The sequence below is a fragment of the Gossypium hirsutum genome, chromosome A08 (assembly GCF_007990345.1).
Source record: "Gossypium hirsutum isolate 1008001.06 chromosome A08, Gossypium_hirsutum_v2.1, whole genome shotgun sequence".
NCBI lineage: Eukaryota > Viridiplantae > Streptophyta > Magnoliopsida > Malvales > Malvaceae > Gossypium > Gossypium hirsutum.
This window is the reverse complement of record NC_053431.1, coordinates 7225550-7286497: the sequence shown is the minus strand read 5'-3', so window position 1 is coordinate 7286497 and position 60948 is coordinate 7225550. Positions and strand designations below refer to the sequence as shown.

Here is a 60948-nt window from a genome sequence, read left to right as displayed (position 1 = left end):
TAGTTTAAAGATGCTATGGCATCACGATAGAAATGAGTAAGATTATAGTTGAAAGACGTTATGACATCATGTGAAAACATGTCAGAATGCCTAATAGGACTAAGACCACAGCTGAAAGATGCTATGGCATCCTTTGATAGCCTGCTGGGATAGTCCACCGAGATAATAGATATAGGGTAGTCCGTCGGGACAGTAAACACGATGGTTACGAGGTGTAAGATTATAACTTAGCTATGGCAGCCAATGGAGTCTGTCAGGACATTAAGCATGGGACATAAGGTGTAAGACCATAGCTTGGTTGTGACAATATATTGAGTCTGTCAGGACTATAAACACATGTGGAAAAAATCAAGATAGTAAACTTGGGGAATCCCCTAAAAAAGGAAAAAAAGGAGTTGGAAGAAAATGGTAAGTAATTACAAATGATAGCGAGCCAGTAGATTATTGGAAAAAAATCCATCGGGTAAGGAAAAAGGAAAGAGAAAAGGGAAATAGTCTACCAAACAGTAATCATGAAAGCCGAAAAGGCATAAGGGTGGTAACCCGACAAGAAACAGTCATGTAAACTGTCGAGCCAATAGTGTTTGGTGTATAAGTGAGCCGCAGAAAGAGTAAATAGAGGATCACTGTAAGGATCCGCCGTTAAGAACCACTGGTAGATACTCAATAAAATGAGTAGGTTAGAGTTAAGTTCATAAGCACCCCATTAAAAGGGACTTGGAATAGAGGGGTTAGTTGGGGACCCAGGATAGAGAAGTACTAAGAGTAATGATACAAGTGATAGGTATGCCTATTAAAACTATTCCTCTTTAAAGGGAAATCAATAAGGAAGTGTCAACAAAAAAGGCTAGTTAGTTGGAGATGCGGTAAGAAAGAGAACTCGTGAACCCAGATGGTCACTCAATGACAGTGGCTGAATATTGTAAGCCATAGTGGTCTGTGGCAAGAGGATGTTCTAAGCTTAAGGGTAATGCGAACAAGGCGGACTACGAAGAGGTAATCCTACCACTATGTAAACCATACGGGATCTAATCTGCTAGAGTGGCACGTGACCCCGACAGTAGTATTAAAGAAAAGAATGTGGGCAAGTCTTATAGGATTAGAATAAGGAAAGAGTTTGTTATGGATTAAACAAATTTTGAAAACACTTCGAGGACCCTTAGAGGGGTAGGCTTAATGGACTACCTCATAATACCATGGTGGGTAGAGGGATTTGTACTGAGAATAAATGGAAGAATGAAAATAAGTAAAAGAAAAGATAGATCCCCAGAGATTGCAAGATATTTAAAGGAACTATCAAGGCTGATCGAAGGTCGATAGAATGGTTAGAAGGAAATCACTTAACTATTTATCCGCTAGTGGATTAGATCGGGAATAGGATAAAGTCCTTTACAACGATTTAAGAGAAATGTACCAAATGAGCAGGGAGTTTATTGTATTTAGTATTATTTATTTGAACCCTGACAATATGGGTATGTTTTTTATAATGAAGAAACTCACTAAGTTTATTTGAACTTACAAGGGTTGACTTGTGATTGCAGGATCCGCGGAAGAAGGAGCTCAAAGAGGAACTGAGCTAGACTGTGATAAGTCAAGGGGCATCGAAGGTAAGTGTCATGCACATAAGACGGGGGTACCTTTGGCAACTTCGCCAATGGGGCGATTATATTGCATTTACTTAGATTCTTCAAAGTTTGGAGTTTGGACATTAAACTTTGTTTAAAATTTTTTGACTCTGTTGTAAGCTTTTATAAATAGGTAATACAATATATTTTAATGTAGAGAGATTTTGGTATGAACGATAACTCGGTGCTGTTGTGGCATCCGCACCTAGATCCAATGATTGGGTCGGGTGAGGTTGTTACATATATGAACCTCATCATCAGATAGGCTCAGGCCCTCTCCACTAACATAATCATCTAGAGCTATCTTCCTCTCCTCTAACTTCATCATCATTCAGTTCTTCATCAGTACTAAGGGTGTGTTTAGTATTGCTTATAAGAAGCACTTTTAGGACAAAACCATTCCTAAGCAAGAACGTGGTTAAAAAATACTTTTTCAAAGCTAAAAATTTTAGCTTCTCCTCAAAAGTGCTTTTTGAAAAAGAAAAAAAAAACACTCTTAAAAAGCAATGCTAAAATAAGCCTAACTCTATTCTCAGGGCAGTCATATTGCAAATGTCCAAGTTTATGACATTTGTAACATTCCACCGTTGTTTTTTTTAAACTTGTTCAACCTCTCCCTCTTCTTCTTCTTCTATAGGAATTACGACCACGACCTCTTACTCCATCATATGTCATTTTCAAAACCTACCCCTCTCTATAATGCCTTTGAAATTTTTGTTTATGTACTATTAATGAGATTTGTAATTCATCAATAGTGAGAGCATCAATGTCTTTTGATTCCTCAATAGAACAAACAACATAGTTAAACTTCTCAGTTAAAGAGCGTATAATTTTTTCTACCACTCTAACATCCTGCATTTCTTCTCCATAAGTTCGCATCTTGTTTGCCACTATCATGATCCTTGAGATGTACTCTATCAGTCCTTCATCATTCCTCATCTCAAGCGTTTCAAATTCTCTAAGGAGAGCTTGAAGATGAGATCTTTTGACCCTTGCATTTCTTTCATATTTCTTTTTCATGGCATTTCATATTTCTTTGGCAGTATTCTTATTGAGAATTGTGTCAAGAACTGTGCGATCAATAGCCTGAAAGAGATAATTCTTCATTTTCAAATATTTTAGCTTTGTCTCATCATTCTTCCTTCATTATGCATTTGACTGGGGTGCTTATCTTGCTGGTTCAACATAGCCAGGATCTACCAACTCCTAATATTCTTTAGAACGCAAAATTTTTTTCATTAGTATTATTTAATGATCATAGTGACCATCAAAGCGAGAAATAGTTGGTTGTATAATGTTGTCAAAATTAATCTTTTGAGTTATCTTCTATGTTGCTGCTAGAATTTCTCAGGCCCAGTAAGGATTCTGATACCAAACTGTTGGAACTTTGATCTGATATGAGACACAAGAACACAAGGAAACAACAAGCTGGACTTTTAATGGCTTGAGTTTTATTGATGATGACCTTGGCTTATATAGTCATACAATAAGATCTTAACTGAAAATAAGAATTGCACACTCAAATCAAATCAAAGATAAGAGATAACATAGAATAATTCAAATATGAATATCCCTAAAGAATAAGAACTTATTCTAACAATAAGATCTACAAAAGATTCCTTCAAAAATTATAAAATATATATTTAAATTTTTTAATTTTAAAAAATTAATTAATTCCTTATAGTCCACGTGGATGCCACATCCATACATTTTGTAGTAAATTGACAAATAATGCAAGTTCAAAGGTTAAAAGAGACAAAAAATTAAATGAAAAGCTAAAATGATTTTCTTATAAAGTCAAAAGGTCAAATAAATCATTATGCCTAACTTGTAAAATGTAGGCTTAGATATGCCTCCATTTATACATTTGTTAGATTTTTAAAAATTTAATCACTATTTTTTATTTACAGGAATTTTGGTCTATTTATTTATTGTCTGATTGACAATAAGATTTATATTAAAATTAAATACAATGATATTTTAATATTGTATATGAAATGTATTTTAATATTTTTTAATTAAATTAATGCTAGTTAAATTTGTGGCACCAATTTATTGAAGAAGTATAACATATAATAAAATAATTTAACCGTAAAATGTACGAAAAAAATAGTTATAGATTATGGTATATATACGCAATTAATAAATTAAATAATGTTAAATAATCTATTGATTTAGATAATCTCATTCCATCCAATAATTATTATTAGATTCTAAAAACACGAGAAAGAGAATGATGGTGTCTAAACTCTCCGGAGCCTGCTATTTTGACCGTAATGCTCATAAATGATTTTAAAAAATAAAAAAATTGCCCAGGACTCCAATTATGTAGATTTTTAATACTAGAAAATTTTTATTTAAGTCATTAGATTGTTGTAATTTTAAAAAAAAATTGACTAATGAATTTTAAATGACAATTTGACGTTCGGTATGGTGGATTATTATCCATGAATGAGTAGAGTAATATAGCTTAAATCCAAGTTGATTTGACGATCGGCGTCTGAGATTAAAGAAGAAAGTTGTTTAAATTTTGATTTGTAGATTCGTGACGTTTTAAAGTTATTTCATGAAAAAAATGAATTGTAAAAGAGAAAGGAAATGAGAGCTTTCAATTAGTGCAAGCAACACAAATAGAAAATGTTATACAACAATGATTTAAACAATCTAGTAACTTAAATGAAAATTTTTGAATAATTCAATAATCATTTTCTAATTTTTTGAAGTTGAGAGATCAAAATACAAACCTATTAGTATTTTACTGATGTTAGTGTAGTTTACCTATTAGATAATTGTTTGACATAGAATTGATTAGTTAAGAGTATTTCTGACACTATTTATTAGACATATCCCATAAGATGTATGAGAAAGGATTATATGAAACAGATATATTATCCATTTTCAATAGTTTAATGTCACATCAGTAATTTTATCTTGAATTTCAAGATTATCATTTGGATTTGATTTTTTCCAGGATGAAAATACTAATGTGATATTAAACTATTGAAAAAGTGATACAGATAACATGATGTCACTATTTCATACAATTAGTTTAGCTTAACAAATACTCAATGTCCAAATTTAAACTAGCAAAAACTAAATTTCAGTTTTAATTAATGCAGCAAATAAGTGGGAATGAAGAAAAAACAATAAATTTATTGATTTCCCAACGAAAATGAAGGGCTACATAACATTTTCAGCATCAGCATCATCATCAAACAAAAATTGTCACTGTTTCTTGTGCTGAGACTTGAGTGAGTTCACCTTCTCCTCAGTTGCCTTCAATGCATTCCCATATTTGCTTATTAACTGTGCAAATCAATGACTTCTCATTACCTTTTTATCATATCAACTGCTATAATTTATTTATATATAAATATATATATTATTAATAAAAAATTCTGTTTAGAGTTTAACTTAATTCAATTTTAAATTTAATTTCAACTGAAAAAAAACCTTGCCTCATCAACCTCTTTTGGACTAATTATAAAGGGCGGAGACATCATTATGGTGTCACCGGCAACACGTACTAGCATCCCTTGCTTCTCGCACTGTCCTCCAAAATATGCACCAATTCCTATACACAAAATCATCAATGATTTGTTTTTAATGTTTTGCACGGGTTAACAGATGTCTCTTCTAATAATGTTGTTCATTGTACTACAACATTTGATGATCAAATGTCCACCATTTAACAGTTCATCCAAACAAATATTATGGCTATCTCTATTAGACCTCCATTAATATTGGCAAATGAAATCTGATAAGATATAAAGAAGAGAAAGTTGAACTTGCCCCATTCAGGAGGAAAAGGTTCATTGGGTGACTTGTTGTCTGTAAATTCTGTACTCAGTATCAAGCCCGTACCTCGGATCTGCAATGGTTACAAATTTATGTTTGTTTTTTTTGGCATGCTTACTAAAATATCAAATTGTATGTATCAATGGGGATTAAGTGAAAAAAATTCAGTGTTTCACCTCTCCAACAATAGGGCTGTCTGAAAATGATTTTAAACCATCTTGAAACCTTGGAGATATGCTCTTCACTTTCTCAACAATATTCCTTTCCCTGCAAAGATTTGTCATTATCTATGTTATTCATGAATGCGTGTTGGTCATGTTTATATTTAGAAGATCACATTTCCGTTTCCATATATTTGGAAATATGTATTTAGATCGAGGATAGAACACACTTGTAGAGCTTGATTGATTCACTTGCAACAGCGCAGGCTACAGGGTGTCCGGTGTAGGTAAATCCATGAGAGAAATTACCTGAAAACGACTAAAATTTTAGTCAATGGACTAACAAAGAGAATATTACGTATTCGGTTGTGAGTGTTGGATACGGGTTCTAACTTACCAAGCTTGTTGCTTTGAGAATAAACGACTTCTGTTACTTGAGGGCTCACCATTACTGCTCCAATGGGCATATATCCTGAAGAAAGGGCCTGACCAATATATAAGGAATTAATAATATGAGGGTCAAAAGCCTATTTTGTATCTGAATATTTTGGTTACAGCTTCTTCACCTTTGCTAGTGAAACAAGATCTGGTTTTATATTGTATTTGTCACATCCAAACATCGTCCCAAGCCTCCCAAATGCAGAAATAACCTACAATGCAATGCACAAAACCTCACTTGTGAACAAACCATCCAGACATGTCTCATATGTTACTTGGACTTGAGCTCGAGTGTCTGCGGAAACGGTTAGAGGAATTATTTCATGCAAATGAGGAGCCGGAGATCGAGATATAGCAAAATACCTCGTCTGCAATGAAAAGTATGTCGTATTTTTTCACAACAGCTTGTACCTGCATGGCATTTGACATGCTACATTAGTAAAGCCATGTTCATAATGATAAATATAAGCCATTTTAAGAACTCTCACCTTCTCAAAATAAGTAGCAGGTGGAGGTATAACACCACCTGCTCCCATCACAGGCTCTGCAATAAATGCAGCAATCTGATATATATATAAAACCAGCTATTATTAGCTACACATACAAGGCTCTTGTAGTTGCAAAAGGGTTCCTCATTTCATTTTCAAAAAACTTACTGTCTCTGGACCCTCTTTGAGAATAAGGTTTTCTAAATTGTTGGCTAATCTGGTTGAGAAATCCTCCTCAGTTTCACCTGATGAATTGAAACAATAAACATGGCTATATCAATTTTTAAACACCAAAACTTATATCCATGAAACAGATTGGTCAAAAAAAAAAAAAGAAGAAAAAACCTGGTAGATGATAGCGCCAGTAATGAGGGCAGTCAGTGTGCAACACAAATGGAGGTGGCAGGTCGAAGTTTTGATGCAGAGGTGGAAGTCTGTAATGGAAGATCTATATAACTGTTAAACAATCAAGTAAAGGCATTTTTTACGAATAAATAAAAGTTAACATTTTTACCCAGAAAGACTAGCTGATATCCAAGTTGAACCATGGTATCTGAAGAAATTTAAAGAAAGAGAAATTATGTTATGCAAGTGAACTAAATAATGACACATGGTTTGAAGGTTAGTGGATTTTTTAATTTTACGCTTTGGCTCGAGCAATAAATTTCTTCTTCTTTGGTCTTCCAAGCGCATTATTATAATACCAAACAAGCTTCACCTATACATATAAATTCAAGCATCAAATTAGACTCATTACTGATATGAATGCTTGTAAAGACAAAGAACTTAAAACTAACAATATATGTTATATAAGTGAAAAACCTGAGTATCATTTGCTTCAGATCCACTATTTGTAAAGAAGACTTTTGCCATTTTGGTTGCAGTAAAAGTTTCAGTAAGTTCCTTAGCAAGATCCTGTAAGGTCCAATCTTCTCAGATTCTGTATAATAAATATCATGAGATTTTGATTCAAAGAATATATCATTGGATGGATGGATGGATGATATACTAGTGATGGTTTAGTTGTACGATTCCAAAAGGAATGGTAAAATGGCAACTTATTTAATTGATCGGTTGCAGCAGCCACAAGTCGAGGTTCATTTCCTCCTGCAAAAAAAAAAAATGGAGTTTCCATAAAGGACCTGATCAAATTTCTTCTACTAAAACAAATCATAGCATTAAGCTCATTTTCTTTTTCCTGTTTAGAAATGAAAATGGAGTGGATTTGCACTGCTTTTCACCAAGAATTTGACTCTGAAATTACAATACCTAATGCTGTACACCATAGACCAGCAAGAGTATCCAGATACTTTTTCTCATTGATATCATACACATAGCTTCCCTGTGCAAGATCAAATTTGTTATATGATAGTAACAAAGAGTAGCTTAAACTTTCTTCATTGCCACAACTCTTCATAACCTGTAACTGTCTCATATTTGTGTATGTGTATAAAGATAAGACACTAACAGGACACATACCCAAGTTAAAGAAAGGACACACCTTAGACACATACCTCTGACTTAACAATAACCACAGGATTCACTTCGGTGGTCTGCCACCCAGGTGTGAATGGAGCCAGCATATTATGCCCCTTGAAACATGTGTTGGTACTACACCATCTGGCCTCACATTGACCCTTGATTGGATACTCCAATAAGCTTTTGCATGCTGCAGCATTCTTTATATATGAAGCAAGCTGCAAACAGGAAGGGTGCAACATACATGTTGGGTTGAAAACTATGTTTCCAAATGATTCAGAAGAACACAACGTGAAGGTAATGTCTGATCCAGAATCATGGAATGACTATTAATTGATTTTTAAACCCTAAATAACACCGATACATGTTCATATTTTCTCAGAAACCAAACAGAACCTATATTAGAATTTCTCAACTGTAAATGATCCTAGATAAATGGATATAATTTTTAGTTCTAAGTAGTTTAAAATGTGAGTACGCAATAATTCCAACACAGCATCAAGTCATCAACTGATCCACAAAAGCAGAAACAGTGTAACACAATATAAAAATGAACGAATGATCATGACAATAATGGCATAAAAAAAACTGGGTTCTCTGATCACGATCCACACATTTCCAGTGGTTTTGTTAAACAAAAGAATTGATCAAACATTACACACGTAAGAAAAGAAAATGGAGAATTGGAACCTGGGTTTTCAGAGTTGATCGAAGGTACTTGTTAGAAACCATTTTTTTTAGTTTAGTTATTTGAATCTAAGAGAACACATGCAAAGAAGAGAGAGTGGTGGGAATGAAACAGTTAAAAACGTATTCATACGTATTGTAGGCTATTTTTATGGTTGATTTGGTCTGGTACATGCAAATTTACGTACAAATAATGCATGCCACCCCACCTGTCTGATTATAGTAGTAGACTCGTGTCTATTTCTAACATTATTAAAATTAAACATATATCTCAAAAATAATTATCATCTGAATTAATTAATACAAAATACAATTAAAATAAAGAAATTTAGACAAGGTAGAAGGGAGAGAGATAAGATCATCCATAAAGCTTTCACTCTACTCCGACACTCGACCTGATGCCCAGAAAAACTGACGACCACCATGGAAGCAGGATGATGAAACGACAGAAAAAGAAACTTGCCACAGACCTCAGGCCACCAAAGGTGCAGTGTAACTAAGAAAGTCGTTTTTCGACCGGAAAGAGACCAGTGGCGACGGCGGCTTCAAGCGATGAGACCGGGGGCTTGCTGGTGAGAAACAACAATTAAAAAGAGACCACAAAGTGGTCAGAACGTTTTATTATATCGAGAGACCGGATCAAGGGGATTGATGGGAAGACTGGATGGAAGACGATTGTCGGAAAAAAATTGAAAGTTTCATGTACAACACTAAGGGTGAGTTTGGATGGGCGGTGCGTTTACCTGCGGTTAGTGTAAAATCAGCGGTGGCGGTGAGATTAGATACTGTAGCGATACTGTAGCATGAGACAAAAAGTAAGTTAAACGCACCGCACTGCACCCAATCGCCCATCCAAACCCACCCTAAAAATAAATTCACCTGTACACTCAACGAGGCTCGAAATTAAATTTTTTTAGTAACGGAATCAAATTATATTTTTTATTATAGTAAAAATATAATTTTATTATTTTAATAATTTATATTTTATAATTTTTAAAAGATTATAAAAGATTAAATTAATTTTTATTATTTTTGATAAATCATAATATAATTTTATTATTACTAATTTAAAATTTTAAAAATTATAAAAATTTTAAATAAATAAATTTCATTTTAGAGAGACTCGGGTCACTACCAGTCTCCCCTAGATCCACCCTTGCACTCGATCAAAAATTATGAGTAATTTTTATTAGATAACACTATTATTATTGCAGCATCTTAGAGGTTGTGGATTTAATATTCATAACATTACTTTAATTTAATTAGTTAAGGGTTTGCAAGGTTTATAAATAATTTAAAAAATATAAAAAAATCATATCTTTTTAGTTAAATATTGTTTTATGGTTTTTTAATATATTTTAAAAAGTATTTTGCTAAAACTTCAAGTTAGCGTTCAATTTTTTTCAAGAACAGTCTCTATACTTAGAATTTAGTTTTTATATTTTTTTATTTGTAAAAATTTAAATTATTTATTTTCGAAATTTAAAATTTATTAATTATGTTAAAAGTATTTTGTTTGATTTAGATTGTTTTTCTTATTTCAAAAGATTACGGTAACAAATTTAACTTTTATGATTTCATATAAATTGATCTTCTTTGGAATTATAGAACAAATATTTCAACTTTAATGTTTTCATATAAATTGATCTTCTTTGGAAAAAATGATGGCCAAATAATACTTGGAAGGTAACGAATTTAAGCGTGGCCGGTAACATATATAGGGAAGGTTTTGAATTTCCTTAATAAATATTTGTTATGTCGACATTCTATAAACACCTCTCCATCTTCCCAAACAATTCTAAACACTTCCTCTTTTATCTACAGAAAATATGACCTCATTATTCTTCCATCATTTACAAAATCCAAATGCTACAACACTTCCATCCTCTCAATGCCCCACTATAAAACGCTTCCTTTTTTACTTCCCCTTCAATCCCTTTCATAGTTTTCCAACCATGATCAAATTCAACCAAACCCAACTCTTCACATTTCTTTGCTTCTTTTTCAGCTTGTTTTCTCCATTGGTACTAGGAGACTGCACATGTGAACCCGAGGATGAAGATCGGAACAAGCCACTAGCTTTGAAATACAAGATGGCCGCTATAGTTTCGATTCTTGTAGCTGGAGCCATCGGTGTTTGTTTTCCGCTACTAGGGAAAACTATCGATGCTTTACGTCCTGAAAAGGACATTTTCTTCGTCATCAAAGCTTTTGCGGCCGGTGTCATATTGTCCACTGGGTTTATCCATGTTCTCCCCGATGCTACTGAGAACTTGACATCTCCTTGCCTCAATGAAAACCCTTGGGGGAAGTTTCCGTTTGCTGGATTAGTCGCGATGGTATCCGCGATTGCTACGTTGTTGGTAGATACGTTTGTCACTTCTCATTACACCAAGCCTCACCTAAATAACACCCAACAGGGCCATGGCGACGAAGAGAAGAAAACAAAGGAAAATGAAATAGATGTTGTACATGTTCATGCTCATGCAAGTTCAATTTCAGTTTCAACTCAGCTTCTCCGATACCGTGTAGTATCACAGGTTTTGGAATTGGGAATAGTGGTGCACTCTGTGATAATAGGGATATCTTTGGGTGCTTCTGAAAGTCCCAAGACTATAAAACCATTGGTGGCTGCACTCACTTTTCATCAGTTCTTTGAAGGCATGGGACTCGGTGGATGCATTTTGCAGGCAAAACTCAAGGCTCGATCTGTGGCGATTATGGTACTGTTTTTCGCATTGACGACGCCAGTGGGAATTGGAATAGGAATAGGAATATCAAATACATACAATGAGAACAGCCCGACGGCATTAGTTCTGGAAGGGATGTTGAATGCGGCATCGGCGGGGATCTTAATATATATGGCGCTGGTGGATCTTTTGGCTGCTGATTTCATGAACCCAAAGTTGCAAAATAATGGAAAAGTGGGTGCAAGCGCCGGTGTTTCCCTTCTTCTTGGCTCTGCTCTAATGTCCCTTTTAGCTGTGTGGGCTTAAAACTTGTATACTACAATTCAATGCAAAAGTTTCTTCATTCTTTTTCAGGATAATAAGATTCATTGTATTTTTAATTTCAGATATTTATCTGTTTGGTGAATTTTAATTTCAATTCCTAATTCATTTTTTAATTTTGAAATATTTTTTTATTTAAATTGTTGATTCAATTCGATATTTTTTAATACTAAAATTTCAATTTTTGAAAATTTATTTTCGTTAAATTTAATAAATAATTGTCACGAGTTAATTAGACATCAATTTGATTAATAAAATTATTTAAAGATTAATATTATTAAAATAAGATTTAAGGGTAAATTATAAAAATAATCACTTATTTATAATCTAAATTACGTTTTCGTGCCTGAATTTTAATTTGATATGTTTTAGTCTAATGTTTTCAATTTGTAACATTTTAGTAACTAGGCCTGGCTCACTTAACAAATGTTATAGAATGTTAGGGAAGTCTGACATGCAACAAATTGTGCAATTAAAATTTGACTCTAGGGACTAAAGGCAAAATTTCCCCTTGTTCTTCCCTTTCATTTTTCACGTCAGATCATATGGGTTTTATAACTTCTTTTTTAAAAATTTTTAACCTATCCGCCGCCCAACTATTGCCACCGTTGTTCGGTGCTATTTCCGACCAAACTCACCTCCAAAATGCTCCCCTCTTCATCTTCTTTCACCTACTCAGATTAGATTTCCTTAAAACTCACCTTGAGAGCTTCGAAAACACAAAGCCAAAGATCGGAAAGGAGTGACCTGATCAGCCTTTCGTCGTCGTCTGACCGCCACGATGCTTTAGCCGTGTCTTCCTATTATTCCAACGCCTCCTTTCACCATGGGGATTCTCCAATTGATACCCTGAAACTTAAAAGACCCACAAACCCCAAATGGGTCTTGGATTTACCTTGATTCACTTCTTCTCTTCTCACTTTTTTCTTTCTAATTTCCGATTGCTGATTTTTTTATTTCAGTTGTTCGCTTCCTTCTCGGTGGGATTCAGGAATACCCTTTTGTTTGTTTGTTTGTTTGTTGTTGCTGAGTAGTGGGATTTGATTTCGGTTATGGGCGTAATAAGGATAGCGTGTAAAGAGCGATCAGTGTAGTGGAGGCAGTGGGGTCGAGAGAGGTGGAGATGATGGTGAACGGTGGTGATGTTGAATTGTGGGGTGTGTAGATGGTAGGAGTGAATGTTGTGAGGTTATAGAAAATGAGCTATTGGAGAGGGTGAGTTGGGAGAAACCGAGAAAGTGTATGGTGTGTAAGTTTGGTGTTGCTGGTTTGGTTGGGGGAGCTGAATGGTGAAGATGGTGGTTTAAGATGTTCAATGGCTGAGCGTTGGGTGCTGGTGTGCATCAGTTGAAGGTTTGGCAATGACTAAGAACAGGGAGTAGGGAGAGACGAGGGAGGAAATAAAGTACAAGTTCAAAAATGTATATAATCTGATTGAAATATTATAAATTAATAATATTAGTGATGAAAACGTAATTAATTAAAATTTAATGATCAAACTATGCATAAATGTTTGTTTCTATAGTTTAGCTAATATTTAATTAAAACAATTAAAAATTAATGATATTTGATACGAGTTAAATTATCTGAATTAAATAATGATAAAAATACTTTAATTTTATTTATCTCTATTAATCTTAAATTTTTATTAAGTTTAATGTTACAAGTCAATCAGATATCAATTTAATTAGATAGCGATGAAGATATTCTTATTTTACAATTTATTTCACCTCTAGTAATATTAAACCTTTTGCTAAGTTTTATATTACGAGTTAATCCGTACTAACTCACTTGAGTAATGATAAAAATATTTACTTTATAAAGTAAATTATATTATTTTAAGATTATTTTTACCATTTCATATATTTTATATAGAAAAATAGAAATATAAAGATTTGAATCCAAATTTTCATGATTTTCAATATTTTTAGTTAATTATATCTATTTTTTATCAATATATTTATTATGTAATTATGTTTTTTTATTATATTTTAATACAAATTAAAGGCTAAATCTTATGGGGGAAAATTAGATAGTAAAAATTCCAAGGTTTAAAAAAAAATTTGTCCTTTTTGGTAATTCACCTCGTTTGGGCTTTCAAAAGTTAGCCCATTCTACTTGAATATACCTTTTACATGCTTGAAAAACCCTAAAGGGAGTGCCATAGGCTCAATTTTTCTTGCGCCGTCAGTATCCCTCCCAGCCAAAGGTGCTCTCTTTCTTTTCTCTGATTTCTTTTCCCCAAGTTTATTTTCAGATTTTGTTATCATCATTTAACATTTTGGTTTGGTTTGTTTTGTTTATGCTAAATCACACAGGTAAGCCATGGTTAAACATAACAATGTTGTGCCAAATGGCCATTTCAAGAAGCATTGGCAGAACTATGTGAAAACTTGGTTCAATCAGCCTGCAAGGAAGGCTAGAAGAAGAATTGGTGAGCTAATCTACTTTGGTTTTTTTTTTTGGTAAATTAATGATTATGTTTTTTTCATTGGCTAACATTTGATTTGTAATGGGGTTTTGGGTTTTTTGCAGCAAGGCAAAAGAAGGCCGTGAGGATCTTCCCAAGGCCAACTGCTGGACCTCTACGCCCTATTGTCCATGGACAGACTTTGAAGTATAACATGAAGTTGAGAGCTGGCAAGGGTTTCACCCTTGAAGAGCTTAAAGTATGGATCTTTTTATATTCTCTGATTTTAGGGTTTTCCATTTAATCTTATATTAGATTTGTGGGTTTTCAATTTTAGCTGTGGACTATCAAGTTTATAAGCTTCATTTGAATCTTACTGGTGCTTTTGTAAGCTTGTAAATGGATGTGTATAGTTGTTATGTTTAGTGTGTTTAGATAAGATGGATTTCCCATCTTGATTTTTTTGCATATGGCTTCACCGAATTCACGTTCCTAAGTGCTAACCGTTGTTTCTGACCAGGCTGCGGGTATTTCAAAGAAACTTGCACCCACCATCGGTATATCAGTTGATCACCGTCGTAAGAACCGATCTCTTGAAGGTCTTCAAGCCAATGTTCAGAGGCTTAAGACTTACAAGGCCAAACTTGTTGTCTTCCCAAGACGTGCACGCAAGTCTAAGGTAAACCTTGTATAGGGTTTTATTTTCAGTGTGTAATTGTTGAATCCTTTATGTGTTGTTTGGTGTTTCTAAATGTTGTTTGTTTTGTTGTCCCTGTAGGCTGGTGATTCTACTGCTGAGGAGCTTGCAACTGCAACCCAAGTGCAAGGACCATACATGCCTATTTCTCATGAGAAGCCTTCTGTTGAGCTGGTGAAGGTCACCGAGGAGATGAAGTCATTCAAGGCCTACAACAAGCTTCGTGTTGAACGTACGAATGCGCGATATATCGGTGCCAGATTGAAGAAGGCTGCTGAGGCTGAGAAAGAAGATAAGAAGTAAGGTGGTTTTTTCGAGGGCTATGTTCTGCTGTTTTGACTTGGTTAAAAGCATTAGTTCATTCTGTTTTTCATATCATCAGACAGTTTTAGAACAGCTTTTAGAAAACTTCGGTATAAAATTTGTAAGCTTGATTTCGAGTATTTAATCAATGACATGAGATGAGACGAGATCTGCCATTTCATAATTCCCTTTGTGCTCAATATTTAGTAATATGATGCAAGTCTTACCAACATGATTGATTGCTATTGAACCATATGATTAGATCTCATATTGCTTCTGGTGCTGCTCTTTGTAGCTATGGTGTCTGAATATGAATGAGAACATTTTCTAAAAGGTTGACCTTTAGATTTAGTGATATCTTGTAGAAAGCTTACATTGTATCTGGTTATCCTTGGTTTTAGCCTTCGATGAAGTCTGGGTATTTGACAGTTACCTATTTATGGAAATTAGGTTTAGGTTAGTTTAGCATAACTTTTGAAACTTTTGGAAAGTGGGTTGGTTTATCATTGATGTTGAAAAGTTCTTTTGAAAAAGTGTTTTTGAAGAATTTGATAGTGTTTACTATTGCTATCCGATAGTACTTTTGAAAAGCTAAAATGTACATTTTAGACATCACCTCTTTAAGTAAAAGATTTAATGGGGTTAAATAATAATAAATTTATCGAAAAAGCCAACATTTTTTGTTTGGGTTAAAATTTCAATTTGAAATCAAGAGGTTTTGGTTTGAAAAGTTACTTGTTTATATATATATATATTTTTTTTGGTTGAAATGGGTTTTCATGTTCAATGGTAAACAAAGCTCAAGTGCTAAACTAATATGTAGTTAAGTGGTATTTAAATTTGTTAACATTATAAAATGATGAAATAAATTATAATAAAAATAAAAAAATTTATTCATTGTAATTTAGTATTAATATTTTGGGACAAATTTTAAGTATATGTTGATTTTAAAAAATATTGAGATTTTTTTTATATATTTAGAGAAATAGATCGATTTTGAAGAGAGGAACATGAAATGAGTTTAATTGAGGTGGTAGAAAATGTATCGTATAGGATGTGTATTTTGAAAATACTTTCTACAAAATGCATTCTTTTTTACATATTAGCTTTTTTAGTTAAATGGTTAAATTTTAGTGGATTTTTTCTTATGTCTCGGGTTTGAATTCTCTTTTACTCAAATTCGTATTTTTTATTTTATGTTGCTTTAATTTTTTTATTTTTAATTAATACTTTTAACATACCATGATAATTATGAATATTTGTTTTAGATTTTGATTGGCCAGACTATTTTAATATAAGATATTTTATTATTTAATTAATGGTTAAAAAATAAAAAGAAAAGATGATAGAAATTTCTCCATCTTTCAAGCTCACATCCACCATTCTTGAAGAAAAGAAAGTTTTGTTTTTTTTGTGATTTGATCCTTTCTATTAAAATTTATTATTTTCATCTAGAAATCAAAAGAATTTTCATAGCCACCAAGAGGGAAAAATGATAAGAAGACCATGGTGAACATGAATATTAATTTGGATTCAAGAAAGATAGAATTGGAAGAGAGAGAATCAAGTTAATGTTTGAAATCACGAGAACAATGTATGAATTTCAAGGTTTCATCATATTTTTAAGTTTAATATTGTTATAAAAGTAAGGATGCGATGTTAAAATAAAAAATTCTCTTAAAAAGTTCCATGTTCTTGATATGTTCTTGATAGTATCGAAAAAATTGGCTCAATTGATATCATTAAACTAAAGAAGGGTTGAACTAGTAAAATACTTAATTGAACCAAGTAGAAAAATGATTAAAGTCATTTAAATCGAAATTTAGCTAGTTTAAATATTTAAATTTATTGTTATAATTTATAAAATGATTACTATTATTTATTTGGTTTTTTTTATTGTTGATTCTATTATTTTATTATTAAATTAAGAATTGGTAGTTTTATCAGTTGAATTAGGTGTGAAGTTGAGTTTGCATGATCAATCTTATAAGTGGCAGTGTTGGTGTGAAGTTGAGCCAACAAATGAGGGAGGTGGACTAGTACCCCCTCCAAATGCAGCTATACGAATCGAAACTATAGCGGCCACCTTGTACTTCAAAGTTAGTGGCGTGCTCCGATCTTCGTTCTCAAGTTCACTGGGTAATCTCCTCATACCAAGGGAGAAAACAAGATTAAAAAAAAGGAAAGAAATGTGAAGAGTGGGCTTGGTTGAATTTGATATGGTTGGGAAACTATGAAAGGGATTGAAGGGAAAGTAAAAGAGGAAGTGTTATTTATAGTGGGGCGTTGTAAGCAATCCCTTTTACTTTTCATGCTTCATGCTCACAATGTCCCAACCATGATCAAATTCAACCAACCCCAGCTCAACACATTTTCTCCCTTTTCCATCTTGTTTCCTCCACTGGTACGAGGAGACTGCACATGCGAACTCGAGAATGAAGATCGAAACAAGGCACTCGCTTTGAAGTACAAGATGGCCGCTATAGTTTCCATTCTTGTAGCCTCAGCCATCGGTGTTTGTTTTCCGCTACTAGGAAAAACTATCCTTGCTTTATATCTCGAAAAGGACGTTTTCTTCGTCATCAAAGCGTTTGCGGCATGCGTCATATTGCTCTCTAGGTTTATCCATGTTCTACCCGATGCTACCGAGAACTTCACATCTCATTGCCTCGATGAAAACCCTTGGTGGAAGTTTCTCGTTTGTCCGATTACTACGTTGTTGGTAGATACGTTTGCTACTTCTCATTACACCAAGTCTCACCGAAATATCACCCAACAGGCCCATGGCGACCAAGAGAAGAGCACAGAGGAAAATGAAATAGATGCTGTACATGTTCATACTCATGCAAGTTCAATTTCGATTTCAACTCAGCTTCTTCGATACCTAGTATCACAGGTTTTGGAATTGAGAATAGTGATGCACTCTGTGATAATAGGGACATTTTTGGGTGCTTCGAAACTTCCTAAGACTATAAAACTATTGACGGCTGCACTCACTTTTCATCAGTTCTTTCAAGGCATGGGACTCGGTGGATGCATTTTGCAGCCAAGATTCAAGGCTCGATGTTGATTTTGTTATTTTATTATTAAATCGAGTAGGCAGCAAATCTCAGAAGGCTTAAATATGTAACAATGGAGATTAATGTTAGCTTCTTTAATGCTGTTTGCCTACCCTCATTGGGAATCACTTCGCCATGGACTCAACCTTGGAACTCATTGTGTCCTTCAAAACAAAATTGCAGACCCTATTGTTAAAGTTTCGTATGTGAATTTGTTTTATCACATCATCGTTAACAACGTGATCTCGAGACTAAACACATGGCATGGCATGCACCGACTGCAACGGATAGCACGTTATGGGTTCCCAATCCGTCGTCCTCCATTAGAAAATTGACTTCAACAGGACTTGCTTGAACCTCTCGTAATCCAGGAACTCCCAGTTGTTGATCTTTTGCATTCCCCCACATGTATAACTTCCCTTCATCTGTTCAGAACCAAAAATATCAGTAAAATGCACATACAAGCTCAGTTGTTGATTGTTAGGGCTATGTACAGAACCTAGGTCCGAGAAAGCTATGAAACTAGTTTATATTGCTGAGCAAAAAAGTCGTATATTTGAATATTTCATACTGGAATAGATTTACTTAAGAGCTGACATTATTTCTGACTGCATAAATATGAAAGATATAAAAGGGTGGACACTTTTCATGGCTAAATTGTTATATGATTGAAACTACAAGCTTGAGCTATCTAATACACAATATTTACCAAAGACATATACATAACATACCGGTTATAGCTGCCGAAGATGAACCTCCACAGGCGATATAGACAACACGTTTATCAGCCAAAGCTTCAATTGTTGCAGGAACTTTTTGATTTTGTATAGAAGAATGGCCCAACTGACCATGTCCCCCATGGCCCCATGAAAGTACTTTACCTTCATCTAAAATAATACAGAAGGAATAATCAATAATTATAGTATACCAACAAAAGGAAAAAAAAGGACATGTGGCACTAGTTTTACCTGTTAATGCAAGAGAATGATATCCACCACTTGCTATCTGAACGATATGAGTACTTTCAAGGCTGGGAATTGGTTTCGGTTTCCAACCACCAACCTTATCACCTCTTCCAAGCTCATAGTTAGAGTTTGCTGAGTAAACATAAAAAATATATAGATAGGATTGAGCAAACTATTCCAGGAAGGTGATTCATCGTGAAATAGATAAAATGAAAATAGTCAAAACAAACAAATAAAAATCAAGTCGCAGGAAATCAATATAAGATATCTTCACCACAAACTAAAAAGATCAAATGAAAAAAAAGCAGGATAAGGAAGTAAATTGATGAATTCAACTAAACCAAGCTCTTTAATCCTCAAGCCATCCTCAACAGGCTCACTACATGTTCCAGTACTGTAAGATTTCAGTTTTCAGTATGCAGTAACCATATTTTTCCCCATGCTCTACTATAACCATAACTCACACCTTGTTGATCCTAATTCCTAGTTTCAAGCTAACCATGTTGCCTGTCCATGTAGTATGCTTGGCAAACAAGAGTACAAGTTTCAGAAAATATTTAAAGTCGTGGTATTATATTTTGGCTACGTTTTGCTCCTTAATTAGTGTTTGTCTCAGTAGACATTAGATACTAACTATCTTTCTAATCTATCTTTTGGATAAAAAATAACTAAATACCCATAGGAACGATATAACGAAATGTAAAATATATAGACAGGTAGAGAGATCTTACCACCCCAATTCCAAAGTTGTCCATCCTCTGTCAATGCCATTGTGAAGAAACCACCACAAGAAACTGCAGCAACAGGAGTAGGTAATTCTTTCACTTTGGATGGGATACTAAGTCCACCTCCCTCATTTGGGCCCCGACCAGGACCAAGACCTAATCTACCATCCCCTTCCTCTCGGCCCCAAGTGTACAAGTCTCCTAATTCAACGAATAACAGCTGTATTCAGATCAGGCAAAGGAACAAAACATATATACGAAGATGACCACCTATAATGTGAGAAATGAGCACATATGACAGATAGCATGATATCTAAAACCTGTTAATAACACCAATTTGTTAATTTTTCAGCATACATTAAGGTACACGATTCTCCTTCGATTTCCCATTGTTTGCTGCATTCTTCTTCAAAGTTTCAATTTATGGTTATCATTAACTAAACCAAGCCCTTCTGCCATCAATACACTCTTCCCTTCTCCTTTCTACTATATTTTACCTTCTGTACAGACAAAAATGCTGCAGGGCATGTTATCCATGTGCTAAATAGCAAGTATTATAATCTTCTCCGTTCTGAATGTACTTCTTTTATCAGTTTTCATATCTGACGACAAGAGAGATTCCACATACAGGGAAATGGAAGTACCGAGCATGTCAGAAGTTATTTTACAGACTAGTGTTGCAGTTTGATGGTTCAGAAAGTTCACCTTCGTTTATTAAACAATTTATTGAACATACAAAGATACACAAAAAGAAAGCAGAGCATAAGCTGTATGATGCCTGAAAAATTATATATTGCATTGCATTCAAATTACCCAGGTTTGTAAAAAATCAAATCTGATACTATGGCTTGAGGCAAATTTTCTTCCAAAAAGTTGATGATTTTCTTCCAAAAAGTCGATGATAAACTAGAAATGTAATAAGTATTGAGGTTGCATTAAGTATCTTTGTCTTTTGAGAACATACATTCAGGTTCAATTTATTTCTTAATTGTTTCCACATTCTAAGCACAGGGGCTTTACGTACCATGATTCATTAAAATGACAAAAGTTAATCATTGACATGAGTTTCATAAAGCAAGATCACAGGTAAAGGCAATCGAGGTCTATATTATGATGATTGACAACATTGAAAACCTGATTCAGTGATGGCAGCAGTATGTGTCCCACTAGTTGCGATATGTCGTATATTTCTACTCCAGTTGCCTTCTACCAATCTTGGGACGAGTTCTCTATGATAAACGCGATGTCCAAGTGCACCAAAACCCCCATAACCCCTGCAGACTTCATTTTAAGAAGAGAAATAGTTTGTACTAATGGTTTTGGCCAAAAACAATTCAACTGAAGCAAGAGTACCACAGACTTGTAACTTAATAGACAGCTAATTAAGAAAAAAGTTTCACCACTTCTATCCTATAAAGAGGATTCAGTTGATAGTTAATCAAATAAAAAAAAAAAAAAGAACATCTACAAAGAACTAGCTTGAACTGTCTTCCTCCTCCACCTCTCCAACACACTTGTCAGATGAGAGGTAAGGACGGCCTCTACCACAAAGTCCCTAATCATGGTCAGCTTTTACCCAAATAATTTCCAGGATACAGATCTCAAAATAACATCTATTTTCCTTATCTAACTCTCTCACTCTATAACTTATTTAAAAGGGAAAAAGAATAAAAAGTGTACAAAAAACAAATGAAAATCCAAAATTCATGCAGTAGGATTAATGATTATAAATCATTTAGTTTACTTAAAAGCTTCAATTTTATATCTCTAATATGTGAATTCTGATATAAAACATTCTAATGGGTATTCGTTAATCACACATCTCTGGTGCAGTAGTATAAGAAATCTTGAGCTTGATCTTGAAAAAGATGTTTGACCTCATTGATCCATATAAACCTTCTATATTTAACATACATTGAAGTAACATTCATACATTCAATCATCAAAACTAGAGCTCACGTAGTCTCTACCTATCTTTCATTTATCTATCTCCTCAATCCCATGTTTCCTCTCCAATAGATTTAACTCCTTCCACTGACCTATAACGCTAAGGCTATAACCATAGAAAAAGGCTCCACTTCCACTATCATTTTTCTTCTGTTATCCTGAATAAGCTTTTTGAATATCAACTTGAATTCTCATATAATGTTATAAACTTAGTTTCTGGTATCTAGTCAACTGTATGTTCAGCTGACTAATTATCAAAAATCACTCAAAGGAGAAAATAACACGGAGCAAAGTTCTTTATATCAAGGATAATAGCTAGAATTGGATCAACATCAAGGAAGACGAAGAGAACTGACCAAGTAAAGACCTCGCCTTTAGAAGTTAGAACCACAGAATGAAGACCACCAAGAGCGACAAAGGAAACAGAATCCAAGTGAGGGTTCAAAGTAGGCACAAAAGCAGGATTTTCATGACCAAAACCGAGACGACCTCCATCACCTTTGCCCCACATCCACAACTTGCCGCCGACAACCAAACCCGAATGGAACAACCCGCATGATATCCCAACCGAGTGCAAAGTTTGATCCTTTTGATTTTGGTTTTGGGTTTTGCCTGGGGTTGGGGAGAGGGAAAAGGAAGCACGCGGTAAGAGGAGATTGGCTACTGGAGATGGGTATATTCTGATTTCTTCAATGCCACCACCTAGTTGGCCTGATGCTCCCCTGCCCCATGAAAGGACTTGGAGTGTCACGGCTTCATTTCCGTTGTCTTCGTTGATCTCTGGGCTTTTGTAAAGAAGAGGAACTTTGTCTTTGGTGGCGGTGCTAAATGAAGAAGAGAGGCGGCGGCGGTAGAGAGGACTTGAAAGGCGGTGTGCCATCACTCTTTAGGCCCAGTCTCAGTCTGCACTCGCAATTAAATACAAATAAATAAAAAGAGCCTCGAGCCAATAGGGAAATGGGAGGAGGCTGACTTGGGGCCTAGCTAGTGCCTATTGTATTCTACAAATGAAGATAAATAGATTTATTTCACTCGTTCAAAAGGGTTCCTTTTATTTTTACAGTTCTATTGCTGTGCCGGATTCCGATGGAGATGGAGCAGCTCTTAAGCATGGGGTTCTCAAGTGAATTAGCAGCACAGGCTCTAGCGGCCACCGGCGGCAAATCCACCCTCAAAGCCACCGAATGGATCCTTTCCCACAAATCCTCCAATCCAAACCCGAACCAGAACCAGAACCAGAACCCAAACCCCTACCCCTCTCCTCCTCCCTTTCAACCAAAACTCGACCGCTTCTTCCATCTTCACACCAAGCTTTCCACTTCCCCTTCATCTCCTGAACCCACTGCCACCGCCCCAAGCATCCATACTATACCCGAACACGACCCAGATGATGATTCCACCACCCCATCTCCGCTCCATAACAAACGTCAAAAGTTGCAACATCCCAAACCCACCATTCAACTAGGCAAAACCGATCGAACCCATGAGCCTTTGTCGGAACGGATGCGTCCTCGTACTGTTTTCGAAGTTGTTGGTCAAGAACACATTCTGTGTAACAATTCTCTTCTCCATTCTGCTATTGATCGCAATAGAATCCCTTCCATTATTTTCTGGGGTCCTCCTGGTACTGGTAAGACTTCCATTGCTAAATCCATTGTTAACTCGGCTCAAGACCGGTCTATGTATCGATTCGTATCTTTATCTGCTGTTACTTGTGGGGTTAAGGATGTTAGAGATGCTGTTGAGGAAGCTAGGAAAATGAGGGTTAAGAATAATAAGAGGACTGTGCTTTTTGTTGATGAAGTTCATAGGTTTAATAAATCACAACAGGATTCTTTCTTGCCTGTGATTGAAGATGGAAGCATTGTGTTTATGGGGGCAACCACTGAGAACCCTTCGTTTCATTTGATTACACCATTGTTGTCTAGGTGTAGGGTTCTTACATTGAATCCTTTAAAACCCCATCATATTGAAACTCTTTTGAAGAGATCAGTTAATGATAATGAGAAGGGATTGTCTCAGAGCGTAGGCATGAGGGTCGATGTTAAGGATGATGCTATTGAATTTTTGTCCATGAATTGTGATGGTGATGCTCGTGTGGCATTGAATGCTTTGGAAATCTCTGCCACCACGGCGGCTGCTCGAGTGGCTGATAATCAACTAGAACAAAATGGTTCATTTGAAGCAGTTGTTACAGTGGATGATGTTAAAGAAGCTCTCCAATGCAAGCATCTTGCATATGACAAAGCAGGGGAAGAGCATTACAATTTGATCAGTGCCTTCCACAAGTCGATGCGAGGAAGCGATGCGGATGCAGCGATCTATTGGTTGGCAAGAATGCTGGAAGGAGGTGAAGAGCCTCTATACATTGCACGAAGACTAATAAGGTTTGCCAGTGAGGATGTTGGGTTGGCTGATCCATTAGCCCTAAACCAAGCTGTTGCCTGCTATCAAGCTTGTCATTTCTTGGGCATGCCCGAGTGCAATGTGATTCTTGCACAATGTGCTGCTTACTTGGCTTTGGCTCCTAAGTCTATCTCCGTGTATCGAGCCATCGGAGCTGCACAGAAGGTTGTTCGGGAATCTGTAGGACAGAATGAGGGAGTGCCGCTTCATTTAAGGAATGCACCAACCAAACTTATGAAGGAACTTGGATATGGAAAGGATTATATATATCCCCCTGATAACCCATCATCTTCAACTCAGTCATATCTACCACCTTCACTTCTCGGGTACAAGTTCTTCGATTGGCCAGATCAAAATTCAACACAACAATAAGAGTCATGCCATCGTGTTTGGGGAGTTCAGGGAAATTCTTTTTGAATTCGGTAATCTTCACTGTTCATCGAAGTTTTTGTGGATATGCCTTTCTATAGGTGAAAGAAAGTTCAGAAATATGGTATATTATCTTGGATCATCTTTTTTTTTACTAGTACTAGACATAGTTGACTTTACAACGAAGTAGTCAACCAACCTTTTGTTGATAAAGCTATTAACTGCTATGTGTCCGTCGTTAATATTGATGGATCTATAATCCTGCATATAATGTTGGACAGTGATAGATTGATAATTATTAATGAAAGTGATGGAGCCTTATGAAAAGATCCTCTCACTTTAATAACACAAAGATGTGAGGCCAAAAAAGTACACAAATATGTTAACAGATACACAATCCATTAGCAACTGTTAGACCTCTTAACTCTAAGCAATGCGTATTATAGGGCATCTAATTACATTCACGTGATTTACATTAATACAACAAATCCATGAAGCTAAAACTTACAACTACTACTGCAAGAAGGAACTCCCTAAAAGGAGAGCATCTTAAAAATAAAGGAACCAATGGGAATTTTCGAAAGGATTGAAAGAAACTCGACCAGAAGTATCAGATCCATTCCTTAGGATTGATGCAAGCATCTAACAGTTTCCACTCTTCACTTCCCTCTTCTGGTTTCTGTATGTCATACAAAGAAAAAGACCCTCTATTATAAGTTACACTTTCTTGGTAATATATCACAGTGAATATTTACAAAGAACTATGTCAATTTTTTTTTAACTTGGACGGAAAAGTGAAGGAAGCTTACATGATCATATTCCCATCGTGCAGATAAAGGAAGAGAAACAAGAATACTTTCAATTCGACCTCCAGTTTTCAGTCCGAATGTAGTACCTCGATCATAGACCTTCCATTAACAAATGAAATATAATTTAAAGCCCATATTTTAAGAGAAATTTAAGATTTCCAATCTCTCTAGTTTAGTTATTGATCAGTTCAATACCAAGTTGAATTCTACATAGCGGCCCCTTCGCAACTGTTGCCATGCTTTTTGGCTCTCATTGAATGGTGTATCCTTCCTTTTCTCTATGATTGGTATGTATGCAGGAACCACAGAATTCGCACATTCTGCAAATTGATAGTAAATTAGTACATTAAAAAACACAAATCCACTAGAGTTGCTTCCTTTAGGTGGGGAACACTCAAAATTAATCTGTCTTGAGGAATTACCAGTGGCAAATGAAAGAAGCATCTCTTGATCATAGTCATTTAGATCATCAAAAAATATTCCCCCGAGCCCTCGTCTTTCACCTCGATGCTGCATATAGCATTAAAAGTAAACATAAAGTTTAATAATTAAATTCATAATTAAATGGAGAAAAAGGTAAAATTATGAGAATTGTCAACAAGAGGAAATAATTATATATAAAGAAAGCCCTTAGAACATTTATGATCACCAAACAAGCTACTGATGTTAGTGAAAAAACCACCAAGCTTCCAATTCAAATAACACCCACTTTATCTTTAATGTAGATGACTGTTTCATAGTTACCAAATCATTTCAATTTCACCAAAAAAAAAAAAACGTTGTCCATTAAGTATAATACCCCAATTTTTTATTCTTCCCAATATAGCACATATTAAAAATATAGGTAATAAAAGATTACAAACTAAGGAATCCAAAGAGGCATATAAGTCAAGCTAAGCTTGTTGGGCACCATTCACCTTAAAAAGAAAAACATGCTTAGTGCAAAAGGAGTGTGCCTAATCTCGGATGATCTCACCCAATTGATGGAAGGTGCTTCAGTTGGTTTGCACTGCATCCTAGCACCTAGGTGCATGCCTTGACAATAGTGATAACCATTACACTGTTTGTGACACAACACTCTTAAGACTCTTTCCCCAATATGAAACATAATTAGTAATATTATCATGGAGCAAAAATGAAAAAGCAATAATCACAGTGTCACGCATTGACTGGGAATATTTTCTATGTTTGTTAATTCAAATGCTATAAAACTCTAAAACTGGGGAAAATAAATTATGGAACATTATGTATGACACTGAAAAGATCTGGTAAAACCATACCTTAATGTAAAAATAGTCATCGCACCATTTCTTGAATCGAGGATAAAAGGATGGATCAAACTTGTCACAGGCCTTTTTTTGTATCTAAAAATGAAAGCCAATATTAGCAAAAGAACATCCAGAAACATATTTCATTGTCCAAATAATATTTTACAAGCTAGAATTAATGATCTCTACATACATATCTACTGCAATAGGAATAAAAATTTTGCAGGTTATCCTTTAAGATTGGCATGTGCAATCCAATGGTACTAGAAACGTTAGTCTCCAATTGACGTACCAAGTTATACTAAAACCTAAAAAGGAACAGAAGTTACTACACTTTAAAGGATTTCATCAATGTGCTTTCCAGTAAATCTGTAAACAATATTTAGTAAGATGTTCAAATAAAAAGGTTCTATTCAAATATTTGAATTTCTTCAAATTTTACTTTATCAAATGGAAACCACCAATATTTGAACTAATTTAACTCGTGAACCTCCTTGGTCTCTCAATCCTGCTAAATGCAGATATTTCAAGCTTTACTGGGGGTAGAATTAAAGAAGAAAAAGGGCATAAGAAAGAAAGAAAAATCCAACTTACTGAATGGAAGTGCTTGACATCCTCCTCAAAGATGTAAGCTGGAGTCAAATCAGTTCCACCACCAAACCACCATTGCCTAGGTGCTCCAGGAGCATCTGCACATTTCAAAGACGAGTCGCAAAATAAACCCATGTTACTTGGACTCTAATGTGAGTGTCAGACTCAGATATGTCTTTAACACAAGCATGTTCGATTCTTTCAAAGATTTGCTTGTATTTGGAGGGTCTTTGGACCCATGTCTGAATAAGTCTTGGGCACGGGTGTTGAACAGGAATACTTTAATAAAAATGAAGAGTCTGAATGCACGAAAAAGACTAATGCTATGCACAATAACAATGTACAGTGAAAGCAACTGAGGTAAGTAACGCAAATTTAATAATTTCATCAACAAACTATCCCTCTTTTTGTTTGTGAAGAACAGGTAAGAAAGCAAACTATAAAGCATATATTCATTGCTACTGAATTGCCAATGAAAAGAAATGCATTCATATCCTTCTAAACTACCATTTCAGCAGCAGTAGCAACAACAGGAAATAATAATGGATAAATTAAGTACCTTTAGGAGCATCAGTTTCGAAATATCTATAATTAAAATGCAATGTAGGAGCAAACGGGTTCTTTGGATGCAAAACCTGAAAAAACACCGAAATACTGTATTATCACATTTGGATCTTTCAATGGAATTGACCAAAATTCAAGATAATAAAATGGGAAACAATGAATTACCGAGCTGATTCCTGCTGCGAAAAAAGGAATGGGACCGGGCTTCTGATCATCGGCAGCAGCCTTGGCAGCTCGATAAGCTTCAGGGGGCATAACACCATAAACAATGGAGATATTAACACCAGCCTTTTCAAAAACAGCACCGTCTTGCAACACCCTACTAATACCCCCACCGCCACCGGGCCTCGTCCAAGCGTCTTCCTTGAACTTGCCAGCTCCGTCAACAGCCTCGAGGGCAGAGCACACGCTTTCCTGGGCCTCCAATATCATGCGCTGGAAGCGAGACCTGACGGAACCGTCATCTCCTCCGTCGGCTTCACGGAGGAAAGTGTGGGGGCGCTCGGAGATGAGGGTTTCTTTCTCGATGGAAACGGCGGAGAGAGGGGTGAGGTTGCGAAGAGGGGTTTTGGGCTTGGAGAGGGAAGGGAATTTGGGGAGAGCGGTGGGGGCGGGGCAGAAGCTGCTGACATGGGGATTATTGGAGGAAGAGAAGGAAGAAAGGGGGAAGAGAGATGGAGAAGAAGATGAAGGAACAGAGAGGGCAGCTGTTGGTGGTGGCATTGCAAATAAAAATGGAGACAAATTGAGATTTTGAGCTCCTATAATAGTGTTTTGCTTTGATTTATAGCGAAAGGAAGATGACGAAAGGATTGGGGAGAGAGAAAATAGGTGTGATAAGGTAAGGATCGTCGATCACCCCACTACTCTCACTCTATTCCTTGGTTTTTACCTCTATAGCATCATCCATTTTTTCCCTTTAATATAACCTTTACCAACTGAATTTTAATTTTTTATTTTTTTTCATAATCTAACTTATTATTTTCATATAATGCTTAAAAAAAACATAATGTAATTTTAGTTAATTGATTTAGTAACTATCATTCAAAACTTATTATTGTTTTCTAAAAATTCTAAATCAAATCTTAACTTTGCTAGCAAAAATGTCGGTTTTCATGTTGATTGATGGTCATAACTTTTTCAACAATATTCTCTAGTTTTCTTTAAAAACTATCGTCATTCTTATTCACTCTATTCTTTTGTAATTTCATTCTTATTCACTCTATTTTAGTTTAAAGTAATAAAGTAAATATAGTATTCGTAAAATTGAAATTTGAGATGTTGATGAAAATGACAAGTCATCTAAGACTTAACATTTTATACATCATTGATAGGATTGGTCTCTTAGAATTTTCGATGATGACTTCTTAATTGACTAAAGTTTATCATCAAGTTAATCTAACAATTGGAATAATGTAATAAAAATGATGCCTCTCTAATTTATTTTTAAATTCTTCCATTACTTTATAAATGGCATTTGAACATAACATAAATATAATCGTAAAAATTATCTTTTTTTTAATCGATACAAAGCATTTTTTTTCTTGAATAAATAAGTATCAAAATGAAAAAAAAAAATCAAACTCAAACCCTAATACCACAATGCTTGATTTTATAGATTCTCTCATCCTTTTTTTTTCAAAATTTCTTATAAATGTGTTGCACATTTATTAAACATATCATATTCAAATTTTACTAAACTCACTACGAGTTAAGCGAATAAAAGCCAATCTCTCCTTTGATCAGGCTATGGTATAGTTGTTTTTTTTTTAACAATTCGAGTCACACTCGGACCAAGCCCTAAGCTCGGACCTCAAATCATTCATAAAATATTTAAATGTTAAGTTAATAACAAATTTAAATAATTTTCGGAGAAATGACACAGATGAATAGCACCACCTTCCGATGTGTATTACCAAGTATCTGTTTAATTCGACCAAGGCCTCACAATATAAAAAATAACAAACAACACAACAGAGGGCAAAAAAAATGCATCATTCGATGCGTTTAAAACACCAAGTAAAGTGCTAAAATTGTGCTAACAGCGAAAACTATTACGGTTAAAAGTTTCGAAATAGATTACTTGATTCTCAAGGAAATGATAACTCACTAAAACCCCACTTAACAGTCATCGCCTCTAGATGTAACTTCTTTGCAGGTTAACCTTTGCAAGATGGCATTTTCAAACTGAGAAACATTGCTCCAATTAACATCACATTATCGAAGATTCACCTGCACCCAAAATACAAAATGTTTTTCACTAATCTCTGACTTTCAATAAGTTTAGGATTTGGGATCTAGAGTTCAAGTTAGATACGAATGCTTGAAAGAAAAGATGGAAATTTCTGCCTTAAACCAGTAAAGAGAATGGACCAAATGTAGAACTCAATGCATTCATTAAAAACCAATATGGTCATTTCTAAATCATTGACATTGCTACTTAATTGAAGACCAATTTAACACATCAAGAGAAGGGAAGAAACATACAAATCAAAACTCGTCTTCCTACGTCAGACTGCGAGAATTAGTCACCCTTTTTCCTGAAAGAGCAACCTTCGGTGAGTCTAGCTCGACCACCAGTTGGCTGGCATAGAACAGTCTGGCAATTACCGCACACCACCACTGTTTGAGAATGGCTAAATACTGTCGTTCTGCCAATCAACAAAACACACAAGCATAACCCATAAGAATAAGAACCCCAAATACCCTGCACAAATTTCAATTCTATACACTTCACTTTGAAGGATGTCATTGAACCATTGCAATTTGTAAAAAAACCAAATCAGAAATCAAACCGGTTCACTTTGAAGGATGTCATTGCAACCATTGCAATTTGTAAAAAAACCAAATCAGAAATTAAACCGGTGAGAATTCAAAATCATTGATTCAAGCAGTGAGGCTAATTGAACTTGATATATATAAATATACATTTAGCTAAACAATATGGATTTTAATATAAAGCAAATGGTAAAACGTTCAAATCTCAAAAGCATATATCTAGTATTTTTCATGGTTCAAACAAATTTTTTATTGGTTATCTAAATTTAAAGATATATTGAACCAAACTTAACACTATTAATCTTTTACTAAGAATGATAATTCACAAGTTGTTAAACAAACCTAAATCATTAGCATGAGTTTTAAAAAAAAATCGAAATTCTAAAATCAAATGTGAACTTACATGTTGAAGCAGCCTTGGCATTTCACATCCTTTGAGATTCAGCAAAAAAAATAAAATAAAATAAAATAATAATCCACCATATACAACAAATCAGAATACGAAAGCAAGGAAAGGTAGGTTAACTACCATGAAGAATGAATTGGGGGATTGAACGAGACGCTTGAGCTTGTGCTTCTTTTTCTCGAGCTCAGCTGGCGGATTCAACAAATCAATGTCGTTTTGCAAAACCTAAAATCGCACAGAACACAACGGCACGATTCAGATTTTACTAAATGAACAATATTACAAAAAGAGCCTGAAAATGAATGCAACTGTAAATATCGGGCATCAAGCATGAAAGAGGAAACGACGATTAGAAATTTACCATGGTTGCAGTGGAAAAGGGTTTTGCCTGCGGCTTTTTGGCCTTTGAATTGAAAACAAGCTTGAAGAGAAGGATCTCTAAGTTTGGGTTTTAGGGTTTTGTTTGTTGGCCCTTTTAATTTAATTTTTATTCACGATTTAGCCCTCAAGTTATTTTTCATTTTCCACTTTGGTATTTAACCTTTTTTTAAGTTTACTTTTGGTACCTAAAGTTACACTCTCTCACAAGGTTCAGTCCAATTTTTGTAACAATGTTAAAATAATTAGGTATTCAATTGCTACACAACACATGATACTTTTTGTTGATGCCATCAACAATGTGGCGTTTACTTGGACTGGCATTAACGGGTAAGAGTAAACTGACATTTATTGGGTCTGAAGAGCGATTACTATTTAGTTAAATTTTAGGATGAGAATGATTATCTGAAAGTTCTGGTTGATGGTCTGTGAGTAGTATTTGAACAATAATTAATTTGCAAACATAGACACCATCCTTTTCTACAATACAGGATCATTAGCATAATGTGGTTGTCTGGATTAGACTACCAAGTTCGTCGAGTGTAATGTATAAAAAGAGTTTCTTAGAATCATTAGGAGCACTATAGGTCAAGTTATTAAGATTGATTGTAATGCAAATAATGGAATAAGAGGTAGGTTTGTAAGGATGGTTGTTTGTGCTAATCTACACCTACCATTATTTTCAAATATTAAAACTAAAAATAAGGTCCAATGTGTTGAATGTGAATGCCTTCCAAGTATTTTCTTTACAGGTGGTAAATATGACTATATTAGAAAGCGTTTCCCATCGACACATTCCTTAATAGTGGAGGAGGAAATGTTACACCAAAGCCACCTTTTGTGGCGATAGTCCAACATCAAGCTGAATGTGAGGACTTTAGTTCCTGATAGTCGTTGAATGATGATAAAAGAAATCATCATCACAAATTTGACAATTTTCCTTAATTTGGTCTCTAACTTTTTTTTTGTTTAGTGTGGTACCCAAAATTGGCAAACGACATACAAGTTACCCCAATAAGCTAACAATGTTATTTTTATAAGGCGGCAAAAGTAGCCAACATAGAACTGTTAGGCAGTGGGAGCCCATCTATTTGTGTGCCTTACATATATATACAAGTACTGTGGCAACAACAACTTTTTTTATGGTGAAAAGTTTGTGTCGTCAGTCAATGAAAAAGAAAGAAAAGTGGAAGAGAAAAATAGTTTCTTTTCTACAGACCAATTTTCATATTTTATTCAATTGGAGGTTCGTTTGGTGTCCATTAAAGTTATTCTTTTACGGTAGCTAGTAGACTCAAAGATTTGTAAAGTGTACTGTCTAATTTTTGTTTCGAGTACTATAGCTTCAGGTTTTCGACTTTCAAAGTCAACCTATTTTTTGTGATTTTATCTCCTCTTAAAGTTTGCTTGAGATTATTTATTAATAGCCTTGTATGAGTTGTATACTCTTTATTTGACTTGATTGTGATATTGTAGCAAGACTTTGATTATACTGGAACTTTTTGTGGATTTTCAAAGTCCTATTGTTTTTACCCTTGCTTTAAAGGGGTTTTCCACGTAAAATTGTATCTCGATTTATTGTTTTTTCTTGTGATATTGTGGTTGATTTGTATTGATTGTTGATATATTGTGTTATTGGATTTGCCATAATTATCAAATTATTTTATAAAGTTTAATAAATTATTATTTTATTGAGATTCAACAACTGGGTCGGGTATAAGGTGTGCACTTCTATAGCGTACAACTTGAATGAGTTTTAAAGCTTGTTGGTTCAACTACTTGGTATGGGAATTAAATTTGATGATAAGATTATGGAGCTTTGGTTTCTTGCTACTCTATCAAACTCTTGGGAAACATTTCGAGTTTTGCTCAGTAATGCGACTCCGAAGTGTATTATGACATTGGAAATTGATAAGAGTGGTATGTTGAATGAAGAGGTGAGAAGAAGGTCTCAAGGTTCTTCATCACAGTCTAAGGTTCTAGTTACCAAAAATAGGGGGAGGACAAAGACAAAGGTGGAAAGGGTAGAGACAAAAGCCAACGCAAGTCGAGGAATTATTCCTTTGTGATGAGAATTTGATCAACCTAGCATATGATGAGACTAATTGAGTGATAGACATCAGTGTTTTGCTTCATGTTACGTAATGGAAAGGGTTATTTACATCTTATGCTTCCCATGATTTTCGGGTGTTGAAGATGGGTAATGACGACTTTGTACAAGTTGTTGGCATGAGAGATATTAGTTTAGTCACTAACAATGGAACCAAGTTGACACTTAAAGATGTCAGGCATGCATCAAATATTTGTTTGAATTTAATTTTTATAGGAAAGCTTGATGATGATAGTTTTTGTAACACTTTTAATGAAGGCCAATGGAAATTGACTAAAGGTTCCTTAGTTGTGGCTTGAGGGAAGAAGAGTTCTAACTTGTATTTGATGCAGGCTTCGACTTCTCAAGGCATCGTGAATGTGATAGAAGATGATGACTCAATAGAGTTGTGGCATAGGCGACTTAGTCACATGAGCAATAAGGGGCTTAATTGTTTGGTCAAGAAGAATCAAGTTTTGGGTTTGAAGAATGCTACACTGAAGAATTATATTCTTTGTCTAATTGGAAAGCTAAGAAGTGTTTCATTTAAGTTCATCCTCTTTCGAGAAAGTCAGATTTGGTAAAGTTGGTTCATTCTGATGTTTGTGGTCCGTTAAAGGTTAGGTCACATGGTGGTGCACTTTACTTTGTGACTTCTATTGATAATTTTTTGTGGAAGCTTTGGGTGTTTTGAAAAGAAAGGACCATGTACTTGATGTATTTAAGCAATTTCAAGCTTCATTTGAGAGAGAGATTAGGAAGAAGTTGAAGTGAAATTGTAATGATAATAGTGGTGAGTATATAAGGCCATTTGATGTTTATTGTTGTTTACAGGGAACCAAACATCAGAAGGCACCGTCGAAGACTCCATAGTTGAATGGGTTGGCCGAGAGAATGAACCAAACATTGATTAAGAGAGTCAGATGTTTGGTTTCAGATGTAAAGTTTTCTAGATCTTTTTGGGCTAAATCTTTGTCTACAGTTGTACATGTGATTAATCTGTCTCCTAGTGTTCCTTTGCAAGGTGATGTACCAGATAATGTTTGGTTTGATAAAGATGTGTCATATGATCAGCTGTACTTGCTCGATTGCAAGGCATTTGTTCATGTTTCGAAAGATGAGAAATCTAAATTGAATGTCAAGACTCGACAATGTATCTTCATTGGTTACAGTCATGATAAGTTTGGGTACAAACTATATGATGAACACCCATCACCCGTCTTTGTCGTCAAAATCGGGTTACGGGATACTACAACAATTAACAGAATAGGAACATACGAATTTAAATATTTTTTTAAAACAATCATTAAATCACATATATATCATACAAATCATGCTTTACATACAAGGTCGGGCTTAAATCGAGCTTATGAAAGCTCTGAAATCAACTCAGAATCAAACAAAGAATGATTTAAAACTTTTCACTAAAGAAAGACAAAAGTGCAAAACATGGGTCACATAGCCGTGTGACAAATTGAAATTGTGTAACATTGGAGTCACACGGCCGTGTATGCAGGCTGTGTAACTCACTAATGTCGTGTGAATCAAAGTGCAAAAATTCAACAAAAGTCACACGGCGGTGTGGTTGGGCCGTGAACTAGCTGTGACCGTGTGAAAATCTAGCTTACCCAAGCTACAATGCTTACACGGGTGTGTGGCCAACCCATGTGACAATCATAAATCGTGTTTCGTGTCATTAGTCTATGTGTGACACACGGTGGTATAACCCAACCATGTGGCACAAAATATGTCATTTAGGTGATTGAATTAAACCAAACATTAAGGTAACCTCAACAATGCATATTGATAGCTTGAAACCTTGTTCAAAACACTTCAAAACCAAACCAAAACATGTCACATAACATCCTAATAGTGTCTAACCAATTTTAATAAAAATATGTCTTCTGTCTCTCTTAAATTTGATATTGAGTAATCAGCCCTAAAGATGAATATTGAGTAAATCATCCCTAAAGATAGAGCAATTTAATCTCTTTTAATTTTGAAAGTAAACAATTGAAGACAATAAATGACGATTATGAATATTAGTTTACTTATTTATTTATTTCCTTTCATATGAGTGTAGCATCAAAATTCCTAATCTTTATTTTTTGATACAATGCCTAAAACTACTTATAGCTCTTCCTCAACCCTTAAATAAGAGAATCATGCACTTTAGCGCACTCGAACTCACGTCCTCTTGCACTGACAACAATGTCGATGTCAACTAAACTAAAACTCAATCAAAATTATGAATATTAAATTTGTTTCATATGACCATGAGAAAATAAGAAAATTTTCCATTGAATAAGTAGAAACATGTGAATTATTTACTTTCTATCTAAAAGAAAAAGAAAAAGAAACTGGCGATCATAAAAAAAAAGTAACATAATCATTTTCACAATTTTTTCCAATCAAATTAACTTCCATTTTTTATTTTCCTTGGCAAAACATGCCAAAATTGTGGAAACCCTCAATTTCTCAAAGCAATTAACACGTTATCAAAACTTTCATTCAATTTCATAATGGTTTTACTTTATTTTTCATTTAAATACAATTCAAAAATACCCGAAACATCAAAATAAAGGAAAATACATTAAATGAATAGATTAAACTAAAAGTAATTCACAATTAAAAAAGAAGAAGAAAAAAGACAATGTAATTTTCATGTCTTTTGCCGCTATTGATCATACATTAACAACTTTTGCCACTTCACAAAGGAAAAAAAGACTAACATCGAGTTGGTTCCGAAGTAATACGAGATTGACATGGTAATTAGATTGTGGGTTTTGGCAGCAATCATGATAACTGCAACATAGAGTTTGTTGGATTGTTGGGCTTATATCACGGCATAAGACTAGCTTAGAGGTGGAATCAGATTCATTGAGCTCAATCAACTTTGTTCTTCGACGAGTAGGAGAGAAACATCCGGCTACTGGACTGGTCATGCCAATATTTAAAGCTGGAGTTTCTCGCTTTGACAGAAAAGTTTTGTCGATGACTGGCTAGCCAAATAGGTGCTTATAGTACTGATGTTTTTATGGTTTTTTCTTCGCCACCTACTCACCTTTCTCATTTATTCTTAGCTCATACTCTTGGAAGATTTATCAACACTACTTACTCTCTCCTTTTCTGACCAAAAAAAAAAAAACTAACACGCTTAATTTATTAAGGTAACTGGTATAATAATTGTCAAATTTGGATATTACATTCAACTATACCTATTCAGGGCCGGCTTATTCGTCCAGAATTGAAAGCTTGTTCGAAATTTGAGAGGGTTTAGGTAAAAATATTAGGCCCAAAAATAATAAAAATTAGGTTTGTTTTAAAATATAGGTTGGGCTTCGGCTTGAACATTCAAAGCTCGAGCCTGGCCTGTTTTAAAATTTATAATATTTTATATTATGTAATTTAGAATATTATACTAAATATATAATACTATTCTACTGTAAATAGGGGTGAGTAAAATCTAATTCGATTCGAAAAACTCGATAAAAAATTAAAATTTTGAATTAAACAGTTCAAATTATTTGAGTTAATCAAGTTATTCAGATCAACTCGAATAAAAATTTAAGTTTTTCGGTTTAACTCGAATATGAATTATACAATTCTAGTTATCCAAAAATCTGAATAAGAAAAGACAAAACTACGTCGTTGAGCTATGAACACTACTTACTCTCTCCTTTTCTGACAAAAAAAATAATAACACGCTCAATTTATTAAGGTAACTGATATAGTAATTGTCAAATTTGGATATTTCATTCAACTATATCTATTTAGGGTCGGGTTATTTCTCTAAAATTGAAAGTTCGTTCAAAATTTGGGAGGGTTTAGGTTAAAATATTAGACCTGAAAAATAGTTTTTAAAAAAATAGGTTTGTTTAAACTATGGTTTGGGCTTTGGCTTGAACATTCAAGGCCCGAGCCCGGCCTGTTCTTAAATTTATAATATTTTATATTCCGTAGTTTAGAACATTATACTAAATATATAATACTATTCTACTATAAACATTAAAATAATGTTAAGATGACGATGACTGTATATAAAATTTTAATAAATAAAAATTTTATAAATTTATTAAATATTAAAATAATATAATATAAGTATATTTTTTAAAAGTTAAAAAATTAATATGTGAGTGTCTAAAATGAGTTTAGGTTAATCTTTTGTAAATATGGGTAGATTTGGGCAAAATTTTAAGCTTATATTTCTGATCGAGCAAAGATTAGACAAATATAAAATATGTTAATATCATACTTAGACCCGATCCAACTGAACCCAAAATTGTGTTAAGTTAGAAAATCAAATATTATATTAAGAAAAAAAATTAAAAATTAGTAAAAACGAATTACGGCTACATAGGGAAGCAATACATCAGTCTCACCCAATATATATCGTTTTTATTCATTTTTTTGAACAAGTGTTGGGACACTTTTTGGCTACTCCTGCACTAAAACGGGCCAACTCAATACTCCTTTTTCTTTTTCCTTCTTTCTCCACGTTTCACAAAAGTTTTCTGTCTTTCTCTTTTTCTTTTTCCAATATTCAACGGGTTCAACTCATGGTCGAGTCGAGTCAAGTCATAATATTAATATATATTAATGTTTGTTTAAATTTAGCTTGATTTAAAATTTGACTCTAAAATTTTATTTAAACCTACTAATATTTATAAAAGATCAACTCAAATCTATTTTAAGCACGTTCATATTATTTTTGTTTTTAAAAAAATATTTATGTTATATTATTTTAATATTTAATAATTTCATACGTTTTTTATTTATTGAAATTTTTTATATAGTCATCTTAACATTATTTTAATATTTACATTAAAGTAGTATTTTGTATTTAACTTAAGTTCATTTTTAATGTGTTCTAAATTACATAATTTATAAAAATAACTTAATATAAAGTATTAAAAGCTTAAAACGGGCCGACTCGAGCCGGGCTTAAGCTTTGAATGTTTAAGATCAAGCCCAACCCACATTTTAACTAAGTCTGATTTTTTTGCCCAAATCTTCCCAAATTTTAAACGAACCTTCAGGCCTAAACGAATAACTTGACTCATGAACAGCTTTATATCCAATGTTACATCATTTATAACAAGAAAAAATAAAACTCCAAACTTTGACTTGGAATCCCAAATTAATAAAATGATTTTTGTAGTGAGTATAATTAGTTGTTTTTTTCACTTGGATCATTGTCGATTGAACTTTAATTTAGTTGATTTCATTACTATTACAATAACTACAAGGACATGGGCCCTAACGTACTTTTATTCATCTTTTCCTTTATTTTAAGGATGAGAAAAAGTTATCGCTACAAATAGACTTTGTATAATAAAAAGTTTAAAATTGTAATGGAATAAATTATTTAAGTATGCCTCAAATAAAAATTCAACACGAATGTCTCGTATAAATTAAATCTAAGTGTTTTATTATTAACTCAAACTCAAATTTAAACACAAAATTTCAACTTAAATTTAAAATAAAATGAAAATGAAATTATTATTTTACTAAATAAACATGTTTAACCCAATAAATTCAAATAAATTAATTTTTTTTAATTTGAAAACTAAAAAATGGATGAATCCTAACCGAGTTAGGAGCATCTTTTCAGCTTGAGTTTGGCTTGGCATGTTAGTGGGAAATTAGTACAAAAGAAATGGTTACACGTGTCGTTGTCCAATTGGAGAAGGACAAAAATTTTGTAAGCCCACCTTCCCGTATTTCCTCCTCCTTTCTCATCTATATTTATTTTAATTTTTTCCTTAATAAATTTATTATAAATTTCGATTATATTTATTTTTTATTTAATATTTAAAATTATTCATAATCTTTCTTAATTTGGTAATACATTTTAGTATATTCAAATTTATATCTTTCTACATTAACAATAATACTTATATTAATCAAATATCTGTAACTAATACATTTCAACACACTCAAACTTACAACTTTCTACGTTAATATTGTTTCGATTAATGCTCTACCTTCTATACATACATATATTAATCAAGTGCATCAGCATATAAATTTTGACTTTTGTTACCACTCCTTAATTCAATATCATACTTTCTTAACTTGGATGCTTTATATCATTTTCACATAATTTAAAATGTTTTACATTTCCGATAATTTTGACTTTCATATATATATATATATATATGTTGTCTTATTGACTAGTATGATTAAATTCTGAGTCAAATTGGATTAGACTTAAATGAAGTAAAAATTTTTAAATATTTTTTTTATTTACAAAATTTAAAGGGATAAACCAAATTCTTTTAAAAGAAATTAAAATAAAATTATAAAATTTTTAGGATCCTAACTTTCTTTTTTGCTAAAAAAAAAAGCTTAAAAGGAAATTTTTCATTAATCAAATAGTTAAAAGACTTAAATTAGATAATTTATTATTATCACCAAGGGATGAAAACTTGTAATTTGATGGGTTTTATTAAAAAAAAAAACTAACTGTTATCACTCACTCTACCAAACCCATATTTTGTCTTTAACTTGCATTAAAGGCTTCGTTTGTTTCATTAAAAATAGTTTTTGGAAAAATATTTTTGGAGAATGATTTACTTTTCTGGAAAAGCTAGTATTTTATGATTTTTGATAGATTTCTTGAAAATATTTCATAGAATTTGTTTTCAATGAAACATACATAGATTTGAGATTTATGATAAGTAGTGAATTGATTACAAAGTGATATTAAGATAAAATTATAGTAAATAATGAATCTTCTTGATGTTAAAGATTAAATTGTAAAGTTTGTGAAATTTATAATTGAAACAAGAGAAGTAATATGCATGAAAATTTGTTATGTGAAATAAGATATTATAATGAATTATTTGATTAAAGTGCTTATATGGTGAAAAATAAATTACATGGTAATAGGGACTAAATTGAAAAATGTACAAAAGTTTAAGTGTGAAACAATTTAATATGTGAATAAAAAAATTATGATAAAAGTTTAATAAATGTGTTATGAGATGAAAAGTATTGTAAAGTGAAATTGTGAAAAAATATGAATTTTTTATGATGACAAGGACTAAATTGTTAAACTTGAGAAAATATATGGATGAAATAATAGAAGTGAAATACATAGAAATTTGATATGTGAAACAAGATATTGAGATAGATTATGTGATTAAAGTGTAATAAGAAAGAAAATTGCTTTAATGTGATTAATTAATGAATATTGAACTTTTACAACAAAAAGGGGCTAAATTGAAAAATTATGAAAGTTTATAAGAAAATATTTGATAATTGAAGAATGTAATAGAGAATGTAACATTCCAGTGCTTTGACTTGATGTTCGAGTTGCGTATGGGGGTGTTATAGTCAGAGGCGAACCTAGTGGGGCTAGTAGGGGACCGGCCCTTCAAAAAAATGGATACTTTTCCATTTTAGTCCTTTAAAATTTTTAAAATATTAAATTAGTAAAAATAAAATTGCACTTTGACTCTTTAAAAATGATAAAATTTTAATTTAATCATTTAAAAATTACAGTTTTACTATCATAAAAATTATAATTTAATTTTGACTCCCTAAAAATATTTTTTAATTTCCCCATAGAACTTTATCAGTTTAAAAATATATTACGAAAAAAATTTAATAAGACATTTTACATAAATAAGAGAGGTTGATGATAGGAAACAAACATCGGAAAAGACCGGAATCTAAATTCATATGCAAACTCAATCATTTATCTAGTTTGCACCAAGTGAAGTACAGTACATTAAACTTTAAAATATGCACACACATATATATGTAATAACAAAAGCTAACTTCATGATCTCTCTTTATTACCATCTGAACATCAAAGAAAATATGAACCGATTTCAGCTTTTCTCCCTTCTTCTCATCATTCTCCTCCTCTTCACTCCCACCCTTCGAGAAGCGAATCAAAGGAACGCCACCACCGCCACATCGGACCACACGTCAACCAAAGACGGCAGACAACCAAGGCAACGGTACCAAGTTTCGATCGGCCAAGCCAAGCAATTGGAGGAGAAGCGTAGAGTTCCAACAGGTTCAAACCCATTACATAACAAGCGATGATGCTCCCAAAAAAAATGAAAGAATTTCTTCCTTTTCCTATTCCAATTATATATATAGTTTTTTGGATGATTTATGTGAAAACCTCACAAAATTATATAACTGGTGCAGGCAGGAACATCTAGGGATATTGTATAGCAGGTGAACATGAATGTTGTTCTTTTTTTTAGAATCAACACATCTTTGCATGTTTATGATTTCCAGGCTTTACAAATTTAAACTTAGTATTATTTCAGAGAAGTAAATCAGCTGAGATGCATATGTATGAAAGTAGTTTTACTTTTACCATGAAAGGGGTTGGAGCAGTTTGGTTTACTATAAAAAACCAGTACCTGGCAATGACTGTAGTTTGAAAAGGTCCATTTGTTTGAAACCAAATTTGTGAACCCAATGAGTTTTCTAGGAGACTGCCACTATGAGGGAATATTATTATAATGTTTGCAGCTTTTTATATCATCCATCCCATCATCATCTTTGGCACTGAATTCTATTTTGATTTGCAATTCAGTCCTTGACTTTTTTTATTATTAAAAATACTGGCACCCCCCCTAAAAAAAATCATAATCCATGCTTAAATGAGTAAATCACCCACATCTTGTTTTGAAGTTATAGTCTGAAAATGACATAAATTGAATGATATGGATGGACAGTCTTAGCTAGTCCACTCAATACCTTGCTGTCTCACAGACCAGGTTTTAATGGCTGTTTAATTGCCCCCATAGAGATATGTATATTTTTAGACAACCACCACGTACTTAAATTTTTTTTTTTCAGATAACATCCATGTACAGTACAGAATGGAATATTTTTTGTTGCTCTGTTGAAGTAACCATGTTTAAAAATATGGAAGACTGATGAACACGAATCTTACTATGAAATGACAGTGATATTGCTACAAGCTGTAGCAATGCATGGGAAACAAGGGTTCAACCTAATCAATTAACCAGCCCTTAGCCCTAGCCACCAATCCAAGATACGAAGACGTATGCCCCACTTCACGTCAGTGATGCTATATCACCTTAACCAATGTTCTCTGGGTGTCCATTAGTGTTTTAAGTACACAAGATTCCCCAAGGAAAAACCTACACAGGAGTCTTCTCTAAACAATCAATAAACCCTAAAGTTTTATTTTAGGGTTGTCAACAGAGAATGATTCCATGGTTGGCTATTTTAGTTTGGTAAAGGAAGAGCAAAGGAAGATACCTTCTTCGATGGACTTGTCAAATTTTAAAATGTACCTTTAATTAACCGTTAAAATTCTTTCATTAAAATGTAACAGTTGTTACATGGTACCAAGTAGGTGAAAGCAAATTTCGGTAAAAACCAAGAAACCTGACTAACCGAATCAATCGGACAAATCGAATACTCTCCTCTAACACCAATTGAACATCAATTTCTCATTAATCCCAACCTTTCATTGCTCAAATTTTTTAAATTATTTGTCTAAACCCGAGTTACTTCTTTTATTTTTTTTCCCAAAATCTGTCTACATGAATTTATTTTAATGGTGAGTTATTTTTTAATTTTAATGTTAAATGAATTATAACAAATAGGGTCAGGGGTTGACAAGTGTTCTATAGGCGTATAGTAAAATATTTTAAAAAAAGAAGATACGTGATAATTTTTTAAAACTGCTTGTGGAATAAAAAAAAGTACACTATCAATATACCAAATTCTAATTCATATTAAAAATTGAACATGGCATTATAATTAAAAATACATTTAGTATAATTATATTTTGGCCCCTTAAATTGAGTAGAATAATATTTTTTGACAAATTATGCCTCATGGCATCCTATTATTGGTCCACGTATTTAGATATTTCAAATTTTAGCATTGTTAATGCGGGATACCACATTGATGGATAGAATTTAAGTTTAGGTACCAAAGTAGACATTTTGAAAGTAGATGTATCAAATTAGAATATTTGATAAAGTACATGGGTCATTCTTGCCATTATCTTTTTTAAAAATTTAAAAAATATTTTTTATGAAAAAAAGAAAAGGTTTGAATATTTCAAAAGTTCATGTACTTTTTTGAAATTTAAAATTTAATCATTGTACATTAATGTTGAGACATTGAGTCCCGTATTTTTAATTTAAAAATTTGATATTTTTGTTTAATTTTGCATTTATAAAGAAAATATAATAACTTTTTTATCCCTCAATATCTACAATTTTTGTTAATTTTATACTTACTCTTTAGATAATATTTATAAAAAATTATTTTTAGGATTTTTATTGAAAACATAGAAAAATTTTAACTTTTTTTTATGATATTATGTAGTTTTGAGGAGTAAGGATTGAATTGATAAAAAATTGCAACAATTTAGAGTTAAAAAAAATTTATTCTACCTTTTTATAATTAAAAAATTGGATGAAATAATTAAAATTTTCAAATAAACACTAAAATTTAAATTCCATAAGGTTACAGAGACCTCTAAAAGAAATTCATTTGAAAAATGTTGGAATTTTAGATTGTTTTGTTTAAGGGCCCTGAAGCGTTGCATGACTAATGGAAGGTAGTAAAGGCTTTAAGTCTAGGCTTAGCACTACCAACACAATGGGCTTTAGTTAGTATTAGCTTACACTAGTGGCAATTCAACTACACAAGCACTTTTTTTTTTATTTAAAAATGGAAACCCAATTTTGTACATTTATACACAATTTTGTTTCTATTAAAAAATTACTTGAGTATTAAAAAAATATACTCTATTCTAATTGAGTTTTAGCTCAATTGACATGGATATTGTTACTAATGCAGGAGGACATGGGTTTGAGTGTGTTGAAGCGTATTATCCTTTTATTTATGGATTGGAGAGGGACTATGGGTAGTTCTAAGCAATTGCATAAAAAATAACACAGATATGATCAAGATCTAGAAGAACAAATATCTGAATTTCGTGACCTAAAAATATTATATAGCAAACACTAAGATTTAGATTCTTTTTATGAAAATGGAATAAATGTAATGGATATGTATCAATTTCTTGTGCAGCAAATCAATGGGAAGACATAAAGGGAAAGAAGAAAGAGATAAGAAAGAAGTTGAGCTGACCAAGCCAAGATGGAGGTATCTTAATGAATAGGCCAATAATAGGGACCATCTCAAGCAAAATTGACAACATGACATTAATATAACATAAAAAATAATTGAATGTATAGAAAGAATGAATAAATGTTTTGAAAACTAAATGGTAACATTATGTAGGAATAGAAAATTTATTGAGATTGATTTGTTCCCATCTCACTAGTATGGTAGTAAGGTGCCATGTTAGGAGTAGGCTTCAATTTATCCAAATTGGCCCAACATGCCTTCAACATGTCATTTTCTTCTTCACTAAAAGTAAATATAATGGCCCATGGCTGTTGCTTAATTGTGTTTGTTAATAATTTTTCATACTCATGAAACCTATCTTTTTAAGGGGTTAACAAATAATATTCCAAATAATATAACTATAATCAAAATCAAGTCGGTACAAAGCATAATCAAGCTAAAAATTGAAATATGTCTAGATCTAGATCAAAATAAATATAGATAGAGTCTACACATGATGAGATTTAAATTTAAAATAAATATGAAATATAACACGCACATAATATTTAAGCATGATAAAATTCAAACTTCAAACGCCAAAGTTCTCAAAACCACTTGATTTGGCCGTTTAGATCAAACAAATGATAATTATGATATGAATATATATATATATATATATGTGGTAATGAAGAGGAAGACTTTAGCCATGATTATTTGTATTGGGAAGAAAGATGGAGCATATAAGAAGATGAAAGAGGATAGAGAGGAAGAGAGACCATGAGGAACTAATGGATTAAAAAATATATTTTTATTAATTAAATTAAATTTTAATAAATATATGTTTTTAAGTAAAAAGGGATTTAAGAAATAAATTTTATGAAAATATAAAAGCCACTATTTTGCATTCTTCAATTAGGTGATTTTTTTTAATCTTAGTTAATTTTTTTTTACTGAAAATCATAACAAAAAGATACTTTGGGCATCAAAATAGATAAAAGAAAATATTAAGTATCAAAGTGACAAAACATGTATATTTTAGAAACTAAACCGTTAAATAAGCTTTTAAAAAACATTAATTGCACCGATCAATATACTACAATTGTCAAACCACTGACAAATATACTTAATAATGGAGTAGCCTTGGTGACCAAGCATTATCTTTCCATATGGGGTCTCTCGTATCTATCCTCGCATCTTCGTTATTTTCAATCTCATATTTGTCACTTTCTCCATTACTAAGACATTAAACTACTTTAAGTATCAAAAAAGCATTCCTAAGCACAAACTCGAACACCCCTTAACTTACTTTTATCTCGTAGGAACTCAAAAAATATTTGAATCTATCTCCAAACTTGATCATCCCCAAAAATAATTGAAATAACTATGTTATTTAAATAATTTTTTTAAAATATTTGTAAAAAATATATATTCACAACACCCCCATGTAAATCCAAATAAAGTAAAATGATAAGTAGTTTATAAAATGGTCCTAAAAAATGGTGATCAAATGAGGGGAAAACAAGTAGTGGGTTTAGCTTTTAAAGCGCACGAGGGAGCATGTTCTATTGTCAAAAAGTCTATACTCTAAAACTTAATTTCTTCTTCCTAACTATATACACACATATTTTGTTGGGGAGAAAAAAAATTAGGACAACTATATATGAACAAACGAAAATGGTCCATCCTTTACGCCCTAATGTCTTTTCACATGTTACCCCAAAAAATAATGTTGTTTCACATGATATCTATAATATATTTAGACTTATATCAATCAAATAGTTCATCACATTCACTCTATTATAGCTCGATTGGGGTTCGAGTGCGCTGAAGCGCATTATCCTCCTATTTTTAAGTTGGGGTTGGGGAGGAGTTATGGGTAGTTTTAAACATTGTATAAAAAAAACAGATATTATCAGAACCTATAATGAGATTATTAAAAAAAAAGTATTATATTTGGCTAAATTTGATGAAGAAATTTTATTTTATAAATCTTATTAACGAGTGCAAAAAAGGAGGAGGTTTTTAGGTACAAATTAATATTTTTTACTCCAAAGCAATAAGCTATTAATTTAATATAAATGTGTTATTAACTTATTATAAATAAATTATTAATTAATTTTAATGGATTGAATTTGATTGATATTGTAATAACTCAAAAGACGTGAGTTTGAATTTACTCAAATTTATCTTGTCTTCCACTTTAGAGATTAATTAAACATTTTAATAATAAAAAAATGTTCATTTTAAGAAATATAGGTGGCCTCGGTAATACAACGTGATTTTAGGGGTATAATTGTTAAGAATGTAATATTAAAAGTTTGAAACATATGAAAAAAATATATTAATATGTTTGTTTCATTGAACGCTATATTAAAAATGTAACGATAATTTTTGAAATTAACCCGATCAAATAAAATATAAGTTTTATTAATATTAACATTTTCAAAATATATTTATTATTAGCAAAGTAGTATTAATAAACATATAATTCAGTCTATTTATTTTTAAATAATATTAATTTATTTCTAAATTAATATATGATTAAATTTAAAATAATATATGATTAATATATGATTTTGTAAATAAAAATAATGCATAAAAATAATAAATAAATAATAACTAATGAAAAAAAAGAAGATGATTTTATCTCAAAGTAAATGTTAGGGGCAAAGCCAAAATTTTTTTAAGTAAGGTCAAAATATAATTTATTTTTATTAATTTAAAATTTTAAAAGATATAAATAAAAGTTTTTCTATTTTAAGTACGATGACACTGCGAGCCCCCTGAATACGCTCCTTCACTTTTCAACTGTATTATTCATTACTTTTGTACCATTATTCAAATAAATGACATTAAAACTACATTGGGGACACCGAGGGTTTGATTTGGTAAAATTAAGTTTTAGGCCATTAAATATTTTAAAATTATAACTAATAAATTGATAGAATTTGTTTGGCCCCCAAAAATTTACAAGTCACTTCTTGACTTTCTAATATAAAATTTTTGGCTGCACCCTTTATTATTTATACATTTTTAATATATTTTTACTTCAAATTAATGACTATGGGATCAGAATGAATGTTTTTAAACTATAAATTTATCATTTATTCAATCTCATTAAAATAAAATACTTAATTTTGCGGAACTCCGAATTCAAATAAAATATCGATTTGAAAAACAAAATTAGAGCTTATGTCACTGTTTTACTCTTAATTTTTTTTTTGTTCGGATAGTTTTTTAGGATGAATATATGATATGTGCTCTAAGGTTATTAAAAGTGAAGAGGGTTGATTAATTGATACACTAATCTGAAGAAAGAGGTTGAACCAGTTGATCCACGAACAAATATGAACTAATTAAGTTAGGTTTATCTATTTTTAATAAAAGTAGATAATTAAAGATGTGATAAATTGGAGGACGAAAAGAGTAAAAAAGAAATAAATGAAATAAGATATTAGGGAAACAAGTGGCAGCATAGCTTCCACCAAACAATTAATACCATTGTATTATTTATTTTTCAAAGTAAGTTCCGGTCCCCTACTTTGATCCTTAATTTGTCTCCAAAACTTTATACCATCAAAATCAACCCCTTATTTTATTAAAATATATAAATGAATATAGGATATTTTATAAGAGTAAAATAATAATTTTAACAGTTTCATTATAGGTTCTGTTCTTTTTTTATATAACGTCTAAAATTATCTATGATCTCTCATTAACTCATACACAGAAGGATAATGTATTTCAGCGCACTCGAACTAAGATTCAACCGATCACATATTTATATTTTACTATTTGTAAATTTATGTTGAGAATTAACAAAATTATTTGTAAATGTATTCTTGCTTTTAGATTTATATTCAAAATATTATTTCTTTATATAAAATTTAATTTATTATAATTCGAAAATCCTCTTCTATTTAACATATTTATTATTATAAAAAAGTTAATATATTGCATTAACATTTATGCACCGAATTTGAGTGTGACAGCTTTGAAATCTTTAATATATAAACCAAACCCCTATCAAACATAGAAATAAAGGTACGAGTGTATTGAATTTAGATGTTGGACAAAAATTGAATTGAATTGTTTAATTCGGTTTTTTATTTTTATTTTTTAAAAATTGAAATTAAAATTATATAAAGTAAATATTGAAATATCTGAAAACGATAGTTGTTCGACGGTTTTCACTTAATTTGGTTTTTGTAAAAAAAAATTCACATATTGTAGTTCTTGATTTTTTTTCACAACAATCATAATACTATGGATTCATTTATATATTTAGAAGGTGAAAAGTTATTTTTTATATATAAAATATTATAATGTTTAATAAATTATTATTTTATTGAGACTATTCCTTTAAACATATATTTTTTTTCATCCAGTTTTATTTGGATAAAAACGAGTTCCATTGAAAAACCTGAACCTGTACCAAATTGTGTTATTTGGATGATAACACCAACCTGAAACCAAACCAAACAATACAAAATCTGAATTGAACAAAACTGTATACATTGGCTCGAATCGATTTTTTGATTTTCTCGATTTCTTTACTTAGCCCTAATAAAAAAGGAAGGACATGAATTGTTATATTATTTTAATATAAAAATTAAAGTTATATAATTATTTGTATAGTAGTATTTTTCATTTATATATTATATATTCAAATAATTATATTTATTAACATAAATAATTAATGTATTTACTTTTTAAAATGTGTATAATTGTATCAAATCAAATTTTATATATTACATTCTACATAATTTGAATTTTATCTTAAAATTTTATGATCTTACTTAAGTTTCTATAAACCCTTTGAAATTTTGAATCGAGTTAAAACGGATTCATCAATGAAAAAGTAATTTTTAAAGATTATTACAAATACTTATAAACATAAATACAATACAATTATAAAAATAAGTTTGAACAATTATAATATACACACATATTTAAGATTAAAATCCCACGTATCAAACCTCATAATGTATATATACTTTGCGAATCTAATTAGACAAATGTCTCTCAATGGAAACAATGCCATTGCGGGTTGGGGGTTAGATTGCAAACCTCAACTTGGCGAACCTTGAAAAGGGATGTCTTTGCTAAGATTATATGAAAACCACGTGGAGGCTCAGGGTAATTGATTGTTTATCCCATCTTGTAGCATTACTATCACTGCCAAGAAAATCAAATTAGATTTTTATTTTAATAACCTTAAGATACGTATCTAAGTTTATAATGTAAATCATTATAAAATAATAAAAATTTAGGTAGGTTTGATTTTTGAAAATATTTTCTATTTTCATTTTAAGAAAATAATTTTCATTTTTATTTTTTAAAAATTGAAAAAACACGTTTCATTTCAATAATGAGAATATGAAAACATATTTGGTACTTATTTTCTATAATAAAAACTTGAGAAATGAAATAAAAAAATTACATTTATATGAATTCAAACTAGGATATCAAATTTAATATTTAAAAAATTGTTTGAAAAAAATATTTATGCATTTATATGAGTTTGAACCAATTCAGTTTGACAAAATGAGGAAAAAATATATTTTTTAATATTTCATTATTTTCATTTTTCAAAATCATTTTCAAAATTTTCAACTAAACATATTGTGGAATGTTTCCTGTTTTCCAAGAAATTGAACAGGAAATGACCTTATTTCCTAAAACCAAACGGAGCCTGATTTTCAATATTCTCGTTTTTCACTTTAAATGGATTGACTCTTATTCAAATTTATAGAAACATAAAAATATTATTTTTATATTCAGTAGTTAACGTCAAACCTATTGTTGATTCCATTTTTTTATTTTATTTCTCAGTATAACCAAATCATTTGAAAATAAAAATTTCCAAATGTGTTGTTTAATTTTTCAAAAAATATATAAAAAATTCTAAATACCAAAACAACCTAAATAATTTCTGGCTAAGGCAAATTCCTTAATTTACAACTCAATTTTACTATAATTACATATCCAATTAAAAAATAATTATCAAATTTATATATGAATTTTAATTTAATTTGTGATTTAATATATAAATTTTGATTTGATGTAATTATACATATGAAACTTGAATTGTGATTTATATGTATACATGAAAATTTAATTTTGATTCAACTGTACACATTTAAAGAAATGATAATATATTTATTTTCATATTGGATTAATAAAATTATTTCTGTATACAAAATATCAGCGTAAAATGACGCTAATTTGATAATTTTGTTAGCGATCTGTGAAAAATGGATCAAATCAGAATTTCATGTGCAAAAATACATAAAATCAAACTTCATATATAATATTACACATTGGATCAAAATTCATGTATATTTTTAATCTTTATCATTTTAAAAAATAAAAATAAAATTGATCCAAATGGTAACATTTAATTAAACATTTATTGCCTTAAGGCTTTAAATTTCTAATCACCTATGTTTGAGTTTCATTATGTAAAATTGTAATGTGCGAGTCTCTAGTCTCGTTATATGCATTCTGTTATACTTTGTATTGATTTGATTTTACATTTTAGTTGCTCTGATATGTATTTGTATTATATTTACGAAGTAGTGAAAACTTAAAAATTAAAAATAAAATTTCATCAAACTGAACTTTGGCTTAGATAATAATAAAATATACTTAATTTAATTTAGCTCAATTTTAATTTAAAAATTTATTATAAGTTAGATCATTTAATAGTGATAAAATAAAAAATTTCTGTAGAAAGTTCATAACAAATTAGAAAAAAAATACATAAGTAAATAATACAAATATTAGCATTCTTTCATAAAATACACAAGAAAATTAAATATCCAAATTAGTTTCGATCTGAACTGAAATGATTTTTTAATCAATTTAATTAGTTTTTATTGGGATAATTGATTCTTATTTATTATTGTCAGAAAAGTTGCTGTCACTCGTTTCATGTTTTATTATAATTTTTTTTCTATTTAGGCATTGAATATATTCGGTCCACTTGAATGTGACATATTTGACAAAATTAGAAGTATGGTCAACTAGGGTGCAAAGACTCCCAGCCAAATTGCTTGAAGTGATTGGATAAGTATGAAAGTTTTTATTATTAAAATATTATTTTTTAGAGATAAATATCAAATTTATTTAAGAGAATTTTGGAGAAATTAGAAGATTGATTTATGAAGGCCTCTATGTGATAAATACTCGGGATAATTAATAGAATAATTTCAGTTTTTTAAATAAGAGTTTAAAGACTCCTAATTTATGAAGGCCTATAAATAGGTTATTTTGTGCGGCACATGAAAGAGTAGTTTCGGAGTATCTTTGTCCACAATTTTGTCGTGTTTTTTTTTTGAGTGGTTATTTTGTGATGTTCTTTTATGTATTTTTTATGAAGTATTTGGGTGAGTAATTTGTGACAATTGTGGTCAATATTAGAGTCATAATTACTTCTTTATGTAATGATAGATTGGGCTTAAACCACTAAGTAATCTAAATAATTGTTAAATAAAATAATTTCTTGAACAAAGCTCCTCAAACATAAAACAGTTGTGTCTAAACTTATTTTTTATTTCTAACTGTGGTTATAACAAACATTATACCAGTAAACTAATTAATATTTCATTTAATTAACTAGTTGGATTTGATTCCGACAAACATGTTAAATTAACTCACATCAAAGTCCCTATCATTCAGCTCTTGCAGGCGACAATCAGATCCTCACGCGGTTTGATGATAGTACCATGAGTTCTCCTGTTCCCACGTCAAAAGTTAAAATTAAATCGTTTTTCTTAAATGTATATAATTTTTTTTATTTCATAAGAAAAGTAAACCAGTTATTATTAGAGGACAAAATAGAGATCAAAATTAGGTAAAATAATTGAAATTTTCATTTAATTTTTTTTGTCTAATTATGAAATTTATTTATTTACTTTAAAAAATCAGTATAATTAAATAACACTGGTAAAATTTTTTGAGTTTTTAAATGAAAATGTTTCTTGGAAGATCACATGATGCACTGACTTCATATGCCAGAATATAGAAAGCCTTTCAATGAATTTGGCATACAATCTGCAAGTGTTTTGCTTACTGATTTGGTCCAATGGAAAACACATGGGTATTTATTTGAAAATTTCCAAATTTAGTGGTTAATTTTGCACCACGTGTAAAACATGTCTAATTTTTCCTATAAATGATCCAACATTTTTGGAATTTAATTCATTCTTAAAATTAATATAAATAAGGAATAAAATAATTTTGATTTAACAAATTTTCAACTTTATTTTATTATTATTAAAAGTTAGTTATTTTTCAATAACGCGGCGGCAAAACTATGCTAATATGATTTATTTCACTAAATAATATCTTTCATGTGCTTATATCTTAATTAAAATAAAATAATTAGTCTCAATAATGAGTCAAATACTTCTGTTATTATTCTAAAATTGGGGCTAAGTTATCAATTGTACTTCTTCCACTTTATCAATAAAATTATCAATTGAATCTTAATTCCATTGATATAGACATTCTTCTATTAGGGTTTGAGTGCGTTAAAACACATTATCCTCTTTTTTATCAGTTAAAGAAGACCTATAAGTAGTTTTAGATATAATCTTAAAAAAATCATATATGATCAGTTCATACATAATTTTTACAAGTATAACTTAAATCTAAGAATGTAAGATCTAAATTAGGAGAGTAGGCAGGGTGACAAGCAAGCCCTTAGCCCCTTGGTTGAATGGGAGACTTGCCTTTTAGGCTAGATCATAAATTAGAATATTAAATTTTAAGTCTTTTTAGCCTTTCATTAAATGGAATAATTACATTTTTGGCCCTTATGAAAAGTTAATACTTTAACCAAAGATTTTTGTTTTAAACATTTGCACTCCAAATTTTATAATTTTATCTCGATCTGCTGAATAAAAGTTCTAGCTTCGCCCTTAATCTCAACGTCTCAACTTTTACTAACATAATCAAAACCTCGATAACATGATTCATCGTTTTCTTCATAATTTAAATTGAAAATTACTTTTTAAATGTCACCAATTCTACAAAAGTTTTGTTGATACATTGGTTCAATGGATCTGGTGATGGAAGAGATTCTGGTCCAACAATAGAGAAAAAGAAGTCATCCCCCTCTTTAAATGTCTGTAGAATCTTATTAAATAATAAGTGTCAGACCTCAGGTCGAACTTCGGGTCGAGTTATTTTTATTATAATCATATAACAAGTTTTAACACAAACCCAACAGTAATTAGGGGATTTATTTATTAATTATGTCATAAGTGAAGAATTAAACATGAGTTTTTTTATTTATTTACTAACTATGTCATAAATAAACAAGAATTAAACATGAGTTTTATTTTTCTTTTACCAAATTGGAGGGACCTCCTAGGTTTGTGTTTATTTGAGGGGCCCTATGGTCCCAAATCGGAATGGCGTGAAAGAGCTTAGCAACTTCCTTTAGGTACTATCGAAATGGGTGTTGGTCTTTGGTCAAAATTATCATTAACAAAAAAGGACATTTCAAATGAGTCATCTAAAATTGGGTTCAATCCCACTAAAAAAGACTACACCTTATACACAAATTTAACATATTTGTATTACTTTTTTACTTAAAAGTAATGAAAAATTTTCCATATATAAACACAAATTATATTTATATTATTTTTTTTGTATCTTATTTGTTAGAGTTTGTGTGACGTGAAGCCTGTCGCTTGTTGAAAAAATAAATACAATGACAAAATAAGAGAATTTGTGGGATGAAAGGCCGGGGGCCGTATAAAATTATACTTCTACTATTTGACTTTGATTGAAACAAAAGTTTTTTAATCTTTAAATAGATATAGTTAAAACTCTATTTGTATCATTTGTTTTTCAATATTAATATTTTTTTTCCCGAAATAATTTCTACATAAAATCGATATATTTTTATTTTTTTATTACTTTACTATTATATTATTGAGGATAATTTTAATCGTATTTATATCATATAATCATATTGAATAGGGAGGTGAGCTAGTTGAACAAGGCAAAGCGACTTTAGCAATAGATGAAGCCTAACGTAAATGGGTCCAGTTTACTATTATTTTTTCACAACCTTAGCTAGAGACTTCTATAAATAACACCCCACAACCATTCTTCCACATTGCATTCAACAAGTCCAAGCTTTCTTTTTTCCATAAACACCCAAAGTAAAACGAGTGGAGACTTTGAGATATCTTTTAGGTCCCCCCAAAAAAGGGTTTGTAAGAGAAATGGCTACTTTCCCAGTTATCAACTTAGAGAAGCTTAATGGTGATGAGAGATCAAGAATCATGGAGCAAATCAAGGATGCCTGTGAAAACTGGGGCTTTTTTGAGGTACCAAAAGAAAAAGAAAAGAACTTCATACTCTGTTTTTAGTTTACTCTGCATTTTTCTTGTAAATATTGTACTGATGTGTGTGTGTGTGCTTAGGTGATGAACCATGGGATTCCACATGATTTTATGGACACTGTTGAGAGGTTAACAAAAGAACATTACAAGAAATGTATGGAACAAAGGTTTAAAGAACTGGTAGCAAGCAAGGCTCTTGAAGGACTTGAGGCTGAAGTTACGGATATGGATTGGGAAAGTACATTTTACTTGCGCCATCTCCCTGAATCAAACATGGCTGAAATCCCAGATCTCAGTGATGAATATAGGTATTGTTTATAATTTATATAATAGATCAGGGACCAAATTGAAAATTTTCAAACTTACCAATGGATATGATAATGCAGGAAAGTGATGAAGGAATTTGCAGTGAAATTGGAGAAACTAGCAGAGGAGTTGTTGGATTTGTTTTGTGAGAATATTGGATTAGAGAAGGGGTATTTGAAAAAGGCGTTTTATGGGGCAAAAGGTCCAACCTTTGGCACCAAAGTTAGCAACTATCCACCATGTCCGACCCCAGACAAAATCAAGGGGCTCAGAGCCCATACTGATGCAGGTGGCATCATCTTGCTGTTCCAAGACCCCGTCGTCGGCGGCCTTCAGCTTCTTAAAGACGGCGAGTGGGTCGATGTTCCACCGCTCCGCCACTCCATCGTCATCAACCTCGGTGATCAGCTCGAGGTACATATCATTATCAATGGACTCAATATCACCAAATCTAAAAAAAGTACTTAAAACCCTGAATTGTTAAACTATGCAGGTGATCACCAATGGCAAGTACAAGAGTGTGGAGCACCGAGTCATAGCCCAAACCGATGGAACTCGGATGTCTTTAGCTTCATTCTACAACCCCGGCAGCGACGCTGTCATCTATCCGGCGCCGGCGTTGGTGGAGAAAGAAGCTGAGGAAAAGAACAAACAGGTTTACCCCAAATTTGTGTTTGAAGAGTACATGAAACTGTATGCAGGACTGAAATTCCAGGCCAAGGAACCAAGGTTTGAAGCCATGAAAGCGATGGAAGCTACTGCTCCCATTGCAACAGCTTAAAATAAAAATATTATAACTTAGCTTTTGACTTTGTGGAAAGGAAAAAAAAAAAGGAAAAAAAAGGTGTTCCAGTGTTCCTCCTATATTATAGATGTGTGTTGTTTGCACTGTTGAATTTATTATTGTAGACGACAATTCTATTATATAATAAAAGAAAAGGATTTTTGTCTCAATGTTTCTTTTATTTTGTTATTTTTATTCATCAAAACAAGTAAAAAAAATTAGTCTTAGCTCCATCGGTATAAACATAGTTATCAATATTAGAGAATATGAGTTTGAAAAAATATAATTAAAGTAGTTCTAAGTATTGTGTAAAAAAATGATATGATATTTATTTATTTTTACAATAATTGATTATTCAATTTAGTATGACAATTGTTTCCACCTTTATATTTCTTTACCTAATAATATTTAGATTTTATTTTTCTTCAATTTTTACATTTAGATCCACTTTTGAATTCATTAATACTTTATTTGGTTTGCACGATGGAAGAAGGTTGAAACTTAAATAGAATAATAAGAACTTTCCTATAGTTTAAGCTTTTGGGAAAAGTATTGTACAAATCCTTTAGTATAGCACGAAGTGCATTTTGGTCCCATATACATTTTTGGAAACATGAATCAATATTCATTTGGCACTTGGGTTACAAAAATAGCTAAAACATAAGAGTCCAAAATCTGGCAGGACACAAGTATGTAGCAACATCAACCCCCACAAGTATAGTAACAACGTAAGGTGGCTTGGTAAGTATGTAACAACATCAACCGTCACAATCAAAATACAGTCATAAAAGTATTTCATGATCATTAAATGGAGATTTAGATTTAAAAATTACGCCAAGGTCTAGCCATCAACAGCTTGCTAATGAGTTGGCACTATATAGATATACTTAACAATTGGGTATAACAGTGGACATGTAAATACTGGCTATGAAAGTGGAACTGTCCTTATCCTTTAGGCATAAAACCCTCGTAGACAATAATACTTCAAACTCCTTTCCTTTTAGTATTTTTCATGTTCTTTTTTTGTCTAATATTTAATATTCGTGACTACCATATTTATGTATAAACATATACTAATCTAATGATGACAGTTTCCATCTAATGGAATAGAATAAAATATCATACACATTATTATTATTATTATTATTATCATCAAATAATTTGATGGTAGGACAACTAACCCAGACATATTTGGATTGTTAAACCATCTTCCCCACTAAAACAAATCAAAATTTCTTCAATTATTTACATATATTTGGAAAGAATCAAAACAGAATCCACATGAAGAAGCACATGCAAACCTCCAATACTATTTAAAGAATGATTGCTTTAGTTTTTGGTGGCTAAGTGACCATCAAATGCAATAATGAGATGGCCAATATCTCCTATTTGTCTGCTACATATGGATGTTTTTTTTATTAGGATACTATAAGTTACAACTATATTAATAATTACAAAATATATAATAATAAAAAAATACCATATTATATATTTAAAAATTCAATAAAAGTTGTATCACAAGCCTATGCGTATAAAAACTACGTATTTAGATCATAGAGGTGTGTTTAAAAAAATATAAAACAAATAATGGAATGTATTGTTTGAAACTAATTAATAATAACACATAAAATATGTACAATATTAAATTGTGAGTAAAATGGAATTTAAACACGTATATGCATCAAATTAAAAATAGTAAATGCACTACAATTGTATATCATTATCAATCTTGAGTTGGTGTCAAATTAATTTGCGATACCAATTCAATCAATAACATTATCAGAGGTCATAAAATATGCATAGCAAAATTAAAATAAAGCTTTTGTTTATTGGTATATTTAATATTTTATTGATGCAAATGGCATGGTTTAAATCTTATCATATGTAAATTTTTTATTGGTCGGTTTAAAAAATTAAAAATAATAAAAGTACCCTCGAATAATATGATTTTTTTTTAAAATACAAAAGAACATTATCGTAATTTTCCTAACAGATTTGATGCTCGATTAATTTGTGACACCAACTCAATCAAATGTTTAAATAATAATATAAATGTTTTATTTATAAATAATGTAAACTTTTCATTCCCCACAAATAAGATATTAAAATTTGATGTAATGATAATGTATAATTAAATATGAATTTTCTACTAGTAAACTAAATAATGATTAAAATTTTTAAAATTAAATTCACTTACTTTAATCTCAAATGATCCCACTACATGTTATGTTGGGTTTACTTATCCACACATCATATTCAACTAAAGGTGGATTTGAATGGGCGGTGCGTTTACTTGCGGTTAGTATAAAAAAGTGATGGTGCTGAGATTAGATAATGTAGTGTGAGACAAAAAGTAAACTAAACATACCGTACTGCACCACACCATCCATCCAAACCCACCCTAAATTAATCAAAGTGGAGCAGTTAGAAATATAAGAAGATGTAAAATAAGAATAAACAAAAAAATTAATCAAACATAGTTTTTTTTATATAAATCAAAACAATGGGTGGGAATTGTAATGACAATTGAGATCCATACACAAACAAAAGTATCAAAGCACTTGTTTTTGTGGATCAGAAAAAAAAGCTTCTCTCAATCACCCTTTTTATTTATTTGTTTGTTGCAAATGGAGTAGTATATAAGACAAATATACTTGAAAATAATTTATGAACAAAAATATTAATAATTAGGTTAAATTCGAAATATTATTTTTATTTAAATTTAATTATAAAATAAATATTAAAATAAAAATAATTATTCGAATTTATTATCAATCTTATCTAAATCCAACTTGACCAGATCTAATGATAGACACATAAAAATACAATGTAGGAGGGGTGTGTGAAGCTTCATAATGTTGTTTTGCAAAAGGGCAATAAGGTGGATTTCTTGCATGTTAAATGAGTGGATGTTTTTTTTGGGGTATAAATTGAGACACCATGGCTGAAATTTTAGAACAGGTTCAATGCATTGTCAAAATCTGTTCAGAGCCACAAAAAGAAGATAAACAGCATTAACCCATGCTTTGTCTCATATAGTGGTTAATCTTATGACTTGATATAGCTTTCCTTTTTATTTGTTTATTTATTTCTTTCTTTTGCTACCATCATAACTAGACCACAGCTTTTTATTACATGAAAGTTGAGGAAAGAAACTTGGGACATCACACTCTCCCACATCCATGTTTTACGGATAATTATTGGTAAATGTATTTGATAGGTGTTTATTATTATAATTTATTTACTATTAAAGGGATTAAATTAGTTTGCGCTATTAAAAAGAATAAAATAAAGTTATTGGAACAAAGTTAATATTTACTGTTGTTATACCTCCCCCAACCTATATACGTGTCAGTGGAACAGATGACTTTGACTCTCCTATTGACTTTGCCCAGAGTTACAACTTACTTAACCATCTACCCTGATTAAAGGAGCATAGACTTTTGACTCTTATAGCTACCCTCCAGGAAAGACCTCCTAGTTAATCCTTCCACTCCTAGAAATATGGCATTTATTTGTTTTTTAGGTGTGAATACACCTCTAATGGTAAGTGGGTCACACTAGAGAATAACAACAACCTTGTACTGTTTGAACCACTATGCCTACACCTCACATATACTATGTCAATACGTTCGTTGTAATGACTTGCCACATCACACTGCAAGACAAAAGGACCTCTCCAATAAATACGTTCCCAATGATGAAGAAAGGATCAACCTTTTGAGCCCTTAATATATTCCAAGCAATCACTCTCTTCCAACAATCAACCTGTCCTTTTGTCCATTTTAGACTCGCCGCCTCTTTAGGTGAATTGACCTCCTCAACACCACCACTACTCCTCCTTACCTTTTATGTTATTGTACACTATATCAACAATTATTTAAAAATATTATTTATTATTTAATAAAGTAATATTTTTAAAGTTTTTATGGTTTTGTAAATGAAATATTTTAATTGTAATTGAACAACAATTGAAAAAAAAAATTAAGGCCTTTTTTTACAATAAATATTAACTCTATTACAATTTAGACTTATTTATTATTTTTAATAGTATAAAGATAAAATTGATCCATTTAAAATTGAGGGGTTAATTTGATCTGGCACCTATAATACATGAACCTCCCAAGTACTTAACCAATAATTATTTGTTCAAAGATGGTGAAGTCATATTTTATCACATTGATTAAATTTTAGTCATATTTTATCACATTGATTAAATTTAATTTTCTAGATTTAGATTTTTAATTATCCTTAAATAATATGTGTTTGACACTTTATTCGACATATTTTCTAACATGTGTATTAGGATATAATATCAAAATATCCAAAATATACTTATATCCTAAATTTATCCTTATTTCGAGTAACATGGCTTAAATTAATATGGGTAAACTACACTAGTAGTCATCCAACTATTAGTAAAATTTTTTTTGTCATTCAACTATGAAAAGTTACAAAAATGATCACCCAATTATCAGTAAATTTCTTTTTGTCACCAAAACATACTAATATCCAAACAAGGCGCATGTAAGCTGGACTTTCAGTGCCAATGTCTTTCCCTAGGTTTTCTTTACTAAATTTTCTTGTTTTTGCTCTGTTTCATGGATTTTTCTTGATTTCTTATCTCTTTTTATGTTATGCTAGGGTTCTCATTTTGTTTTTTTATTTTGTTATGTCACGATCTGGTTCTCTTGATTGGCGATCTTTTTTTTACTCGAATCTTTCGCAATTGTTGGAGTTCTTCCCACCTCAAATCCAAGATGGGTAATTATTTTTAGCCCTCATTTTGATGTTTCAGAAGGAGGAGTTCTCAAGTGAAAGTTCTCCCTGATTGCTCAATTGCTTGGATGACTATCGAATTTTGGCTCGATGTAGCATCTTATCAACCTTCTATGGCGTAAGCAGGGTTGACTTGAGTTCAACTGGCTAGTGACAAACTGTTTCTTTTT

At 31.7% G+C, this 60948-nt stretch overlaps 9 protein-coding genes and 1 long non-coding RNA gene across 11 annotated transcripts; 6 read left to right on the top strand and 4 right to left on the bottom strand.

Annotated features, from left to right (window-relative positions):
- Nucleotides 1–4702: 4702 nt before the first annotated feature.
- Nucleotides 4703–8802, bottom strand: LOC107888213 (vanillin aminotransferase). Of its 2 annotated transcripts, XM_016812331.2 has the most exons (18): nt 8680–8802; nt 8025–8207; nt 7780–7852; nt 7520–7617; nt 7333–7425; nt 7155–7228; nt 7025–7063; nt 6856–6944; nt 6679–6755; nt 6511–6585; nt 6386–6433; nt 6151–6234; nt 5982–6069; nt 5815–5893; nt 5600–5690; nt 5418–5496; nt 5084–5199; nt 4703–4931 (listed from the first exon to the last, which is right to left on the bottom strand). In XM_016812331.2, exons 1-18 carry the CDS (start codon nt 8719–8721, stop codon nt 4851–4853), a joined length of 1509 nt encoding a protein of 502 aa, XP_016667820.1. In that variant the 5' UTR covers nt 8722–8802; the 3' UTR covers nt 4703–4850. The 2 variants fall into 2 exon arrangements, with proteins under 2 accessions (XP_016667820.1, XP_040931711.1); XM_041075777.1 differs by lacking the exon at nt 6386–6433.
- Nucleotides 8803–10557: 1755 nt separating this feature from the next.
- On the top strand, nt 10558–11770 carry LOC107953664 (zinc transporter 3). The gene has a single exon (XM_016889040.2). It carries the CDS (start codon nt 10632–10634, stop codon nt 11670–11672), a length of 1041 nt encoding a protein of 346 aa, XP_016744529.2. The 5' UTR covers nt 10558–10631; the 3' UTR covers nt 11673–11770.
- Nucleotides 11771–13759: 1989 nt separating this feature from the next.
- LOC107950267 (60S ribosomal protein L13-1) lies at nt 13760–15281 on the top strand. The gene is made up of 5 exons (XM_016885081.2): nt 13760–13896; nt 14006–14121; nt 14223–14356; nt 14618–14776; nt 14876–15281. The coding sequence occupies exons 2-5, from the start codon at nt 14013–14015 to the stop codon at nt 15095–15097; spliced, it is 624 nt and encodes a 207-aa protein (XP_016740570.2). The 5' UTR covers nt 13760–13896; nt 14006–14012; the 3' UTR covers nt 15098–15281.
- A 1821-nt stretch (nt 15282–17102) lies between these two features.
- Nucleotides 17103–18724, top strand: LOC107950246 (zinc transporter 1). Its single transcript, XM_016885062.2, has one exon. It carries the CDS (start codon nt 17331–17333, stop codon nt 18165–18167), a length of 837 nt encoding a protein of 278 aa, XP_016740551.1. The 5' UTR covers nt 17103–17330; the 3' UTR covers nt 18168–18724.
- Nucleotides 18136–22673, bottom strand: LOC107950237 (RCC1 domain-containing protein RUG3, mitochondrial). Its single transcript, XM_016885051.2, has 6 exons — nt 22150–22673; nt 20981–21120; nt 19853–20047; nt 19125–19253; nt 18888–19043; nt 18136–18581 (listed from the first exon to the last, which is right to left on the bottom strand). The coding sequence occupies exons 1-6, from the start codon at nt 22671–22673 to the stop codon at nt 18388–18390; spliced, it is 1338 nt and encodes a 445-aa protein (XP_016740540.1). The 3' UTR covers nt 18136–18387.
- A 206-nt stretch (nt 22674–22879) lies between these two features.
- LOC107950225 (ATPase WRNIP1) lies at nt 22880–24895 on the top strand. Its single transcript, XM_041075774.1, has one exon. It carries the CDS (start codon nt 22880–22882, stop codon nt 24569–24571), a length of 1692 nt encoding a protein of 563 aa, XP_040931708.1. The 3' UTR covers nt 24572–24895.
- A 29-nt stretch (nt 24896–24924) lies between these two features.
- LOC107950258 (oxygen-dependent coproporphyrinogen-III oxidase, chloroplastic) lies at nt 24925–29199 on the bottom strand. Its single transcript, XM_041075776.1, has 8 exons — nt 27966–29199; nt 27796–27871; nt 27240–27334; nt 26658–26741; nt 25800–25887; nt 25573–25697; nt 25378–25476; nt 24925–25247 (listed from the first exon to the last, which is right to left on the bottom strand). Exons 1-8 carry the CDS (start codon nt 28521–28523, stop codon nt 25179–25181), a joined length of 1194 nt encoding a protein of 397 aa, XP_040931710.1. The 5' UTR covers nt 28524–29199; the 3' UTR covers nt 24925–25178.
- Nucleotides 29200–29690: 491 nt separating this feature from the next.
- On the bottom strand, nt 29691–31467 carry LOC107950215 (40S ribosomal protein S27-2). Its single transcript, XM_016885034.2, has 5 exons — nt 31346–31467; nt 31108–31209; nt 30982–31010; nt 30288–30451; nt 29691–30032 (listed from the first exon to the last, which is right to left on the bottom strand). Exons 1-4 carry the CDS (start codon nt 31346–31348, stop codon nt 30325–30327), a joined length of 261 nt encoding a protein of 86 aa, XP_016740523.1. The 5' UTR covers nt 31349–31467; the 3' UTR covers nt 29691–30032; nt 30288–30324.
- A 9581-nt stretch (nt 31468–41048) lies between these two features.
- LOC121204933 (uncharacterized) lies at nt 41049–41824 on the top strand. The gene is made up of 2 exons (XR_005900072.1): nt 41049–41483; nt 41621–41824. It is a non-coding gene; the product is annotated as an uncharacterized lncRNA (long non-coding RNA).
- A 12716-nt stretch (nt 41825–54540) lies between these two features.
- On the top strand, nt 54541–56169 carry LOC107950208 (1-aminocyclopropane-1-carboxylate oxidase 3). The gene is made up of 4 exons (XM_016885023.2): nt 54541–54894; nt 54991–55217; nt 55296–55629; nt 55709–56169. Exons 1-4 carry the CDS (start codon nt 54790–54792, stop codon nt 55994–55996), a joined length of 954 nt encoding a protein of 317 aa, XP_016740512.1. The 5' UTR covers nt 54541–54789; the 3' UTR covers nt 55997–56169.
- Nucleotides 56170–60948: the final 4779 nt, after the last annotated feature.

Excerpts from the sequence above, each read along its gene's own strand:
- LOC107950246 (XM_016885062.2), top strand. The coding sequence starts at position 17,331 with ATGAAAGGGATTGAAGGGAAAGTAAAAGAGGAAGTGTTATTTATAGTG.
- LOC107950225 (XM_041075774.1), top strand. The coding sequence starts at position 22,880 with ATGGAGATGGAGCAGCTCTTAAGCATGGGGTTCTCAAGTGAATTAGCA.
- LOC107888213 (XM_016812331.2), bottom strand. The coding sequence starts at position 8,721 with ATGGTTTCTAACAAGTACCTTCGATCAACTCTGAAAACCCAG. Across the intron at positions 6,070-6,150 it reads ATCTTGTTTCACTAGCAAAG|GCCCTTTCTTCAGGATATAT; the intron begins GTGAAGAAGCTG and ends TATATTGGTCAG. Across the intron at positions 5,200-5,417 it reads ACCTTTTCCTCCTGAATGGG|GAATTGGTGCATATTTTGGA; the intron begins GCAAGTTCAACT and ends TTTTGTGTATAG.
- LOC107953664 (XM_016889040.2), top strand. The coding sequence starts at position 10,632 with ATGATCAAATTCAACCAAACCCAACTCTTCACATTTCTTTGCTTCTTT.
- LOC107950237 (XM_016885051.2), bottom strand. The coding sequence starts at position 22,673 with ATGGCACACCGCCTTTCAAGTCCTCTCTACCGCCGCCGCCTCTCTTCT. Across the intron at positions 21,121-22,149 it reads AAAGGCGAGGTCTTTACTTG|GGGTTATGGGGGTTTTGGTG; the intron begins GTCAGTTCTCTT and ends TGAAGTCTGCAG. Across the intron at positions 19,044-19,124 it reads TCATTCTCTTGCATTAACAG|ATGAAGGTAAAGTACTTTCA; the intron begins GTAAAACTAGTG and ends GTATTATTTTAG.
- LOC107950267 (XM_016885081.2), top strand. The coding sequence starts at position 14,013 with ATGGTTAAACATAACAATGTTGTGCCAAATGGCCATTTCAAGAAGCAT. Across the intron at positions 14,357-14,617 it reads TCACCCTTGAAGAGCTTAAA|GCTGCGGGTATTTCAAAGAA; the intron begins GTATGGATCTTT and ends GTTTCTGACCAG. Across the intron at positions 14,777-14,875 it reads GACGTGCACGCAAGTCTAAG|GCTGGTGATTCTACTGCTGA; the intron begins GTAAACCTTGTA and ends TTGTCCCTGTAG.
- LOC107950215 (XM_016885034.2), bottom strand. Across the intron at positions 31,011-31,107 it reads CCCCCAATTCATTCTTCATG|GATGTGAAATGCCAAGGCTG; the intron begins GTAGTTAACCTA and ends TGAATCTCAAAG. Across the intron at positions 30,452-30,981 it reads TGCCAAGGCTGCTTCAACAT|AACGACAGTATTTAGCCATT; the intron begins GTAAGTTCACAT and ends GTTGATTGGCAG.
- LOC107950258 (XM_041075776.1), bottom strand. The coding sequence starts at position 28,523 with ATGCCACCACCAACAGCTGCCCTCTCTGTTCCTTCATCTTCTTCTCCA. Across the intron at positions 25,698-25,799 it reads GCTTCTTTCATTTGCCACTG|AATGTGCGAATTCTGTGGTT; the intron begins GTAATTCCTCAA and ends ATCAATTTGCAG. Across the intron at positions 25,248-25,377 it reads CACGATGGGAATATGATCAT|AAACCAGAAGAGGGAAGTGA; the intron begins GTAAGCTTCCTT and ends TATGACATACAG.
- LOC107950208 (XM_016885023.2), top strand. The coding sequence starts at position 54,790 with ATGGCTACTTTCCCAGTTATCAACTTAGAGAAGCTTAATGGTGATGAG. Across the intron at positions 54,895-54,990 it reads AAAACTGGGGCTTTTTTGAG|GTGATGAACCATGGGATTCC; the intron begins GTACCAAAAGAA and ends GTGTGTGCTTAG. Across the intron at positions 55,630-55,708 it reads ACCTCGGTGATCAGCTCGAG|GTGATCACCAATGGCAAGTA; the intron begins GTACATATCATT and ends TAAACTATGCAG.